We start from the raw sequence: 72,089 nt of genomic DNA, 5'->3' as shown, positions 1-72,089 counted from the left end.
TCAGTTTTTCAAGTCCAGCATATCACTCTCTACGTCTTTGTATACTCATAGCTTAGCTCCCACTTATAAGTGGAAGCATATGATATTTGGTTTTCTATTCCTGAGTTACTTCACTTAGAATAATGGCCTCCAGTTCCATCCAAACTGCTGAAAATGACATTATTTTGTTCCTTTTTATGGCAGAGTAGTATTTCACGGTGTATATACACATTTTCTATAGGCAGTGATTGATCAATGGGCACTTAGGTTGGTTCTATATCTTTGCAATTGTGAATTGTGCTGTTATAAACATATATACATGTTCAAGTGTCTTTTTCATATGATGGCTTCTTTTCCCTTGAGTTGATATCCATGGTGAAATTGCTGGATTGAATGTTACATCCACTTTCAGTCCTTTAAGGACTCTCTTTCTAAAAATGTTCTGTTTTATTTAGGTTGCAAAAGCATTGGCTTAAAATTTTATAATTGTTTCTTATTATTATCTTATTTTCTGAAGGATTTTGAGTGATGTTCTCTATGTAATTTTTAGTATTGGTAATTTTTTCTCACTTTTTAAATAAGCATGATAAGAAACTTCTGAATTCTAATGACTTTGTTTTAAAAAATAATTTTTGGCTTCATTTTACTTTTTCTGTTGATTTTCTGTTTCTATTTCATGTATTTGTGCTCTTTGCATTTTTCCTTCCTTCTGTTTATTTTCTATTAAATATGCTCTTTTACTAATTTAGATTGTTAGACTAGAAACTTACTAAGAAATGTTTATTTGTTTCCAATATAGGCAATTAAAACTATAAATTTACCTTTAAAGATGCCTATGACTGATTCTCACAAATTTTATAACTCAGTTCAAAACATGCTCATCATTCTGATTTCACTTGTCATTTCTCTCTTCCCATCCAATATGTTATAATTACTTATAATGTATCTCTCTACATTACATAAGCTACACAGGACCAGAGTTGTCAAATAATATTGTTTATAAGCAAATTAAAGGGGGAAAAGAAAAAAATTTCATTTTTACATAAATACAGATGTGTATCATTTACGATATTCATTCTTTTCTGAGGATATGAGTTTCCACATGGCATTACATTTTAAGGTAAAAACTTCCATGCATTTCTTTTTGAACAAGTCAGCTCTTGGCAAATTTTCTTAGTTTTCTTTTTATCTATTTACATTCATTCTTGAATAGAATTTCTCGTGTAGGTAGAATTCTGAGTGAACAGTTTTTCTTGATTGTTTGTTTAAAGTATTTGTCCCACATTCTTCTGTTTTCCAAGGTTATTGATGGATCATTGTGATCCTGAATCTATATGTTATTTTTTTTCTTGCATCTTTCAACCTTTGCTATATAATTTTGACTTTAAGCAGTTTAAATGTGATGTGTCTCAGAATGAGCTTATTTGTACTTATCCTGCCTGGTGTTCATCTTGTGCCAGAAAATTTCTTTCAACCAATTTGGGAAAATGTACCACTGTTTCCTGAATATTTTTGCCCATTCTTAATCTTTCCATGTTTGTTACTGCAAGTATAAATATACTTAATCCCTTAATATAGTCTGTTCACATTTTCAATATTTTTTCTCAGTATTATTTACCTGGATTACAGCTATTATACGTATTTAGTTTATGCTTATCTTTGCCATATCCATTTCAATAAATGTATCCGATTAATTTTTTTTCAAACTTGTAATTTTCCATTTTAAAATTTTTGATTATTTTTATTGTTTCTATTCTTTATTGAGATTTTCTTCTTTACTGCTGAGATTCTAAGTACTACAAATATGTGTTGCTCAATTGATTTGCTTGTAATAGTCACAGAAAGTTTTTCTCTCTTGGTTCTAATGGCTGATTCTTCTCAGAGCCAGTCCATTGTGTTTCTTTTTATTTCAGCATGTGCTCCACATTTGTGATTCATCATAATTGAGTAATTGTGCATTTTATTCTGAACTTGATGAGACCTTATGAATGATTATTATTTATTTTTACTTTTAAGGTTAATATTATAATTAAATTTGAAACTCATATAATTATAAAATAAAAATTTATATATTACAAAATTATATAAATATCATAGCTCTCTCCTGAAGAAGGCAGAGTTCTTCCTAAAATCTTAGTCTGTTATATGAGGAAACATAATCTATATCTTATATATATATATTTTTCATTTTGGGAATCCATTCTGTAGTCTGTTAGCCTTAAGTAATTGAACTCCAGCTCATGTGGTCTTAATGTGCACAAAATTAACAAATAATATATTCACACCATAAAAAATATAAAATGGCCATAAGTAAAAAGAAAAAACTGGTTATTAAAAATCATAACACTTGGAAGTAACCACTTTTGAGATCTTTGATACATAATTCTCCCTCCTAGTTTTCTTATGGGTTATGTCATGTTTTCTATTTAGTGTAATAACATTTTTGTAATATTAATATACTATATTCCTATTTGTATTTAAATTTTAACAATACAAAACTTATGTTAAAGTGTCAATGCTAATTTAAATTGCAATACAGAGCTACGTTTACCATAAATACATATACACATACATATGTTTCATAAGATATGCAGAAATGACAAATTTCCATCTTTGACTTTAAATGCTCAAACTGATTAGCGTGAAATTTGTTGTGCTAAATAGCCTGAGAAGAGGGGAGCATAAAATTGACTTGACATGGTAATATCATATTTTACAGTGGGTCACATTATAATTAAATGGAAATTTTATTGTAGCTACACATGGTGCCTTTGCCTTCAAAAAACACTCTTATTCTGAACAATTCTTTGGGAATATTATAGTCTCATAAGGAGATAAGCTTGTTTGAAAACTGCTAAAGTTGCTGAAGTTTGTGCATATTTAAAGTTAGAGAAGAACCTTGGTGTTAAAGTATTCATAGTGTGAATTTAAGACCAAAGAATAAGCAAGCCAGAAGAAAAATAGTATTTGCAACTTGTAAGTGCAACTGTTTTTCTAATCTATACCTGGTAAATAAATTATGCATAATCCAAGAAGCTTATTTTTGTCAAAACAAATTCTAATGTGATATCTTAAGTCAACGGCCAAACTGAAGGAACTATCCACTGATAGAAGAATATAATTATCTGCACCATTTTAACAATGAGGAGATTATATCTAGTTTTCAAAAAATATTACCTGTATATTTTTGCTTCCTCTCTCTAAGTCTTAATCAGCATCTTAAAGTATATTTAAGAACTAGGTTTACTGCCTCATTGTATCATACTGTATTGCAGACTTTTTTTTTTTAATATAAGAATTGGATGACAATGTTTGGTTACAATTTGTATAATAAAAAGTGTTACATCTATTACAGTAATTCCTCTGTTCATAATTAGAACCATGCAAATAATGTTGACAGCTGGGTTTAATGCCTTTTTATTTGATTTTAATGGGTTTATCCCTAAGAACAAAGTGAAGATTCAAAAAAAGTTATACTTTTTTCAAGGTCTCAAATTGATTTCCACACGCTTTTGATGCCAAGCATAAGTCCAATCTCAACTTCTATTTTTCACTTTTCCTCAAACACTTAAAAGCTTCTCTTTGTGATTGTGCCCAGTAAAATAACATGAACTCTTCATGTAAATGACAAATTAGAATAATATACCTTAAAAAGAATATTTTCAAGACAATTTATAAGAACCACAAAATCAGTATAAACAAATAGTTGCTGCATATTTTTGTTTTCACAATATCATTTAAAGGGTTGTTCCTTGAGGAAGAACAGTGTAATGTAGTGGTTAGAGCATGATTTTTTGAGCAGAGCTATTTAGATTTCAAACCCGATTCTGCAAATTACCAGCAGTTTGACATCAGGCAAGTTACTCTTTGCTCAATTTCTCTGTCTGTAAAATGAACATAATAATAACTTAGATACCTCAAAAGGTTATGTCATTTTAGACTGAATTAATATTTACCAAACACATAGAGGGCTCCTCATTGCATTCCTATTATTGAGGAAAACATTGTAAAACAAATGTAAAAATAATGTTGGCTATCTTGTTTTCTTTTTAACTCTTGGATATGGCCAACGTATTACAAAATCTCCAATGAACAAAGTATCATTTACATTAACTTAATGTTATTTGCTTAAATGACACAGCCTAGCTAAGTATTTGATGATCTTATTCTGTTTTTATATCCAAAAGACTTTGCTGCCTGGTGTGTGTGTATGTATTTTCCATAAATAACATACTTAAATCTGACAGGAAAAGTAACTTAATTCAGTAGGTTCTAAATAATAGAAATCAAAAATTGAAAATCTCGTAGCAAAGAAACGTGAGATAAAAGGGATTACCTTTTAACGCCATCAGATAAAACCCTCTGTAGAGTTTGTGTGTGTGGGTGTGTGGAAAGTTCGTCAATACTTTTGCGTTCATTCCGGAACTCAGGCACTATAGCAGCGTGTGCCCGGAGAGCAATGCCTGTGAACACGTGGACCTAATGCTTCATTCAGGGCTACATCTTGTTAGCAATACATTGAATTCACCACAAACAAAACAAAACAAATTTATAAAAGAGCTTCTTTTGCAAATGGCACAATATTTAGCCACAGGAAGATCAGTTGAAAGAATAGCTAAGACAAACTGCTAAATTCATGAAAATATTTTGTGCATATTTTCTTTGACTTCTTGTCCAAGTGGTTAAAAATAGTCATTCAGAACATTTTTGAAAACCTGCAGAGTCAAACATTACAAAACTTGATTTAAAACAGCTGCTTGAAAAATGTCATACTGAGCAAAACCTGGAGAATATACATTTATATTTCTTGGTTAAAGAAACCCACTATTAAATATCATTCATGAAATGACGATTGAATATGTAGCATAAACATGAATTTGGTCATTAAAGATACTTGTCTCTCAGAGACAACAAATAATTGCTGTTTTGATGGAAGGTCTATTTAATTAATAAAACAATGCTGCTGATTTTACACTTTTTAAGACACTTGAGAGACTGATTAAAATTTATGCTGAAAGTTTTAAAGCTATAACTATAAATTACATATAGGTTTTTAAATGTGTTATTATATTTAGTTTTTGAGGATCTATAATTTTAGTATTTCTAACATTATTAAATGATTTTTCCTATAGATGAAAATCTTTGGAAATCTACATTTTTAGGAATCAATTAATTAAATGTATCCAACTAATATTTTGAGCAACTTCTGTATGTAGTTTATTGTTATCACATCAGAGATAAACAGAAAGTTTCTAATACCGTTCTGTGGAGCTTGCCGCATACAACACTTGGAGGGAGTATTATAGTGTGAACAAAAGCTGATCTATATGTTTTAAAATTCTAAATGTGTTATTTTAAAAGGTGAGTCAAGATTCATTTTTCCTGCATCTAAGTTTTTTTTCACTTCAAATGCAAACTACATTCTGATTGTAATATTATACAAACTACAAAATGGTATCTATTTAGAAAGATGGTAAATTCACTTATGCCAATAACAATTAACATCTGAGAGTCCTAGAGATACTATTTAAATAAACAGAAATGACCACTAACTTATCTTTCAAGCTAGGAAAAACCAAATACAGCTGGAAGGAAACATGTCCAAGATGGGAGGTCAAGTCAGTGAAGTCAAGGTACAAATGGAAAACATTAGAGAATCAGGAATAAAAAGTGCAAGGAGAAGCCCCTTGAATAATTCCTCATTCACTCACTTACATATTTATTCAGCAAACATTTCTAAGGAGGTATTGCATATCAAGAATTTTGTTAGGCAAATAAAAATTCTTATTATCACATAAATAAATAGTTTTGCTACATTGGATTGTCTTTTAGTAAGTCCAGAGTCAATTATGAGAAATAACTTTCTATGACCGTATAGCATGCATTTTTTACATGTAAACATTCAGACTTCATCTTCCTAGGGATTTTCTTCCTTTTTTCTTATTCTTAATCCCACTGTTAACATTTTACATCAGTGTCGTCATCACAATTAATGACAAAATAATTCTGTATTATTCATGTATAAAATTCATAGATGTTTAATAATTTCATATTTCTTATCTACTATCCTTATATGTTTCAGAGTCCCATTCAGGATACCACACTGCATTGGTATAATCTCTTCAGACTCCTCCTGGCTGTGGTAGTTTTTCAGATTATCCTTGTTTTGATGTTTTTGACAGTTTTAAGATGTATTGTTCAGGTGTTTTGGAGAATGTCCCTTGATTTGGGTTTATCTCATGTTTTTTCATGATTAGACAAGGATTATTAGTTTGTATCAAGGCAACAGAGGTAAAGTGCCATTCTTATATCATCCTATCAAAGGTACATAATGCCAATGTGCATTATTACTGTTGATGTTAAATCCGATCAACTGGCTGAGGTAGTATTTATTAAGCTTCACCTGTTTCGTTCTCCACCAGTCTCTCCCAAGCACACCTGGCAACCCCCAGTCTGTCTAATAGCTCTATAATTCTGCTTTTTCCAGAATGGCATATAATGAGATTCACACAATATATAGTATTTTTCAGACTTGTCATTTAGCAATATGCATTTTAGTTTTATCTGTAACATTTTGTGGTAAAATAGCTTATTTCTTTTCAATACTTATTATTGTAATATATAAATATCAGAGAGTTTATTTATCCATTCACATATTGAAGGAAATTTTGTTTGCTTCAAGTTTTTGACAATTGTGAATAAAGTCACTGTGAACATTTTTGTAAAGCTTTTGTAAAAACAGGCTTATTACTTCTGATATGTTAGGTAAAAAATTAAAAGTGTGATATTTATGGTAAGACTATGCTTACTTTTTCTAAGAAACTGCCAAATTGTCTTCTAACATAAGAGTTGTATGTTGTATTCCCAGCAGCAATCAATGGGAGTTCCTTAGCAATAAATGGCATTCTCAGATAGTTTTGGATTGCAGTAATTTTAATAGGTGTGTAGTGGTATCTTGTTGTGTTATAATAGTCATTTTCTTAATGACCAATTATGTTGAGCATATTTCCATATGCTTGTCTGTCACCGGAATTGATCTTTTCGTAAGTTGTCTGTTCAGATAATTGGGTCATTTCCTCATCGTTCAGTTTTAAGAGATCTTTATATATTTTGAAGAGAACTCCTTTATTATATATGTGCCTTAGCTTGTATTTCCTTCTAGATTCTCTCTTAAATTCTGAGTGTCTTGTGCAGAGTGGAAGTTTTTAATTTTAATAAAGTCAAGTTTTTCAATTTTGTTACATTTTTGTAATGTTTTTGGTGCTCTGTCAAATACCTCATTGTCAACTATAAGAATCACACAGTTATTCTTTTCTCTTTTCTTCTGGAAACTGTAACTGTTTGTAGTTACAGTTAGGTCTACCATCTATTTCAAGTTGATTTTTTCATAGATGTAAGGTCCGTGACTAGATTAAAAAACAATTAAATGTGGACATCCATTTGTTTCAGTTGTTGACAATACTACCTCGATTGAATTGTCTATACATCTCTGTCAAAAAAAAATTAGTTAAAATGTCAGTGGACTATATTTGTGAGTGTCTTTTCTGGGCTCTCTAATTTGTTCCACTGATCTCTATGTCTTTTTTTTTTTTTTTTTCCCCACCAATATCATGTTGTCTTCATTAATGTAGCTTTACAGTAAATTTTGAAAATGGGGTTGTTGTTCTAACTTTATTATTTTCAATGTTATATTGGCTATTCTGGGTCTTTTATCCTTCTATATAAATCTTAGAATTGGTTTGTGGATAGTTCTAAAGTAACTTGCTGGGATTTTATTTGGGATTAAATTGAATCAATAAGTCAAGTTTGAAAAATTGCTATCTTAACAATATTAAGAATTCCTATACATCAACATGGACTGTCTCTTCATTTATGTAGACCTTATTTTAAAATTGTTGTAATGTTTTGCTATGTTCTTCATCCAGATTCCATACATTGTTTGTTAGATTTGTAGCTACATATTTTGGTATTGTAAATGGTATTGGTTTATTACTTTTTAATTTCTATCCTTTATTGTTCAAATACAGGACTTTAGAATTGGATGTGTTGTTACATCATTTATTAGTTCCAGAAATTATTTTTGTAGATTTGTTATTACTGTCTACATAAACAATTATGTCATCTTTGTTTAAAGATATTTTCGTTTTCTTCTTCAAATTCTGTATCTTTAAATTTTTTTCATATTAAGAAAAGTTGCAGAGTAAAGTTTGCTAGACTCCGTCTCAAAAAAATAAAATAAATAATATTTTCTCTAATTCTTATTTTGATCCTATTAATAGTTCCCTCATGTGTTTTTGTGCCCTGTTGTTAGGTGAATACTTGTTTAAGGTTATTACGTATCTTTAAATAATTGGCTCTGTTATTCTTATTTAATATCCCTTTTATCCCTGCTATTCTTTCTTTTTCCTAAGTCTGCATTGTCTAAAATTAATATTGCAACTTCAGCTTTTTTGAATTAGTGTTAGCATGGGACATCATCTAACATTTTTTAACATGTACCCTATCTGTATCTTTGCATTAAAATAGGAATCTTATAGATGATATATAGTTGAATTTTATTTGGTGTATAAAGATGGTTCACATTTAAAGTGATTATTGATATAGTTTAATTAATATCTACTATGCTTATAATTATTTTCCATTTGTGAAATTACATTCCCTCTTTTTCTGCCTGAATTGACTTCAAGAGAATATTTTATATAAAGTTATTTTATCTCCTTTATAGCATTCCAATGTAATTATTTGAAATATTTTGCACTGATTTCACAAGAATGTTCAACATGCAAATTTAACTAATATATTTCCACTTTCGGATATTATTCAATGTGTAGGACAGAGCCTTCTAACAGAGTATTACCAATTCCTCTCTCCCATCCCTTTTGACATTGCTGTCATTCATTTCACTTATCCAAGATAACATTATTTGCTGCTTTTAACAAAACATTGCCTTTCATATCAAATATAAATTGATATAAATTACAAATAAAAACATTTACTTGATTCAGTTTTCTGTGGTGTTCCTCCTCTCTTTATGTAGATACAAGTTGGTAACCTCTATCATTTACCTTCTCTCTAAATATATTATATTTTAACATACCTTGCAAGATATAAATACTGGCAATGAATTGACTCAGTTTTCTGGTTGTCTGAGGATACCTTTATTTCTTGTCCACTTTGAAAGAATAATTTTGCTGGGTATACAATGTTAATTTAGTGGGCTTTATTTTTCAGCACTAATTTTTTCACTGCACTCTCTTCTTGCTGACCTGATTTATTACAAAGATGTCCTTTGCCATTCTTATCTTTGTTTTATAGGTAAGTTTCTCCATCCACACCCCTCAACCTTGGCTTATCTCAAAATTTTTGCTTTATCTATGTTTCTCTGCAATTTCAAAATGATATGCTTAGGAGTGTGTGTGTGTGTGTGTGTGTGTGTGTGTGTGTGTGTGTATCATTTGTTTTGGAAATTATTCTGCTTGAAGTTCTCTGAGCTGCTTAGATCTGTGGATTGGTGACAACCAATCTTAGAAAGTTATTAGCTATGATTACTTTTAAAGTGTTAGGTTCTTCAAATAACATTCTCTCATTCATTTTTCTCATATTCCAGTTACATGTATGTTACACATTTAATATTTCCCAATGTTCTTACTTTTTATAAAACAGTCCTTTTATTGATGCATAACAGATGTGCATAGTTTCAAGTTACATGCAATAATTTAACATATTCATATAATTTATAAAGATCAAGTCTGTGTAGTTGTGATATTCCTCACCTTAATTCTTTATCTTTTTTTATGCTAGAAATATTCAAATTGCTGTTTTCACTATATTGAAATATGCAATAGAGTATTATAAACTATAGTCATCCTACTGATGTATTAAACACTACATCTAATTATATCTATCAAACAATATATTTGTACCTATTAATTATCTTTACTGTCCCTGTACCCTAACCTTCCCAGCCTCTGGAGACCACCAATCTACTTTCTATCTTTATGGGATACACTCATTTAGCTCTGACAAATAAGAGAGAAATATGCAATACTTATATTCCTATGCTTGGTTTATTTAACTTAACAGAAAGATATTCCATGCTCATGGATTGGAAGAATTGATATTGTTAAACTGGTACTCAAAGCAATGAACATATTTAATGCAATCCCTATTAAAATGCCAATGATATCAGTTATAGAAACAGAAAATAATCCTAAAATGTAAATGAAATTGCAAAAGCTCTTGAATAGCCAGAGCAATTCTGAGCAAGAAAACAAACCTAGAAGGATAACAATGTGTGACTTCAAAATTTACTATAAGGCTATAGTAACCAGAAATACAGACCAATGGAACAGAATATATAACTCATATATAAATTCACACATTTATAGTCAACTCATCTTTGGCAAGGGGCCAAGAACATACAATGGAGAAAGAGTGGTATCTTCAACAAATGATGCTGAGAAATATAAATATTCATATTCAGGAAAATGAAGCTAGACCCCTATTGTTCACTATGTGCAAAAATAAAATGAAAGTGAATTAAAGACTTAAATCTAAGACCTGACGTTATGAAAACCACTGAAGGAAACATTGGGGAAATTCTCCAGGACATTGGTCTGGGCAAAGTCTTTTTGTATGAAATTTCTAAAGCACAGACAACCAAAGCACAAATGAACAAATGGGACTACATCAAGCATAAAAGCTTCTTATCAGCAGAAGAAACAATCAACAAGATAGACAACCTACAGAATAGGAGAAAATATTTACAACTATCCATCTGACAAGGGACTAATCAGCAGAATATATAAGGAGCTCAATACCCAAAGAAAAGCACAATTAAAAAATGGTCCAAAGATCTATATATACATTTCTCAAAAGAAGGCAGACAAATGACCAACAGGTATATGAGAAAATGTCGAACATCACTAACCGAGGAAACACAAAATAAAACCACTATAAGCTATCATCTCACCCCAGTTAAAATTACTTTTATCAAAAAGACAGGCAACAGCAGATGTTGGTGCGGATGTGGAGAAAGGAGAACTCTCGTACTCTGTTGGTGGGAATGTACATTACTACAGCCACTACGGAAAACTGTATAGAGGTTCCTCATACAACTAAAATAATATACCATATGATCCTCCAATTCTGCTCCTGAAAAATATATCCAAAAGAAATGAAATCAATATATCGAAGAGATATCTGTACTCCCACCATTCACAATAGCTAAAATATGTAAACTTTTGAATTCCTACATATAATCACTATTTTCTTTAGTGTCAACTCCAACAATGTTATAGATTTCTTATGTATTGACCCTATTATGTTTTTTGCTTTTGTGTTTTTTTCTCATTCTTTGGTGCTTTTGTTTTCTCCTTAGCCAGGTTAGATTAGCAACATTTTTGCTGAAAACATCCTCAATAGTCCTGACCTCACCAGCTACATCATACTTGCCTGACAAAACAGAGCCATGGTTCGCAGTCTATCACACTATGGGGGAGAAAGTACAACAGAAATGAAATACAGGCAAAACAGAAGATAAGTTTATGATATATTTTCTGAATAGGTGAAAGGGGTCAAAATGCAGTACACTAATAAGTAGAGAGGATATCCTTAGCAACATAGATAGTTCACACATGATAACAGGAGGGGAAGAAAAATATATGAACACAGATTCTGAGACTACAGAAAAAGAGAAATACTGAATATCCTTTGTGAGAAATGTTATTGGAGAGAAACTTATAATGTTTAGAATTACTCTGAGATTAAAGTTACATGGTGAAACTAATTGGCATTATCTATAATGTTTGGTGGACTGGGAGCTTAAAATCCAAAATAAATAGTTGTGGCTACCCAGGGTTTTTGGAATAGAAGGAAAACATATGACTGGAGGTATAAATGCATATAACTGTAGAGTGTTGAAAACACTCTACAAAAAACTCTGTTGATCCATGAAATCCAATTTTAATTGGTAAAAAATAAAACAAGTCGTTGCTGTTTTTGACAAATATAATAAATATGAATTAATGACATTCAGAATATTAAAGGTCAAAAAGAGTATATTCTTGTAATTATTTAATGAATTCTTTCTCCAACACTCACTATATTCTTACAGTTAAGCTCTGCAGTGAAATCTTTTTTTTCTTTTATCACGTGGAGCTTATAGTCTTAACCAATGATTTTCAAGATAAATTTCAGTCCATTTCCTGCATGTCTACTAACCTGGTTTTATAAAGTACCATTCCTTGAATGGAAGCCGTATTTTATATGACTCTGCAAAAAACTCGTAATATTCTTTCCAGTAATATTGTGACACTACCAAAATAAATTCGCATGGTTTATGGGTTGACACACATTATCTCAAATGTGTACATATAATGCAAACCCAGATTTAGAATTGGAAGAAAAGAATAATTCATTAACATACCTTACTTAATAAATGGAGCCTTTTTGAACATCATGTGTATTTAATATTATAATGTCATTAATACATGCGCTGTCATTTTCATTATGAACCTAGTTGAATTCACAGTTCTTATTTCCCTTAGCATATTTAGTTTAAAAATAATCTCAAAGAGAAAGATGAGAACTCGCAGAGGCCCTCATAAAACTTTAAAAATATGGACATATTTTCTAATTAGTTAACTTTTTTTTTTACCTTGACTATGCTCGAAAAATTAGCACACTGAAATGTGGGCTTCATAGAAGGCAAATCTGATTTACATTTTCCTAAATTTCAGGGGTAATTATTAGAGATGGGTTATTTCACTGGCCTGTAATTAGAATACCAATGAGCCAGTTCCCCTAAAAAATCTCCCTGTTGTAGACAGACAATTCTCTTCCACTTGAATATCTTAGCCATAAAAATTTTCTGTCTATATAACACATATTTTTTCCAGCTTAAAAAAGGAAAATGCATATGCAGGCCATCCTTAATAACCCTGAAGGAAAAATTCTCACTGTATTTCAATGCATTTATTCAGTCATTAGATAGAATTGATACCCAGGGCATACATGGTTGATGGACCTAATGTTTCTGAGGGAAGTATAAAAAGTCTGATTTTTAAGGGGTGAGGAAGAGGCAGGTTATGATACATTGTATTATTTTCCTTTGGGAGTTAGGCTGTAGGGTAGCTACTGTTATGAAATGGCAAAACTTTGGTGAGATTGGTGGGAAACAGATTTTGGTAAACAATAGTTGAAGAAGTGTCTACCTTGGAAATCAATTTCAGAAATACTCAAGTGAGATATCAATAAATGTATATTTTCTAAAATACTTAACACTTAAAGATATATTGTGAGTTATTCAAGAATGACCTGCCAAAGGACCATATATATGCATGTATGTGTTTATATATATATATGCTTATTATATATGTATGTGTATGCATACACATACATAGAGAGCTAACACAGGATGACTTCTTACAATAACAGATTTTAGACTAATTTTGTTAAACATCCCACACAATGTGTGTACGTGTGTGTGTGTGTGTGTATGTGTGTGTGTGTGTGTGTGTACGTCTGTTTATCTCTCTCATTTTATTCTCCAATAGAGTGAAACAAGGTCAGATGAAAATGACTAGAGTTTATTTATTCTAGAGGTGACCTCTAATTCAACTTATGTAGACGGTACAGGGAGTGGCCTGGTTACTCTCAGGTGAAAATCAAGGTTTCAGACTTCTAAACCATCAACATCAGCAGCAGCAGCATCTTCAAATAGATTTCGCCTTTACTTAAGTAAATGGAAGTCATATTTTTTTCCATTCTAATAACCAAATACAGACATACCTAGGAGATATTGCTGATTTGGTTCTAGACCACCACAGTAAAGGAAATATCACAAAAAAATGTGATCACACAAACTTTATGGCTTCTCAGTATATATAAAAGTTAAGTTTACATTATACTGCAGCCTATTAAATGTGCAATAGCATCATGTCTAAAAAATGTACATACCTTAATTTAAAAAATACATTATTTCTAAAAATGCTAACAAACTTTTAAGCCTATAGGAAGTCTTAATCTTTTTTTTTTTTTCTTTTTTTCTGGTGGAGAGTCTTGCCATGATTTGGATGGCGGCTGACTAGTCAAGGGGGTGGTTGGTGACTTGTGGAGTAGCTGTGACTCTTTCCTTTCAATGTAATTTGCCACATTCATTGATTCTGTCTGTCATGAAAGATTTCCCCTGTAGCATGTGATGCTGTTTGATAGCGTTTTGTTCACTGCACACCTTTTTTCAATATTGCAATCAATCCTTTCAAGACCTGCCACTGTCTTATTAACTAAGTTTAGGTAATATTCTAAATCTTTTGTTGTCATTTCAACAATGTTTACAGCATATTCACCAGGAGTACATGATGTCACAAGAAATCACTCTCTTGGCTCGTCCATAAGGAACAACTCTCACTCATTCAGACTGAGATTGCCACAATTCAGTAACCTTTTCAGGCTCCAATTCTCATTCTAATTCTCATGCTATTTTCCATCTTTCTTTGCTATTTACCACTACATATGCAGTGACCTCTCACTAAAATCTTGAAGCCCTCAAAGTCATCCCCGAGGACTGGAACCGAATCACTCCAAATCCTTCCAAATTCCTATTAATGTCAATATTTTACCTCCTCCTATGACTCACAAATGTTCTTAATGACATCTAGTATAGTGTCTTCTTTCCAGAAGGCGTTCAATTTACTTTGCTAAAGTCCATCAGAGAAATCCCTGTCTAAGGCAGCTATAGCTTTATAGAATGTATTTGTTAAATTATAAGACTTTAAATTTAAAATTACTCCTTGATCCATGGGCTGCAGAACAGATGTTGTGTTAGTGGCATGGAAACAACATTAATCTTTTTGTACTTTCCCATCAGAGCTCTTGCAGGATTAAGTGCACTGTAAACAGTGCAGTAATATTTCAAAAAGAATATTTTTTTCTAAGCAGTAGGTCTCCAAACTGAGCTTCAAATATTCACTAAACCACGCTGCTAAACAGATATACTCTATATAGGTTTTGTTGTTCAATTTAGAGAGCACAGAGAGAGTAGATCTAGCATAATTCGTAAAGATTTCAGAATGATAAATGAACATTGATTTGGCTTCACGTCATCTGCTGCATTAGCCCATAACAAGAGAATCAGCCTGTCCTTTGAAGTTTTGAAGCCAAGCATTGATTTCTCCTCTCTAGCTATGAAAGCATTAGTTGGTATTTTCCAGTAAAAGCCTGTTTCATCTACATTGAAAATCTGTTGTTTAGTGTGGCCACTGTCATAAAAAATCTTAGCGAGATCTTCTATGTAACTTACTGCAGCTTCCGTAGTAACACTTGCTGCTTCACCTTGCATTTTTATATGAGGGACTGGCTTCTTTCTTTAATCTGTATTTTTTTTTTTTTTCTTTTGAGACAGAGTCTCACTTTGTCACCCAGACTGGAGTACAATGGTGTGATCTTGGCTCACTGCAACCTTTGCTTCCCGGGTTCAAGCGATTCTCCTGCCTCAGCCTCCCGAGTAGCTGGGATTACAGGTGAGCGCCACCACACCTGGCTATGTCTTTATAATTTTTTAGTAGAGACGGGGTTTCACCATGTTAGCCAGGTTGGTCTCGAACTCATGGCGTCTAGTGATCCACCCACCTCAGCCTCCCAAAGTGCTGGGATTACAGGCATGAGCCACTGTGCCCAGCCTTCCTTCTCTAAATTTTAAGAACCAACTTTTCCTAGTTTCAAACTTTTCTTCTGCAGCTTTCTCACCTCTCTACACTTTCACACAGTTGAAGAGAGTTAGGGGCCTGCTCCTCATTAAGTTTTGGCTTAAGTGAATGTTGTGGCTGGTTTGCTCTTCTATCTAGACCTCTAAAACTTTCTCATATCAGCAATACATTCTTATCATTTGTGTGTTCACTGGAGCAGCACTTTTACTTTCCTTTGGGAACTTTTCCTTTGCATTCACAATTGGCTGTGTGGTGCGAGAAGCCTACCTTTGAGTTTCTCTGGGCTTTCAGCATGCCTTCCTTACTAAGCTTAATTATACCTAACATTTGATTTACAGCAAGAGAGGTGAGACTCTTTCACCTAAACACTTAGAGGCCATTGTAAGGTTATTAATTGGCCTGATTTCAATATTACTGTGTCTTAGGAAATAAGAAGGCCTGAAGAGGGAGAGAGGTGGAGGAAAGCTAGCCAGTGGAGCAGACAGAACACACACAAAACTTACCAATTATGGTTTTCTTCCTACATGGGTTTGGTTTGTGGTGCCCCAAAACCATGACAATAGTAACATCAAATATCACTCTTCTCGGATCACTATAAGAAATATAATAATAATGAAAAATCTGAAATATTGTGAGAATTACCCAAATGTGACACAGAGACATGAAATGATCACCTGCTGCTGAAAATAAATGGTGCCAGGAGACTTGCTTGACACAATACAGCCACAGCCTTCCAATTGTTAAAAAAAAAAATACAATATCTGAAAAGTAAGTAAAGCGAAGCACATCAAAGTGAGGTACGCCTGGCGGGGCGCGGGGGCTCACGCCTGTAATCCCAGCACTTTGGGAGGCCGAGGCGGGCGGATCACGAGGTCAGGAGATGGAGACCATCCTGGCTAACATGGTGAAACCCAGTCTCTACTAAAAATACAAAAGAACTCAAACAAATTTACAAGAAAAAAACAAACAACCCCATCAAAAAGTGGGCAAAGGATATGAACAGACATTTCTCAAAAGAAGACATTCATACAGCCAACAGACACATGAAAAAATGCTCATCATCACTGGCCATCAGAGAAATGCAAATCAAAACCACAATAAGATACCATCTCACACCAGTTAGAATGGTGATCATTCAAAAGTCAGGAAACAACAGGTGCTGGAGAGGATGTGGAGAAATAGGAACACTTTTACACTGTTGGTGGGATTGTAAACTAGTTCAGCCATTATGGAAAACAGTACAGCGATTCCTCAAGGATCTAAAACTAGATGTACCATATGACCCAGCCATCCCATTACTGGGTATATACCCAAAGGATTATAAATTATGCTGCTATAAAGACACATGCACACGTATGTTTATTGCAGCACTATTCACAATAGCAAAGACTTGGAATCAACCCAAATGTCCATCAGTGACAGATTGGATTAAGAAAATGTGGCACATATATACCATGGAATACTATGCAACCATAAAAAAGGATGAGTTTGTGTCCTTTGTAGGGACATGGATGCAGCTGGAAACCATCATTCTTAGCAAACTATCACAAGAACAGAAAACCAAACACCGCATGTTCTCACTCATAGGTGGGAACTGAACAATGAGATCACTTGGACTCGGGAAGGGGAACATCACACACCGGGGCCTATCATGGGGAGGGGGGAGGGGGGAGGGATTGCATTGGGAGTTATACCTGATGTAAATGACGAGTTGATGGGTGCAGCACACCAACATGGCACAAGTATACATATGTAACAAACCTGCACGTTATGCACATGTACCCTACAACTTAAAGTATAATAATAATAAATAAATTTAAAAAAAAATATTAGCCAGGCGAGGTGGCGGCGCCTGTGGTCCCAGCTACTCGGGAGTCTGAGACAGGAGAATGGCGGGAACCCGGGGAGCGGAGCTTGCAGTGAGCCGAGATCGCGCCACTCACTCCAGCCTGGGCGACAGAGCGAGACTCCATCTCAAGAAAATAAATAAAATAAAATAAAATAATATAAAATAAAATAAAACAAAATAAAATAAATCATAAATAAATAAATAAATAAAATGAGGTGTGCCTGTAGATTAAGTGAAACAGATCTGTGACTGGTTGGTTATAGTTTTTAATAATATGCAAAATGAATACATGTGTCCACCTTTAGGGCATGAGTTGAGATGAATATTTTCACAATAAATATTTCTGTAATTTTGATTGCTATAGATAGAATGTGACATTACATAATACAAGAGTAGGTTGTGCAACAAAATCAGCATCTCATTTTCATTATGTTCTAACATTATTGTGGTCACTCAGTTTATTTGGTGTGAATAATATCACATTTGCTACTCCACGTGTTTTAGAATTTATCACTACCTTTAAAAACTGACCACCAGGATAGTTTTATTTACTCCAAATTACTTCCAATACAAAATATATATTTCTATGTAAAGAGATACAAGCTTTTCTAATTGAAAGAGGTGAAAATATATTATTTTAAAGTAGCTACAGAAATCAGAAAGTCCAAAAATTCTCCAGCTCTATAGACTAGAGCAGCAGGTTTATAAACTGCTAAATAAAAGGAGCAGATTAATAAAGATTTATTGCTATTAAAATCCTGCTTAATGAGACCAATTCCAATGTGTTTTTTAAACTTTTTTCCTCAAGGACAATTTTGCCAGAGTGTATAAAGCAAGAAAGGGCACCCTTTCTGCCTGTCTACGACCTAAGTTCTTCTCAGAACATGTAACTGTAGGGAGTCTCTTGCCAAGTACTCTGCATTTGAAAGTCTGACTTTATCAAAGGCAGATCCCTTAAGATGAAAGTCAAGCAAAGCTCTCGTTCTGTCTCCAGTAGGAGGAACATTTCTAAAGTATGTTTTTTCAAGAACAGTTGTATATTTCAGTGGTTATAAGGGCATTTGTGTCTGGAATCAGAATTCTACCTATATCTCATGTTATCCTTGTGATTTTGTGTAATCTGTTTCGTCTATTGAAGCCCCCATTTCTCACGTGTAAGGCACATATATTAAATCGCCTACTATATCTAGAAATATTTTTTGATCAATTTGACATCATCCAGGTAAAATTATCAGCCCATTGCTTGACTTTAGTATGTATTCAACAAGGTTTTATTGTTAACTAATTGGATTTCTATATCTTGTTGCCAAAACAGATGGATTAATATATTTTTATCATAGAAAATTATATTTCTTGAGAAGATATTCTAAGTAAAATGTTTTATTCTTTCAAAAACAAATATTTTATTCCACTGAGTGGCAGGTACAGTAAGATCTAACAAAATTGCATAGAAGGAGAACAGATGATGAGTGAAAATGTCTAATATCATATTGTCTGCTGTATGACAGTTTAGAAGAGTATTTTTTTCTTCAACTTTTAAGTTCAGGGGTACACGGGCAGCATGTGCAGGTTTGTTACATGGATATATGTGTGCCATTTTGGTTTGCTGCACATATCATCCCATTGCCTAGATATTAAGCTCAAGGCCTGTTAGCTATAAGAGTATTTTTTAATATTTATTAAGCCATACTCTTTTTTAATTCTCAAATATGTGGGAGTAGATTTCAAATATATATTTGTAATTGAACAAGAATGGCATACATTTCCAACCCAATATTCTCTTCTAAACCAAAGGACATTATATGTTTTAGCCACTATAACACCAAGAAGCCTTTGGAGTACAAAAACCTCTGGTGCGTGAAATGATTGATGATGATACTTCTGATGTTGTAAAGTTGTAATCTGTCTCTTGTTCAAATGGGATGTCAAGACAAAGACTAAATTTCCCAACACTAGAAAGTGAGGCCTGTGGCATGAAAAGAATCAGTGGGAAGAGAATAGGTTCCTTTTCTGAGCTTGCCCAAACACACGTCCAAAATTTCTTATGTATAAAGTGTTTGTCATAAGTTTGCTGCAATTTCATTTGGCAGCTAAACCTGACATGAATGATGGGAGGATATTGTAGTCTTTATTCTATAGTCCTTGTAGTGAATATTCATACAGATGTTTTTGATTAGTATGTACTGCCATAGACTCTATCAGAGTGTTATGCAATATGCAGTCTATTTACCTAATACATCACCTTTAAAAAGTGAAAATGCAAAATTCTGAAATAATTCTTGACTCAAATTTCCAGATAAGTCATTGTGGAGCTGTTCTGAGAAATGGAAATTATTTTTCCTCTCCAAATTTTTGTTTTCCCATTTTTGAAAGTCACAATGTGTATGTGAGTGTTCTAAATATATACATATAAAACATATAAATATATATGTTTAAATACAAATATGAAACATAAAAATACAAAAAAAACATATTTAGAACACTCACATATATGTATATTGTATATAGCATAGTATACATTTAAAACTTATATAAACATATCTTTAACAATTTTTTCTTATATAAAATAAATACAAGAAGCAATCAGATTTTTGAAATTTTAATTGAATATACGTTGCATATACTTCCATGTGTCTCAGCCTCCCAAGTAGCTGGGATTACAAGCATGCACCACCATGCCCAGCTAATTTTGCATTTTTAAGTATAGATGAGGTTTCACCATGTTGGCCAGACTGGTCTCAAACTCCTGACTTAAGGTGATCTCCCTGCCTGAGATCTCCCAAAGTTCTCAAATTACAGTTGTGAGCCACCATGCCTGACTGAAATGTCTTTAAATATATAAATTAATTCACAGAAAATTGACATCCTTACAAGGTTTAGTATACAAATATTCATTTTTTCTTTCTGGAAACATTAATAGGTGCTTTACAAATGTTATTAATTTTATTCCATATTTTGTTCTTCCCATAGTAAATAAGATTTGATTTACTATTATCTTTTTAACTAATTAACACAGAGAAGTTATTTTTAAAATTTTTCCCACTAGTGCTTATAGGAAATCCACAAAATCGTTTGTTTCTTCATTGAAAATTCTTGTCAGTTTTCTGTTTCATATTTCAGTTGAGTGTATTTGGTCTTCTAGGTAAATAATTAGATTTCTTGTCAAATGCCACTTTGTCATTTCCTCTTCTATAACTACTTATTTTATTTTGTTTCATATACTTGAGAAAGGAAGTAAAACTTCCCTAATTATTTATGTTAATTAGATAACAATAATAGCAGACACATTTATCTTCACCCTGACTTAAATCGAAAAGACTGAAACGGCCTATGGCAAAATATATTAAGCTTAAAGACATAATATTTTATTTTACTAAAAATTTAATAGAGAAAGTTTAGTAGACTATCAAAAGAGTGTCAGGATTATACATCATGATACTATTTCTTTCCACTTGAGCTTAGTATCTTAGTGTTCTTGGTATGACTACTACTCTTTTTTTTTAATTGTTATTGAACTTTAAGTTCTAGGGGACATGTGCACAACGTGCAGGTTTGTTACATATGTATACATGTGCCATGTTGGTGTGCTGCAACCATCAACTCGTCATTTACTTTAGGTATATCTCCTATTGCTTTCTCTCCCCTCTCCCCCGACTGCATGACAGGCCTCGGTGTGTGATGTTCCCCACCCTGTGTCCAAGTGATCTCATTGTTCAATTCCCACATATGAGTGAGAACGTGTGGTGTTTGGTTTTCTGTCCTTGCGACGGTTTGCTCAGAATGATGGTTTCCAGCTTCATCCATGTCGCTACAAAGGACATGAACTCATCCTTTTTCATGGCTGCATACTATTCCATGGTGTGTATGTGCCGCATTTGTGTAATCCAGTCTATCATTGGTGGACATTTGGGTTGGTTCCAAGTCTTTGCTATTGTGAATAGTGTCGCAATAAACATATGTGTGCATGTGTCTTTATAGCAGCATGATTTATAATCCTTTGGGTATATACCCAGTAATGGGATGCTGGGTCAAATGGTATTTCTAGTCCTAGATCCTTGAGGAATCGCACACTGTCTGCCACAATGGTTGAACTAGTTTACAGTCCCACCAACAGTGTAAAAGTGTTCCCGTTTCTCCACATCCTCTCCAGCACCTGTTGTTTCCTGACTTTTTAATGACTGCCATTCTAACTGGTATGCAATGGTATCTCATTGTGGGTTTGATTTGCATTTCTCTGATGGTCAGTGATGATGAGCATTTTTTCATGTGTCTGTTGGCTGCATAAATGTCTTCTTTTGAGAAGTGTCTGTTCATATCCTTTGCCTACTTTTTGATGTGGTTGCGTGATTTTTTTCTTGTAAATTTGTTTAAGTTCTTTGTAGATTCTGGATATTAGCCCTTTGTCAGATGGGTAGATTGTAAAATTTTTCTACCATTCTGTAGGTTGCCTGTTCACTCTGATGGTAGTTTCTTTTGCTGTGCAGAAGCTCTTTAGTTTAATTAGATCCCACTTGTCAATTTTGGCTTTTGTTGCCGTTGGTTTTGGTATTTTAGACATGAAGTCCTTGCTCATGCTTATGTCCTGAATGGTATTGCCTAGGTTTTCTTCCAGGGTTTTCATAGCTTTAGGTCTAACGTTTACATCTTTATTCCACCTTAAATTAAGATTTGTGTAAGGTGTAAGGAAGAGCATCCTCCCTAATTCACTTTATGAGGGCAACATCATCCTGATACCAAAGCCTGGCAGAGACACAACAAAAAAGAGAATTTTAGACCAATATCTCTGATAAACATCGATGCAAAAATCCTCAATAAAATACTGACAAATCGAATCCAGCAGCACCTCAAAAAGCTTAACCACCATGATCAAGTTAGCTTCAGCCTTGGGATGCAAGGCTGGTTCAACATACGCAAATCAATAAATGTAATCCATCATATAAACAGAACCAAAGAGAAAAACCACATGATTATCTCAAGAGATGCAGAAAAGGCTTTTGACAAAATTCAACAGCCCTTCATCCTAAAAACTCTCAATAAACTAGGTATTGATGGGACATATCTCAAAATAATAAGAGCTATTTATGACAAACTCACAGCCAATATTATACTGAGTGGGCAAAAACTGGAAGCATTCCCTTTGAAAACTGGCACAAGACAGGGATGCCCTTTCTCACCACTTCTATTCAACATAATATTGGAAGTTCTGGTCAGGGCAATCAGACAAGAGAAGGAAATAACGGGTATTAAACTAGGAAAAGAAGAAGTCAAATTGTCCCTGTTTGCAGATGACATGATTGTATATTTAGAAAACACCATCATCTCAACCGAAAATCTCTTTAAGATGATAAGCACTTCAGCAAAGTCTCAGGATGTAAAATCAATGTGCAGAAATCACAAGCATTCCTATACACCAATAATGGACAGAGAGCCAAATCATGACTGAACTCTCATTCACAATTGCTTCAAAGATAATAAAATACCTAGGAATCCATCTTACAAGGGGTGTGAAGGAGAACTGCAAACTTCAAGGAGAACTGCCAACTACTGCTCAACAAAATAAAAGAGGACACAAACAATTGGAAGAACATTCCACGCTCATGGATGGGAAGAATCAATATTGTGAAATGGCCATACTGCCCAAGGTAATTTATAGATTCAATGCCATATCCATCAAGATACCAATGACTTTCTTCATGAAATTGGAAAAAAAACTACTTTAAATTTCATATGGAACCAAAAAAGAGCCCGCATTGCCAAGACAATCCTAAGCAAAAAGAACAAAACTGGAGGCATCACGCTACCTGACTTCAAACTATACCACAAGGCTATAGTAACCAAAGCAGCATGGTACTGGTACCAAAACAGAGATATAGACCAGTGGAACAGAATAGAGCCCTTGGAAATAATACCACACATCTAAAGAAATGGGGAAAGGATTCCCTATTTAATAAATAGTGCTGGGAAAACTGGCTAGCCATATGTAGAAAACTACTACTCTTTAAACATACAAAAAAATAGTCATGTAGTCAAGGTAAATAAACACACACACACACACACACACACACACACACACACACACACACAGAGTTCTGCTTTTATATTGGCCTAATCTTCCTCCCATGCTCTGTCAGAGCTGAAACAATTTGTGTGTTTCTTATCTCTTCAGAGGAACTGAATATTGTTTGAAATTCAATTCTCTATGTTGAATGGTGGCCATAGATTTTTGAAGGGTTCAAATAAAGTTAAAATTTGGAAGTTATTGGACTTTTCTGTTAGATGCAATATTGTAATTTTCTGCATCTGAAGAAAAAGCAAAATTTCACACATTATGATAGATTATATTTAATTATAATTTACTACAAAACGTTATCTAACGTTATGGGGAATTTTTCTTGACCTATGGTCAAATTCTCTCTCTCTCTCTTCCTTTCTCTCTCTCTCTCTCTCTCTCTCTCTATATATATATATATATATATATACACACACACATACACATAAAAAAAATCAAAACCAAGACTGTAAGTATTATATATAATATATATTAAAAAATCAAAACAAAGACTGTATTATATATATAATATCTATTATAATAGATACTCTCTGTATGTATATATCTATACATAGAGAGACAGAGAGAGAAAATTTTCTTGGCTGAATTCTCCTATATGTTCTGTTCTTTTATATGTGTTAAGACTCCTTTTTTATTAGTATATGGTAAAATTTTGTCATTGTTTTGTGTGTATTTATTCAATTGTTCACTCTATGTACGTGTGTGAACACATACACACATATATGCACAATTACACACAAGGGGGAGAAAAAGGCAGAGAAAGAGAAAGAGAAATAGAGGGAGAAGAGAGGGTGGGAGGAAGAGTGGGAGAGGAGACGAGATTGTCACCACAATCCAACAATCAATAAATTTTTGTATGTCAAGGATCACCATTTTTCCTTGGTTTTGTTTTGCAGAAACAAGATCTGCATGGCATGTAATTTACTGAGTTAAACTACCAAACTGCTTTTTAAAATACATGAATACATTTAATAGTGGGTAAAACTATGCCATGACTATGAGTTGTAAGAGATTTCACAAAAGTTAAAAAAAAAACCCTAACGATTAATGACAGAATTTTGGTTTGTACTTGGAACACATGAATTAAAAATAGTATAATATGGAAAAGGCCTTGATACCCGTTGTGCTCCTCAATTCCTCCTTTTCAGATTTGAGAGCCAAGAAATCTTTCTTTTCTTAAGCTAATTCATTTTGAGTTTGTCTGATTTGCAACCAAACAGCTTCTCATTCAAGTTGCAATACAATATGTGAGCATACCTTTGTAATTAAGAGAGCTGTGTAATTTATCACCCCAGCTGGGTATTGTGAGAATGAAAGGGCACACTATTAATAATTTGTACTTGAAAATGGACATGAACCAAGGTTGTTCAGGGAAAACTGGAATGTCTATTTACTCTGTGTGTAGTCAATTTACAATCAGCTTTAATATTTGGCAACTGCATATTTTGCCACCAGCTCTAACACTGCATGTATTAAGCACAGGTATGTACAAGTTGAAGTTGTATAATTTAATAAGACTTGACTCAAATGAACTCACAAATAAAAACACTTGTCTTCTCTGCTATTTCCTCTTCCACTATCTTTAAAATTCAAGTCAGTGTTATTTCCAGTAAATTCTCCTGTTATTAAAAATCAAAACCAAGACTGCAGGTATAATATTGTTCAAGTACACTCTTGCTTTGTATGGAGCTATAATACTCTTAAGATGTGTTCCAATTCTGATAATCTTTTAACAAACTTTATAGGGTTGGCCAACAGTTACTCTGAAATCACAATAATGGAAACCAAACTATGGAATCAATAATGTGATAATTATATGCATGACATATAATTATATGACAATATATCTTGAAAAATGAAGTAGCATCATAATGGAATACTTAAAAGTTTAGGCCAGGATTGGTGGCTCACGCCAGTAATCCCAGGACATTGGGAGGCTGAGGCAGGCAGATAACCTGAGGTCAAGAATTCAAGACCAGCCTGGCCAGCATGGTGAAACTTTATCTCTACTAAACATACAAAAATTAGCTAGGCGCAGTGGCGCACACCTCTAGTCTCAGCTACTCGGGAGGCTGAGGCAGGAAAATTGCTTGAACCTGGGAGGTGGAGGTTGCAGTGAGCTGAGATTTCACCACTGCACACCAGCTTGGGTAACATAGCAAGACTCCATCTCAAAAAAAAAAAAAAAAAAAAAAAAAAAAAAAAAAAAAAAAAAAGGTTTAGGGACTCCTTTCCCCATTTCTTGTTTTTGTCAGGTTTGTCAAAGATCAGATGGTTGTAGATGTGTGGTATTATTTCTGAGGGCTCTGTTCTGTTCCATTGGTCTATATCTCTGTTTTGGTACTAGTACCGTGCTGTTTTGGTTACTGTAGCTTTGTAGTGTAGTTTGAAGTCAGATAGCGTGATGCTTCAAGCTTTGTTCTTTGGGTTAGGATTGTCTTGGCAATGCGGGCTCTTTTTTGGTTCCATATGAACTATAAAGTAGTTTTTTCCAACTTCATGAAGAAAGTCATTGGTATCTTGATGGGGATGGCATTGAGTCTGTAAATTACCTTGGGCAGTATGGCCATTTTCACAATATTGATTCTTCCTATCCATGAGCATGGAATGTTCTTCCATTTGTTTGTGTCCTCTTTTATTTTGTTGAGCAGTGCTTTGTAGTTCTCCTTGAAGAGGTCCTTCACACCCCTTGTAAGTTGGATTCCTAGGTATTTTATTATCTTTGAAGCAATTGTGAATGGGAGTTCAGTCATGATTTGACTCTCTGTCCGTTATTGGTGCATAGGAATGCTTGTGATTTTTGCATTGATTTTGTATCCTGAGACTTTGCTGAAGTTGCTTATCAGTTTAAGGAGATTTTGGGTTGAGATGATGGTGTTTTCTAAATATACAATCATGTCATCTGCAAACAGGGACAAATTGATTCCCTATTTAATAAATGGTGCTGGGAAAACTGACTAGCCATACGTACAAAGCTGAAACTGGATCCCTTCCTTACACCTTATACAAAAAATATTTCAAGATGGATTAAAGACTTAAATTTAGACCTAAAACCATAAAAACCCTACAAGAAAACCCAGGCAATACCATTCAGGACATAGGCATGAGCAAGGACTTCATGTCTAAAATACCAAAACCAACAGCAACAAAAGCCAAAATTGACAAGTGGAATCTAATTAAACTAAAGAGCTTCTGCACAGCAAAAGAAGCTACCATCGGAGTGAACAGGCAACCTACAGAAATATATATCTATTTCATTCTAATATATAATATATAATATACAAAATAGCACTTTATCTATGTCACAGTTAGATATATGAACATACGTACCACTTATGTAATTAATTCATTGTATAGACACACTTCTCTGTATCTCTAGGTAGACTGGTACAGATAACTACTTACATATAAATATATTTAACTGAAATGGTAGTATTTGATTCATTCAAAAAGAAATTAGAAACTAATATAAGGAAATTTCCAAATTAGGGTGGCTATGGGAGAGAGGTTGGCATTCGTTGTCATATGAAAGATGAGAACAAACTGTATGATGAAACGTGTTTAATTGTGTATTTGGAGCTGGGAGAGTGGAGTCGGACATGGAAAATGACAGAATTTTCCACGTGGTTGGAGCACAGTGCAAAGTCTGGGATAAAGCTGGCAATACACTCAGAGGCCGAGTTCCAATGAAGATTAACCTGTTTTGGGTTTCTGTTTGTAATTTGTAGTTGCCCATCCATTGGAGCCTACCTATCTAGTTATTGCTTCATCAGTGGTGAGAGGCAATGCATAGATGTGCCAATATGATCTTAAACCTGAGTAAACCAATTTAGAAATAAATAAGACATCGTTAAACTTTTTATTTTGATCACCTAAACTCTACATCAAATTCAGAGCTCTGGAGTTAGAAACCAAAAGGGTGTTCCTCATGTATAAGTTAATATACAGCCATTTTTGTTCTCTTCTTCCAAGGAAGCTTTTCTCCAGCAAACAATTTACTGTTGATATACAAAAGAGACTTTCTTGAGTATATTTAATAATCTGATGTAAATAAATTATCTGTACTAAATTCTCAACTTCAATTCAAAATGCAAACATGGTATTTAAGTATTTTGAGTAGGAAGGATATAAAAATAAACAAATGTGAGAGATCTTTTGTATATTTTTTAAAATTCTGGCAATTAATTTCATTTTTTTAAATTTACGCTTTAATATACAACGTTAAATATTACTAAAGCAAGAAAAGTCCATCCTGAGAAACAGACTTATAATGAAGGGAGTAGAAAATAATGCATGTAAACTTATTTGGTTTGAATTTGAGTTTTAGGACTTCATAATGCCATTATCTGACTGTGAAGTAGAATTTCGAGATTATGTATTTAGTGAGAAAAAATGTCACACTAATTATTGTTTTGCATAAATAATACACTGAAAAAATTTCTTGAACTTTTATAATTTGAACAAATCAATTACTTGTAGGTAATGAATAGTTCAAGGAAATAACTGCTAAATATTTCCACTACAGTTTGCCATAGTGTTAATTTTAAAATAATTTTTTAATGTATATGGTGATTTTCTATAAAAATAGGGAAGAACAAAGTCTTTTTGTTTCTTTATAATTGTAATGCAGCTTCGGTATTTTTTTGAGATAGGGTGATACAAAACCCCAGGTAAATGACATTATTCATTTCTTCCTCATAAAACTTCACGAAATCAGAATTTATTCCACATTCAAAAAAGCAATGAGTTGCCCAAACTAACATATTTCCTTACCATTCATTTTGGAAAATCTTCCTGTAAAATTTATAAAGGTTTTGTTCTGATTTTTAAGCAAGTGTTATTGACTTTTGTATGATCCATGCTTGAAAGCTTGTTAGCCACAACACACACTGCCTGCAATTCATTTTTAAAGGCATTCAATGACTCTGCTCATTTTTCTTTTCTAATACAAATTAGAAACAGATTATTGGCAATTTCCAATTATTGCGCTTTGTCGAATCCCTCATTGACTATAATTTGTTAAGTTTTTGCTTTAGACTCAGGCAGACAGAGTCAGGCTAGAGAAAATACACCAGTAGTTATTCCTCTGGAAAATTATGAATAAAATATGTTCTATAGATATCCAGTGGCCTGATAGCTTAAATTGTTATATAGAAAAGGCTGCTTGAGGTAATATACTAAATGTTAATTTGGATAAATCTACTGGGTGTGTAATGTATAAATTATACTGTTATAATGTTTTAAAATATTATAAATAATGTATTCAGCATTTTAAATGTATTTTTCTTGGAGATATATAAATATCCCAATGCTTCCACAAATAGTTCTAATCATTGCTATATAAGGTGCATGATTATATTGTCTATAGTATGCTTACCTGTCTTATTTTCTTAAATGCTACTTAGAAAAATTGAATTAGGTTCATAATGAGTGACTATAACAGTTTTATTGAGTGTCAAGATAGTGGCACCTTGGAAAATATATGCAAAATTGAATTGAATTGAATTGAATTGAACTGAATTGAATTATGCAAATTTTAACATTCTACCTTTCATTTTCTAGAGAAAAAAATGGTAATAGTATTTTGACAGCCCAAACATTAATTTATTCAGTTATTCATTCTTCTATTATGCAATATATACTTACAGAATACCTGTTATCTATAGAGAAATCATATAGAAATTTTGGGAATTGTGGAAATATACAGAATGATATTCTTACTCAAAAGGAACAAATAATTTTAAAAGAGGAAGAAAATGCATAAACATAAAAAGAAAAATGGCAACAAAAGAAAATATGCTTGAAATATTCATTTTCTACGAGCATATGGGCCATTGAGGATTAGAGTTAAAGTAATTTTAATTAAAAAGAAAGACATTTGTTAAATCTGTTTTATAAAAATAATTATAGTTGACAAAAGGTGGGTACTAGTCATTCAATATTCAACAGATATTTATCAATTACCTAATGTAAATTTATATTCTCTAGTCTATGTTACCAATTTGTTCGATTAATTCTACTTAAACAGCCAAACACAGTTTAGTTATTCTATTTACTCTACTATTAACAAAGATACTACTACCTTTTTTTTTTCTTTTAAGTAAATGTTCTTGGTTTAGGCTAATTTAGCTTCTTAATTATTAAAGAGGCTGGGGTAATGTTTCTGCAATCTATGGATGACATTAGTCTAATGTTTAAAATTTCTGTACATTTAATTCTTAAATAATCTGCAAAACATAAAATTATTGTTAGAAAATAAGCTTAAATTTATGTTAAGTTGGTTTATTATTTTACCTGATTTATTTTCTACCTCTGGACTCAAGATCTGAATATAAATGTATATATATATAAATGAAGCTAGTATCCTTGCAGATTGTAATATAGTGCTGCAATTTCATTAGTGTAAGAGCATGAAAAATTCTTAGGTCATCAACACATTCAGTGAATAACATAATTGGCTAATTTTTAAAGAGTCATTGGCTCCATGGATGATTTAATCTCAAATCTCAAAGTCTCTGTGGAAGTTCCCGGGCATATTGCATAAACGGATCGGTCTCTTGTTCATTTAGCTTGTAAATTTTCTTTCTAATTTTCCTTCCTTATTTTGAGCTATTTCTCCTTTGAAAGTATTTAAGGCCACTTGAAGACAAATGCTTCCTCTATTCTCTACTCTGTCTTCTTATAATTGCTTTTGAATTGCACATACGTAGGCCAGTGTTTGAATCTTAGGTATCCATTCAGGACCCAAGCATGAAATAAATCCAAGAAGAAGAGAAATCATTAGAATCCAAAAATCCTAATTGTTCTAGAGACCCAGACCGAGGCACAGGTCTAGAGGAAAAGCACCCCAAAATATAAAAAAGCACATTTTATCCAGGAATAGAGAAGTGTAGAGATAAAGGACATGAAAGAAGGAGATGGCAATTGCAAAATAAAGTAACTGAGGCAGAATATCCAGCTACTTTATTTAGTAAAGCTAATTTTCTAAACATCAAAACCTACGTCTCACTTTCTCAAATTTAGGCAATTCAGAGCCAATAGCAACATTATAGAAAAACAGAATTAACATTAAATGTTTAATATATATTCTCTGTTACCAAGGACACTACAATCAAGTTAGGAAGAGCCTCAACGTGAATGCAGTTACCTCCCAGTGCAAAGGGGAGTCGCTTCACACATGATCCCTCCGGGATAACCTAACTCTTTCCTACCCTCGTTGGTAATTGCAGTCTCAGCCATTATGAAAATATGGTCCTTGCTTTTCTTTATATTGTACAACTAGATACTTGCATTTACTAGACAATGTAGCTTAGTTTCATCTCTTTTTATTTTACAGGAATGAAATTGTCATTTGGCTACTCTTTGGTCATTTGCTTCTTTTGCACAACATTATGTAGTGAAATTTATCCGTGTAGTTGAACACGTGACTTATTTATTTTCTGTGTTGTATTGCATTCTAGTGAGAGAATATGCCACAATTTATTTTCCATTCTTATATAGTTGGATTATTTCTATTTCAATGTTGTTACAAACTTTGTTCTGATGGGTATTCTCATACATGTATGTGCATATGTGAGAACAGTCGTTCTGTCAGATAATCACATGCACACGCACACACACACACACACACACATGCATACACTAATCAGGGCCTTTCAGAAGTTGCAAAGGTCATGCTATTTTTTTTTTTTTTTTTTTGGAGGAGGGAGGGTCCCAGCATACGAAAAATTAAAAAGAACGGAAGACCTCAAAAATTGGGATACTTCTCCGTTGAGAAATAAAGTCTAGGTTCCTTCTCCTTAAACCATGGTGGGATGTCAAATTTAAGAAACAGTATGTGTTGAAAAAAATAGAAGATGATAGAAATTCTGCCTGACTAACTCTCAGGAAATATGTTTGGAAACTCAACCTCTGTCTATGCTAAACTTCCAGTGCTGGCTAGATCTCACGGACAGTCTACACAAAGGTAGAGATTCCTGAAGATCATCAAGGCCTGAGCTGTTCATGTCTTATCATCCCAATTACAAAGTACGTAAAGGCGGAAGACTTTGAGATAACTCCAATCTCAGACATTACTATATCGCAACCTCATGATCAACCCTGAGCCAGAAAGGCCCAGATGAGACACTCTAATTCTTGACCTGCAGATATTATAAAACAATATATAATGACAGTTGTTCTAAGTCACTAAATTTTAGGGTGATGCTCAACAAATACAGATAACTGATAGAGAAATTAGTTTCAAGTTATCTTGAATATTCATTTTTAAACATTATTTTAGATATAACATCATATATTTAATCAAAGTTTAAAGCTGATATTTTCTTTTTTTTTTTTTTTTTTTTTTTTTGAAACGGAGTCTCGCTCTGTCGTCCAGGCTGGAGTGCAGTGGCCGGATCTCAGCTCACCGCAAGCTCCGCCTTCCGGGTTCCGGCCATTCTCCTGCCTCAGCCTCCCGAGTAGCTGGGACCACAGGCGCCGCCACCTCGCCCGGTTAGATTTTTGTATTTTTTAGTAGAGACGGGGTTTCACCGTGTTAGCCAGGATGGTCTTGATCTCCTGACCTCGTGATCCGCCCGTCTCGGCCTCCCAAAGTGCTGGGATTACAGGCTTGAGCCACCGCGCCCGGCCTAAAGCTGATATTTTCATTCTTCTTTCACACAAATCTTATGGCAATTTGATTCCATTTATTTATTTCTGGCATACACACACATACATGCTCCTACATATTTATAATTTTAAGCAACCAAAAATTAGTGCAATTGTTTTAAAATACCAATGTTAGCTAACATTTATTCATACATTAATGTTTAGTGAGGGACTAATCTTAGCCACTGTTGCTTCTATTATTGCCTATGCTAAATTCTCAACCTCTGTCTCCATATATCTCTGTCTCTTTCTTTCTCTCTGTCTCTCTTAATCGTCGGTACCCATAAAATACATTGCCTAAAACATATACATCTTTCTTCCTCACCTCTTAACTTCTCTTTTACATATTTCATCTTGTGGGTTCTCTTTATTGAATTCTGCATAATTTCTTCTAATATTTAGATCAGTTGGTTAATTTTCTCTCAACTATGTCCAAACTATTGATAAAAAGCATTCATCATTACCTTATTGTATTTTACAATTCTATACATTCTATTTGATTCTTTTTGTTTTTATATCTGCTATGGCACTTTTCCAAATATTCTGATATCTGTAGGTATTTACAATGTTTTTAGAAAAATATTTTTAGACTTAGTGACTATAGCTGCTTGGAGTCTGTCAGATCGTTTTATTATTTGAAATATTCAAGGACCAGTCTGACATCTGTTTTATTGTTGTTGTTTACATTTTTGTTTTCTCACTTGTGGTTCCTTTTTTCCCTTGCGCTGAGTTTTGTTATTTTGTGTTCTGTTCATTGTCATGTCCTACTGCTTGTAGGAATTCCCTAAATCCTACTTTGAAAGTGTAAAGCTGTCTTCTTAAAGAAAGAATTTGCATTTGTTTCTGCCAAACACCTGGAGCACTACACATGCAGAATCAGATTTAAAAATCCATGAGTACGATTTGACCATTTTGTCAATACTATACAGTGCATATAATTTTTATTTCCATTTCAACTACTTAATGATTTAATAGAGAAAAGGTACCTATAAATATACCCACATCTCTTTTTTTCTGTATGGATTTTCTAAATTCAGCCTTCATATATAATTTTTTATACTTTTGATACAGTTGAACTTCTTGGCTTTTGCCTCTATGCTATCATGTTCACTTTTTTCCAAAATATAGATTTTAAAGAATAGTTCTGTCATTTTACTAATCAATACCTTCAAAAAATATTGAGAAATGTTTCCATGTGCATACCACTCTTTGGAAATTGAAATAATTTCTGTATATTAGAATTTAGTTTGATCTGTGTGGTTAATTTTGTAAAGTATGTTCTATCTGTTACTGTTTGGCTAATGTTTTGTCAGTTACAAGCAGATATTTATCTTTATTAACTATCTTTTCCACAGTCATTAATCTGATCTTGTTTATGATATGTTGTTGTAAAGAATTTTGTTAAATATTTCTTGATGTTGCATTATCCTTATGCTGATAGAATTAATTGGACTTGGTCTCAGTGCTGTTACCTAACTCTTTTGTAGAACATTTTGTCTAATTTCTTTATATAAATGTAGTCATTGCTTCATTTTATTTTGTTTTCCTAACGTTTTGGTTTTAGTTCATGCTTACATCACAAAAGTCAGTTTTTTCCATCTCAATAACTCTATGCCTTCTCATTCACTTCATTTGCTAGAAAATATTGATTACCTCTTTCACTTAACATATATATTTAACAGTCACAGTAAATTTTGCTTATTTATTACACATTTAAACATTTTTCTTCTCTCACTATGGCTTATACTTTTGCTTAAATATTGATGTTTAGATTCTTCCACTATAGTATTAATTTCCTGAGGATTAAGTGTATTTTTATTTGTTTTTGAACATGTTTATACTCATTCTTATGTGTGTTTTAAAATACGTATAACAAAGATTTATTGGGCACATGACATGTATTTGACACTTTGTTGAGACTTGTGGATACAGTGATTTAAAAAAAAATGTTCCTTTACTAATGTTCACAAGACAAAAGTGAGACTCATATCAAAGGTTCTGTGTTAGAACCATATAAAATGTTACGATTATGTAAAAATGACATTGTCATCAAAAATATTTAACATATTTCCCGCTTCTATATTGTGTTTTATGAATTAACAGAATGTCTTAATGCATATAATAGCTCAATCTAAAACTATTAAAATATATAACTTAAAACTTCCCCCAACTTTTTATTATAAATATAATGATCTACATACATTTAAATAACATTATATAAAGGATCAAAATCAATTTTTTATGTATTTATAGAACCTAAAATGCATAAATTGTCTTATTTAACAAAAATAACATAAGCTGAGTGTTTACCATTTAACAGTTGCTACATTTGGCAATGGCATAATAAGGATATATAATACTGCGTAACTGCCCTCAAATAGTTTGCAATATTGTGAGCAAAAGGCTACTGGTAACAGAGTTATTTACTTGCAATGATAAATTTCATGAGTCCCGAACTCTACCTGATAAGTACTAAACTTTGCATCTGAGCATTTCCTCTAAAACACGTGGTAAATGCAGCTAGATTCACGCATAGTCCAACTTTGTCAATAATTTTGAATAACACATAAGTTTCAAGATTCTTAATTATAAAGATATTAGAGTCAATTAATTATAAACTGCATTTTGAGGCATGTGTTTATGTTCTTGTTCACTTATGTGAGCTGCTTAGATTTAATGTATTTGAGAAAAACATTGGATTGATTACTCTTCATGGCTGCAATGATTGATTTTGGGTGTCAACTTGACTGGATTAAGGGCTACTCGGATAGCTGATAAAGCATTAATTATTCTCAATGCTTCGGTTGGCACTGAGCATGCCTCTCTTCTGCTGAAGGCAAAGCCAGGTGGTTCTGGTTTTGATTAAAATAATTGGGCTGCCCCAGGGAGGTCTGTGAGGGTGTTTCCAGAGGAGACTGGCTTTTGATTCAGTGGAATGAGTGGGGAAAATTCACACTCAATGTGGCCAGGCATCACTCAATCAGTGAGGGCTGGATGGAACAAAAAGTTGGAGAAATAACAAATTTACTATCTTTGCTGGATCTCTAATACCCCTTTTCTCCCACCCTCGTACACACAACTCCAGGTTCTCTGACCTTTGTGTTCCGGTGTTCACATAAACAGCCTCTGCTCCTGCCTCTTAGGCATCGGTCTTGGACTGAGAATTGGTCCATCAGGTTCCTTGTGTCTGAGGCTTGGATTGAGCCAGGCATCCAGATTTCCTTATTCAGCAGCTTAAAAATGGCCTATTGTGGGACTTCTGAGTGTCTGTATTCAAGTGAACCAATTCTCATAATACACTTACTTTTCATCTCTCTCTCTATACATATCCTATTGGTTCTCCCTGGAGAAAGCTGACCAAAACAATTGTCCAGTGAGTTTCATTGTCCAAGCATTAGATACTTGGGTTAAAAAAAGAATTAATGCTAACAGAGGCAGTATGCAACATGTAATTGTATATGTAGCTAGATTAATAAAACCTGCAAATGAGAGGCTAGTGCTGAGGAGACCCACGGGAGAATGGGGCATATGGTAGCTGTTGTTCAGGAGAGCTGAGAAAAGAGTTATAGTTCTTAGAGATGAGGCTCTCACTGCCCTGTCCCCCAGATGTTGATGGAAAGATTGACACTGTGTCCCAGGTGAAGTGCTAACTTAACTACTTCACCCTTTTGACCCAAGTGTGGCAGATAATTTTTAAATAGTGGCAAAATATTGAAATTAGTATCCTCTCTTTCATTTTTGGTTTTAGGCATATATATATATATATGCATATATTTTTTTTTCTTTTTTTTTTTACTGTATTTTACATGCTTTCTGCAGAAGTTGCTGTCTTCTTAAAACATTCTTGGAAAACAAAAGCTTGAAGAGATTTTCCTAAGTTTCATAAACCAGAATATAACATTGAGGGGAATAGATTGTGTCAAGGTAAAATGAATGGAAGGATAACCATTAGAAGCAGTGAACCAGAGGGAAGAGAAGGCCGAAATTAAATTTATGTTTGGAATATGTTTCAAATGGCCATGTTTAGAAATGTTAATGTAATATTATAAAATACTCTCATAGATCGCTAAGAACCCTGAGGAAGCTAAAACATCATGATCTCATTTAAAATAACTGCCTCTCCCAATTTTCCCCCGGTGGTCCACAATCTAAGTTTTGATTTTGCAAGCATAATTTTATCAAGCTGATAGACACAGCCTCAAATCCACCAATTTTAGATTAGCCACTAGGCAATTAATTCTTTAATATGTATTTCTTCACTCAGTGAAAATGTTCTTTATCCTCATCAAACATAGTCAGCACATACTCATGTGACCTAAAGTGTAATATACTCTGCTTTATTACTGCCAAGATGATGCAAGTATTTTTCAGTGAAATAGTGTTGCAGAAAATTAAATCTCTCTTAATACAATTCATTGTACAGTTGTAAGCTTAGCCGTGACGTATGAAGTGATTTTGACCTATATATTTTTTAAAATCATAATGTCCCTGGACTTTTAGCAATTAACTATATGTTAATTAGAACAATAATAACAACAATTTTTAAATATTTAAGCAAACATGGTTTTTTTAAAGTGACATTTTCAAGGTGACTAAATAGTCAAAAAATGACATGGTCATATTGTTAGTATCAGGAATAAGCAGTGAAATTATTGAGAAAGCAATATGAAAATATGTATCCCAAGAATAATGTCTGTACTAATTTCTAGTAATTTGTCATTAGGTAATAATGGAACATATCAATATGTATTTATATATTTATCAGAATTTTTTAGGATTATATATATTAATCTCAATATGAGCTTTTAAAATTGTTATAATATATTCATTTAATTTTACATAATTTTGTCATGTATAATAATATGGTAAGTGGGAAAGTAGGGGAAATAGTCTAGAAATATGCATTGATATTTGAACTCAAACGAGAAAGTAGGGGTAAAATATATGTTGCTGTGTTATAATTTTTGTAATTTTTCTTAATTATCAAATATCTTGAATAATAAAATAATTAAAGAATTGAATTATGAACTATTTAAACATTCCCAATTTTTAATTACATAAATTTTATATGAGAAATATAAAGATGTCACACACTGGATGAATTTGCTAGTACTACAATAACAAGATACCTCAAAGTGAATGATTTTTACAACAGAAGTTTATCGTCTCAAAATTTCACAGGTTAGAAGTCCGAAATCAAGGTGTCAGCCATGTTGGTTTCTTCTAAAAACTACGAGGCAAGGATCTGTTCCAAGATTCTCTTCTTGTCTTGTAGACAGCTTTCTCCACATCTTCCCTTTATCTCTCTTTTCTTCATGTCTGTCTGTGTGCTCCAATTTCACTTCTTATAATAACATCAGTCATATTGAATGAGGACCCCCTCTGATAACATCATTTTAACTTAACCAATTACATTTGCAATGTCCCTATCTCCAAATAAGATAACATCTAGAGATACTGGAGTTTAGGACTTCAGCACATACGTATTGGAGGTGCTGTGATTTGAGTGTGTTCCCCCAAAATTATCTATTGGAAACTTAATCCCCAATGCATCTGTGCTGGCAGGTGGGGACTAATGAGAGAGGGTTAGGCCCTGAGGGCGGAGTAAATGGATTAATATCATTATCACAGTAGTGGGTTCATTATATAAAAGGGAATTTTCCCCCCTTTATTCTTCTTGTCGTCTCTTTGCCTATCCACCTTCCACCACAAGATGACACGGCAAGAAGGCCCTCATCAGATGCTAGTGTCTTGATCTTGGACTTCCCAATCTCCAGACCTGTGATAAATAAATTTATGTCCATTATAAATTGCCCAGTCTCCGTTATTCTGTTTTAGCAACACAAAAGTAAACATAGGGAAACACCATGCATCCCATAACACCACTCCCTTTTCCCTTAAAATATATACATCCTTCTCACACGTAAAATGTATTCACCCTACCTCAACATCCTGAAAAGCCATAGCTGATTCTATGTCAACTCTAAGTCTAATAATCTCATTTAAATATCACTTATATAAGGTGTGAGTGAGACTCAAGACATGATTCATCCTGACGCTAAATTTCTTTCCAGCTGAAAATCTGTGAATCCAGACACATTATCTACTTAAAAATACAATCATGAGACAGGCATTGGATGATGTTCCAATTCCAAAAGGGAGAAATTGAAAGGAAGAAAGTGGTCATGGGCATCAAGCAAATCTAAAACCTAGCAAGACAAATTCCTTCAGATGTGAAGACTTTAGAACAACCCTCGTGAGCCTGATGCTCTGTTCTCCATGCCCAACCAGCTGGTAGCCTCATCTTCTGGACCCACTAGAGCTATTCAGCCATGGGAAGTAGCCTGGCTCCCTGGAATTTAGGGAGATATGGTCCTATCCTTTGAGTCCGTATTCTCCAGGCCTTTAGATGCATTAGCAACCCCTCCCACCCCAGACTCTGAACCATCTTTGTCGTCAACCTTTTCTTTTCTTGAAGAATAACATATACTTGTGACAAAATAGCTGTGTATGCCTATTTCCTGCCTATAGATTTTCAGAAGTCTGACAGCCCTCCTTCATGTCATCCCCTCTCTGTCCATCCTTTTCAGTCCCAAAGTGTTAGCGTGTCTACTTAGATGGTTGATTATCCATGGTCACATAACAAATCCCTTTAGCAAAATGTTGTCCAGCCATACCTTTGGTATTATCTCTAAAGTATAACTTTACTTTTTGCAAGATAATAGGCTGAGAATGGCTAACTCTTCAAGTTCTTGTTTCTTTTTGCTTAAAAATTATTCCTTCACTGCATCCCTTTTCAGGAATTCAGCTACAATAAACAAGAAGAAACTAGGCTTTGCTTTCAATCGTTTTATTAAAATACACTTCAGCTAAACATCCAGGTTCATCCCTTACATATATTAATTTTCAACCAACAGAACATAGTTCCACTAAGCCGTCTGTCATTTTATAACAGGGATGACTTTTTGTCAGGGTTCAAAACATATTCCTGGCCTGGCATGGTGGCTCACTCCTATAATCCCAGCCCTTTGAGAGGCCGAGTTGGGCAGATCAAAAGGTCAAGAGTTCTAGACTAGCCTGGGTAACACAGTGAAACTCCATCTCTACTAAAAATGCAAAAAGTTCGTCGGATGTGGTGGTGGGCACCTGTAATCCCAGCTACTCGGGAAGCTGAGGCAGGAGAATTGCTTGAACCCGGAAGGCGGAGGTTGCAATGAGCCAAGATCGTGCCATCGTACTCCAACCCGGGCGACAGTGTGATACTCTGTCTCAAAAATAAAACAAAAAGAAAAAAACATACTCCTCATTTTTATATGTTATTCTGGCCTACTTCCTGAGTCACCCAAAAATCTATGAGTACTGAGTGAGACCCAGCACAAAAGAAGCCTCTGCAATAGATCTTGGCTTTCATAAATACTGCTCTGCCACTTTGGCAATATGATCCAGCAGATCAATGGATTCTTAATATTTTAATGGTAGATACAGATGCTGTTTGGAGTTTCTAGCAGGCTGCTATAAGTGAACCACAAGGTATACCCTTAGAATATTGAAGCATATCTCTGCTTTTCTGTGCAGAAAACTCCTTCTCTTTTGAGAAACAGCTTTTTCCTTTCTACTATGATTTAATAGAGACTGAATCCTCAACCATGGACCATCAAGTTATCATGTGAGCTGAACTGCCCATTATGAACTGTGTGTTATTCAAGCCAACAAGCCATTAAGTTGGGTGTGCACAGCAGCACCCTATCATTGAGTGCAAAAGGTAAATGTGAGATCAGGTTTGAGCAGGCCCTGAAGGCACAAGCAAGTTACATGAAGTGGTCCAAATGTGTATGGCTCCCACTCCTGCCACACTGATGTTTTTCTCCTAGACTTTCCCTGCAACGTTAAGGGAAGTTCCCTACCATCAGTTGACAGAGGAAGATAAAGTCAGGCCTAGTTCACAGAAGGTTCTATGCAAAATGTAGGTACTACAAGAAAGGGCAAGTTGTAGAATTGGGGTGTTTTTCTGCACAACCCTAAAAACTGGTCAACGTACCTGGTGGTTTATTTTGCTTGGAAAGAGAAATAGCCACATATGCGATTACATAGCAGTACAAGGGCTGTGGCCAGCGGTTTACCAAAAGACCAGGAATTTGTAAGGGAAATAATTAGAAAATCAATGAAAACAAAAACAAACAAAACAAAAAAGGTCCTGGGAAGATGTATGTGTCCAATGGGTTTTTTTGTTTTTGTTTTTGTTTTTGTTTTTTTTTTTTGAGATAGAGTTTTTCTCTTGTTGCCTAGGCTGGAGTGCAATGATACAATCTCAGCTCACTGCAACCTCCGCCTCCTGGGTGCAAGCAATTCTCTTGCCTCAGCCTGCTGAGTAGCTGGGATTACAAGTGCCTGCCACCACGCCCGGCCAATTTTTGTATTTTTAGTAGAGACAGGGTTTCATCATGTTGACCAGGCTGGTCTCAAACTCCTGACCTCAGGTGATCCGCCCCCCTCATCCTCCCAAAGTGCTGGAATTACAGGTGGAGCCGCTGCACCCGGCCTCAAATGGCCTTTTGAAGACTAAGTTACAACCCAAGGTAGGTGGCAATAACTTTCAGGGATAAAACAGTCATCTATCATTTATCTATACTCTAAATAAGTATTCAAGGTGTGGTGCTGTTTTCTCCCATAGCCAGAACTCATGGTCCAAGAGTCAAGTACTGGAAATAGGAGTGGTAACACTTGCTATCACCTCTAGTGATCCTATAGCAAAATTTTTGCTTTCTCTTCCTACAAAGTATTTCTCCTTTTAGAACTAAGTCCTCTCAGCCAGCAGAGGACTGGCCTAGAAACATAGTTCTAAAAGAAGAAATATTTTCATCAAAAGATGCAACAATGATGACATTGAATTAGAAGTTAAGATTGCTACTAACCACTTTGGGCTCCTCATTAACAAAGGGAGGTACTGTGCTAGTTGTAGTACCAAGGGGAAGTGAATTGCTGGTTCGCAATGAAGATAAGGAAGAGTATGTCTGAATACAGGAGATCCCTCATAGCATCTCTGAGTACTATGAAGTCCCATGATTAAAATTAATGGAAAACTATAACAGTCCAAGATAGGACAACTAATAGCACAGACTCTTCAAGAGTGAAGGTTTGGGTCACCCCATCAGGTTAAAAAGTCGTGACCAGCCAAGGTGCTTGCTGAAGGCAACAGGAATACAAAATGGGTGGTAGAAGAAGGTAGTTACACATACTAGCTGTGACCACACGACCAGTCACAGAAACAAGGACTGTAATAATCATGAGTATGTTCTCCCAATTTTGTTATGAATATGATTGTGTATATATAGATGTATATTAAGAAACTGTATCTGGTTTCATTCAACTCTTATTTTTTTGTCATGTAATATGAGAGATATTGGCATTATGTTAGTATTTAAGTATGATTAATTTTGCATCATAGTATTTAAGTGGTAAGATATCAAAAGAAGTGTAAACGTCACAATTCTATGATTAGGAGGAGAGAAGGAAGAAATCAAAGATATTTTCTTTCTGTATACATTCATCTTCACATTAGATTGCTGTTTGACCATATATTGGGGTCCATAGTCTAACAAAGTTGACATATAAAATTAACAAACATAATCTACACAAATCTGAAGTCTTCCCGGCAGGTGACAGCCTGGAAATTCTGTCACAAGTTCATGTTACAGTCTTGAGTTGAAGGCTCTCGGGAAGGGATCAGTGTGTTTTTGATCCCTCTACCAGATAAAGAACCAGGAGCAGCTAAGGTACTTGCTGAGGGCAAAGAGAATATAGAATGTGTACTGGAAGAAGATAAAAAAGGTAGTAACAAATACCAGCTATGGCCACATGACCAGCTGCAGAAACAAGGACTATGATTGTTCTTAGCATTTCTTCCTTATAATGGATGTTTTACCCAAGAACTTTGCATCTTCTTTTGGAAAAAGGAATAGTGTGTTTTAAGCTGTACACAGGATAATTGTATCATGTTAGGCTGAGGGTAACCTTGTCCTTAATTGTCTTTACTTTGAGATGAAATGGTTTAAGGAGATATGTATGGGTACCAAGTTCACAAAGGGTACACTGTGTTGGTTAATTTTATGTGTCAACTTTGTTAGACCCTGGTCCCCAGTTTCTGGTCAAACAGACATCTAGGTTTTGCTGTGGAGAAAATTTTTAGATGTGATTCATATTTAAATCAAAATTTGAATAAAGAAGACTACCTACATAATATGAGAGAGCTTCATCCAAACAATTGAAGTCTTAACAGAAAAGACAGATCCCTCGAGAGGGAAGGAATTTTGTCTCTACACTTCAACAAAGAAATTCTGCATGGACTTTTTGGCCTTCAACTCAAGACTACAACATCAACTCTTGCCGGAGTTTCCAGCCTGCCACCTATTGGGAAGATTTCAGACTTTCTAGTCCTCACAATCACATGAGCTAACAAATTGCTTAACATAAGAGTCTCTCTTTCTCTCTCTCTGTTTCTCTCTCTCTCTCTCTCCCCCTCTCCCTCTCTCTCTCTCCCCCCCAACACTCCTTCGACACCCAAACACAAACACATGTGTATATCCTATTAGTTCGGTTTCTCTTAAAAACTCCTACTAATACATTTACCATATTTTAAACATCGTCTTATTCCACGTACACAAATGCACAAAACTTCATTTTCTATCTCTCATATCCCAAATTAACAGCATATAAAAATCAGGTTTTTTTGTTTTTTTGTTTTTTTACATTTTAGAAGTTATGAGTATAGTGTTACTTATTTGGTCTATAAAGTTGAAAGAATCAAGTTAAATAGAAAGTAATATGAAAATAAACCCGCATCTGGTGTGTAAGTCAAAAGAGCCAAAGAGTTATTCATGCAGTAGACATGCGACAATATTCCTGATTGTTGACAAGCAGCAAGCCTAAAAGGAGCCCTTCGCTATTGATTTAACTGGTTGTACTCAGCAAAATTTCCCTTGATACATCTGAGAGTGAGATCAAAATCAGATTTAAAAATCACAAAGATGTTAATTTGCAATGTAGCTGATTTTCTGCTTTATAAAAAGTAACACATCATGTAATAGACATTTTCTTTAATGTATTTTTTCTTTTTCTTTAATAATACCACTCGCACAAAAATGATAAAGAAATACATTTTCTTAGTATGCCAAAAGTAAAATTAAGACATAAAATGATTTTTTCAAAGTAAAGATTCTACAATTAACATAAGATGTCTCCTCATGTTTTGCAAACAAATCACAATAAAATTATATTTAAGGTATTTTACTTCTAGAAATAGTTATTTTAACTGGGGTCCAATAAGATATTCTCAAGTTTCAAGGAATTTATTTCTTTGTAAGTGTATTCTAAAATAAACACTTACTTGCTCAATTATGTAGAAAACTATCTTAAAATCAAATGCTTCCATAAAATGTAGATGCCCAGAAATGTTTTCGGACTTACAATTTTATTCATGCAGTCACTGTTCTAAATTGACATCCATTAACATTCAGCAAGCTGGCAAGCATGCCCAACAGTTTTTAGGAAGACATATCCTTTGTCAGAAGGACAGCCATAGGTCGTCTGCCACTAGGCTTCTGGTGAATGCTTCTGCGAGTTACAAAGAAAGCCTCTTCTCGTGCAGTGACTACTTTCACTTAAGAGATATTTCCGTAGAAGACACAATTTTCTTAATTTGTTTTTCATTGACAATTTGATTTGACCTCAGGAAAATTACATGTTGAGAAGAATTAGGACAAAATAACAAGTGGATTTAGAGAATAAATCACTTTTTATTTATTTATTTATTTATTTATTTATTTATTTATTTATTTTTGAGATGGAGTCTTGTTCTATCGCCCAGGCTGGAGTGCAATGGTATGATCTCAGTTCACTGCAACCTTCAGCTCTCAGGTTCAATTTATTCTCCTGCCTCAGCCTCCTCAGTATCTGGGATTACAGGCACCCGAGACCACGCCCAGCTAATTTCTGTATTTTTAGTAGAGAAGGGGTTTCATCATATTGGTCAGGCTGGTCTCAAACTCCTGACCTCAAATGATCTGCCCGCCTCGGCCTCCCAAGTTGCTGGGATCACAGGTGTGAGCCACTGTGCCAGGCTATAAATCATGTATTTTAAAGGTCAAATAATTTTTTGGAATGTTGATAAAAATCATATTGTTGAATGAAAGAAAAAATACAACTGTGCAAGTTATGCTGAGTCCATGTAGTAGCCAGTCCTATATTTGCACTGCAAATACATGAATTATTTACTAATGTCAGCTATCAGTGTGTCTAACTATACTAGGCAGTGTGTCTAACTATACTAAAGGTCTTTAATGTCCATTGTTTCCCTCACCCATTGAACTATAAGCCTCATGAGATAATGGTACTTCTCAATTTGGTTCTTTCAAGAAGAAATAATGATGCCGAATGTTTTTCAAGAAGAAATAATGATGTTAATATACAGAAGGCATTAATTAGGTTATATTTTTAAATTATAAATGAATCTGTCTTTATATCCATTTCAAAAGTGGCATGATACCTTATGACATTTATGTCATTATACTCTTTTAAATATATAATGAAGAAAATTGGAATATGTGCATTATACTTAAATGTAAATATATACATAATTTTTTATAATTTGGCATATTACTTGCAAAATAGATCAAGATTTATAATATATGTTTTAAACTGGGAAAGTAATAGTGACCTAAAAAAATAGAGACCCACGAGATGGTTTCTCATGATAGTTAAATACATAAAACTAATTTTTAAAAAAAGTATAAATGCATATATTTATTATTATTAAATAATGATGTAGACTTAGGTGATTCAGCTTAATAGCCATATAAAATTTTAATGATAAAATTCATTAACATTTAATTATTTGCGGTCAAAAATTTCTATCAATTTTATGATGTCTTTATTACATAAGAGTTATAAGCCTAAATAGGATATAATGATTATAGTTTTTTTCATATTTAAGTAACGTCAGAATGAAAACAATTTAAATCCACAATGATATTAATATTTTTAAATGGTACATTATCTTCTATAAAGTGGAAATTTCCTGACCTTTCTCTTGGAATCGCACAACTAACATAATTATTTTGCATATAAAATAAAGTTTATCACAAATTTTAGTTTAATTACTCTAAAACTGAATTATTATATAAATGAAGTTTACATTTTCCTCATTGGTATTCTCCAGATTGGAGGCGTATCTAAATAACCAAGTGAATCTTTGTTTGGAAGAACAAACTAGCCACAGTTGCCTGGTATTTTTTTCTCATCCATTTCCATTTGACGTACTCAACAGCATGGTTATGTGTAAAGCTGGAGAAGGTTAGCAACTGCCCCTACAACGTGGTATCATGTTTTTTACAAAAAAAAAAAAAATTCAGAACAATTTTTGCAAATCATGCATGTATTTTTAAAAAGCTTATTTCCAAGGAAGGTACACAACAGCTCATACAATATAGTTTGTGTGTTTCATGAAGCCCCCAATGTCCCACCTTTTAAGTTCTCTAAATACATCTGGTATGAAAGGGTTTCCCCAGGAAAAAAAACTGATAGAGCAGACTCAAGGGACTATTGATCCCATGGATATCACTAAGCAACAAAGAGTATTTCAAATGAAAGGCCATACTGAACACAAGAGCGTTTAGGAAGTAAAGCTTGCTGAGCCATGGTGGTAGCCAAAAGTCACAAAAATTAAATCATAATTATAGTGTAAAACTTGGACGCCATTCCGAAATATAAAGGGTATCTACTTGGCTAGATTCTTATCTCACATTTGTAAAAATTTGTATCACCTCAAAAACATTCTGGCCAACTGATCTGCAAATTATGAAAACTCTTCATTTCAGCAATGATTACTCATTTCTAATATTGATAATAATACTCCATTAATTTTAATCATACCTGTACTCACACATTACATTTACTAAGCTGATTAACACATCTCCTCATTTAATCTAAATTAAAGAAAGCTGAAATGCTTGTAGTACTTGCCTCTAAACCATGTACTTTCTCATCAACTCGAGATGACATCCTCCAATGCTCAAATACCGCTTCATGAGAAAGCGGACAGCACCTGGATATAATTTCAAGTAACACATGCATACACAAAATATGACAGGGTATGAATTAAGGGGTTTTAAAGTAAATTATTACCATAATAACACAAATGAAATCCATAATATTTTGAATAATAATGTAAGAGTAGGTAGTTTTGGGGAAGAAAAGTATTGAAAGGGATACATTTTACCATTAAGAAGTGGAACATAACAACAAAATACTTGACAAGACAATCTAAAATAGATTTTAAAAGATTATTTATTAGTCTCTATATATGGATTTCCTCAGCTAAAATCTGATAGCTAGCTACAAAATATATTTTTTATAACTTCTATGATCCAATCCCTTTATTACTTAGTTTCGATATATCCTGTTTTTTGTGGCAGTAAGAAAATCAACTATTTTGAGAAGATAGTATAACCTTCCACCTGCTACATTTCCTTATATATTGTCTTCTATAAAGTTAAACGTCTGCTTCTAAAGGTGAGGATAGCTCAATCCCGAGACAATGGTCACCTTCAAACTATATTTCAAAGTTTAAAGAGTGTCATGTTTCAAATCAATGATTCTCTAAATATGGTTGCCCTTCTGCCTGCAGTCCCAAGTCTTCAGTTTGTAGTATTCAAAGTTATTTTGCTGAAAGCAAGGTCCTTATTGATAATGTCCACTGTATCTGTTGTTCTATTTTTGGTTTGTTTATTTGACTCTCCATCATGAAAATTAACATTATATCTATAGAAAAAAATGTATTTCTAACCAATTTGTGTAAATGTCTATTCAGTTAAGATTTAACAATTCCTTTAGGGAAGCTGAAAATGTGTGGAATGTTTCAATGGAGGAAAAATTTCTGGAAATTAACCTATGTATTTATACATTATTGTATAAAACTTACAAAAAAAAGAACAGATATCTAAAATGACTAAATATATTTCTTATAAAATCACCATCATAAGACAAGCTTTACATGTTTATAGCTAATAACTATAAGATGACTAGAATCTACTAGCACATTAACACATCCTTATATTGCTTAATTTTAACAGTAGAGATGGAATTTGATTTTTAGCTAGAATTTTTATAGCTACAGAAGCTATTATAGATATGTATTAATGAATCCTAAAATATGGACAACAATGTTACCAAATTGCTTTGTGGTATCCAAGAACACAGTGTTATTTGTGAACCTGTGCATGCTTTCTAATAATAAATGTAGGGCTTATTCTTTAAAAATGTTACATTGCAAAAATATTTTTTATCTTAAGTTCTACAACTACTAGATTTGAGTATATTTTTTACTGCATATGTCTATAATACAGTTCTGGGCATCCACTTAACTGTGGCAAGCTTAAGAGTGTTTTAGCAAAATGTTATGGCCTACCTCTTTCTATATCTATGATATATTTATTCATCTATTTATTGATAATCTATCTTTAGTTATTATTTATAGTTAGAATTTTAAGTATACAAAGGAGTAGAGTCAAATTAAACTAAATTACTTCTGACCTTTCTTTGAAAACTAAGACATTGAAAATATTAGCTATGGCTATTAGATTCTTTATTTAACAGTAGGTAAATTAATCAGTTTAGCATACTTTATAAAGACCATCTATAAATTCAATATTCATATAATTATTTGAAAGCATTTTTGTAAAACTAAAGTAGTAATATTTAAATGTTAATTTAAATATTATTTTATATTAAGATGACAATGTGAGAAAATTCTGATAGTGCTTTGGAATTGGTAGGTTTCAGTGTATGCTGGTTTACATTGGCCTAATCTTTTAGCACATTACATTAGTCATATTCACATCCAATACCACCTCAGGATTGGAAAAAAATCTCTAGATGACAGTTTTTTTTTTTTATTACAAATAACCTAAACTTACATTCCTTGAGCCTTAAGTTGGAGAAATAAAACCTCCTGAGAGTAATTCAGTTAGTGCATTTCTTAAAAAAAAAAAAAAAAAAAAAAAAAAGAGGCATACCTTTTCTAGGACTATGTAAAGTTTCACCCTTTTGATACCTATTTTCAAAAAAAAGTAGATTAAGAGAGATTTTTTTGAGAAAAAGAAAGGATTTATATAAAAAAGAATGACAGAAGAAGGAAAGAAGGGCCTCCAATCAAGCATCTTCTTATTAAAAGATATTCATTCACTCACACAACATTTATTCATGATTTATTATGGATTTAATTCACAAGAATTAAAGAATTCAAAAAACATTTTATTAGTGAAGCGGAAGATATGTTATCACACCATATTATCTATAAATAATACATTTTACAGAAAACGATAATACCTTAAAGGTATTTTTATAAAAAAACAATTTTGAATAATAAATGTTAAACTGATTCCTCTAATGTAAGTTATTTTACATAGTCACGTGGGACATTTTATCAATATCTCAACATTAAATTACTTACTTTACAAATACAAATAAACGTACTTTCAGATCACATTATCAGGACCATTTTGCAGATAAGCAAAACCTTTAGCCATTTATTCAGTCACTTTTGGGCACTAGGGAATTAAGTAGTTTGCCCAAAAAGGTGGAGAGCTAGCATTGCTGTGCCTCTTTACTAGGCCAGACATTAAATGTCTAAAATATTGTTCCCCGTTCCGAACACTTTGGTTTGGATTTGCCCACCGAAGCTATTTGCAACAAGAAATTTAGTTACTCACATGTGGATTACTCATCTAACAAAATCAGAGATTTTTTTCAATTTATAAATTACTTGATTTCATTGTTGAATTTTGACACTGTTGGCTACTTTCTCTCCATTAAGGGAAAATAACCCATCTGATTTTTCTGACACACCTTCTTGCTTCTCAAAATGATGTTTCTGCTTAGCCCTTTTAGTGAACTACATTCTTTAATGTCAAATGCTTAAGTGCTCAGCATTCCTTACTGTTCTCTTAATACCAGCACTTGTTCAGCTATGCAATACTCCAAGCTGGACTTCCATTAATGTTTGTATTATAATAATCCCTACTTATTTATAGTTATTCTGGATTATCTCACTGGATGCACATGAATATGTCTTTTCTCTACATATTTAAAAGTAAACCTGATTTCATATCCAAAGTTGAATATTAACAATTTGTTCAGATAATTATAAAGCCTCTTCTAACATGCTGAATTGCATACTCTCTACCAAATCCTAATCTAGAAAACCACTAACATGTCAAAACATTTACATGAAAGTTGAGATGATGTTATTGCATGCTTTTTTATTATAGCAGTTGTCATCCAGAAATTCTGAAACATCCTTATAATAGTTGCATAAATCTCAACCATTCATTATTATGATATTTATCTCTATATTTGGTATTACATACATCCTATAAAGAATTCAAATGGAACTAAAAGTCAATGGAATTTTAAATTGAGAAATTTAAAATTTAGAGACTAAAAAAATGAACTTGTAATATTATATTTGAAAAGTAAGAATACATAGATTGCTATTTTATGTAAGTTACACTATTCCATAGAACAGAATTCAGTAGTGATGGGTGAAAACCCATTCAAATTTTCTAGACCTTTGTACCCTTTCACTTTCTACTTAAACTATAGTGAATTAAGAAATATGTCAAATTGACATAATAGTCAGTTATTTATGAATGTGAATCTACTGTAAAAAGCCACTTTTCTGTCCCTGCACAGTCGTATTTATTTGACATGCTTGTTGTTGCTGTTGTGAGAATTGCATTTCTTGAAACAGTATCAAATACACAAAGTTCCAGTATAAATCTGCTTGCATATTTTTAAATCTAATTTAATTCAAATGGGTGGGAAAAGCAATCCCTAAAAAATAAATGCTTCTGAAACCATCCCTATAAACATCACAGAATTAATCACGGAAGACCAGAGGGAAGAGGGGAATAAAAACAAACTAAGCTTACATCATACTCAGCATTAATCATTAGGGCAGTTTGCTCTCTGAACCGCTTTCTCATAGTTTTTTGCTGCCTCCTACCCAAGAATCATGTAAACTCTGTCTAAAGGTTATTATTCGCCTAAACTTCTCTATAGATAACTTCACACTGTGAAATGTTGTTTTTTATATAAGATATTCTTTAGCCATGAAACTACTGATACCAGCTGGTCTGAAGGACCCCATGAGGAGCTGGCTTACCAAAGAATGCATTTTCCACATACTGGTAATGACATCCCTCTGACGCCAACCAATCAATAACTCCAATTTGCTAGCCCCTCACACTCCATGGTGTCCTTGAAAACCCCAGCCAGGAACTCCTTGAGGAGAAAGATTTGAGAGTCTCATTCCATCTTGACACTGGGCCACCTTGCAATCTAAAACTCTTCCTCTGATACAAACCCTTCTATCTCAGTGTATTGGTCTGTTACTGTGCAGTAGGCACACAGTCGTGCTGGTCCTGTAACATTTCTTCACGGCTTTGGGCAGTTGATAAAAGGAAACTATGTATATCTCAAATCAATGGACACAAAGAAAGAAACAAATTTAAAAATAGTCAGTCAAGGTATGAGGATGGGTGATATGAATTTCTGTTTAGAGAAGGCTATGTGTAGATACTAAATTAGTAGGTTTGGGAAAAGTTAGAAGACAAAGCGTGATGTCTTTTTATCCTGGGTGCCTCACATATTTTCTCATAGCCATAGCTTTAAGATAGCAGATTAGATGAAACTCATTACTATTCAACAAACTATTCAAGCTGTAAAACTAGCAGTGATTTTGATATCTCGCTTTTTCTAACCCTCCTTATCCAACCCATCAACAAGTTTTATTCACTGTACCTTCAAAGTAAACACAAAGGTGCTCACTTCTCATCAGCTTCACTACTTCCTTGGCAGGAGAGATGATTCTGAAGAATAAAGGACAAAGAAGGGGCCTCTTTTACTACGGACTAAGGATGGCACCTGAATTCAGATTCAAATTAATCATGGTCTACAAGACCACACTTCACATGGCCGTGCTCCATCTCTGAGAGCTCACCTCCTCTCATGCTTTTTATTGCTGACTTGCTCACAAAATCTGTGGGCCAGGAGTCTCAGTATGACTTAGATGGTAATTTGCTTACCTCTCACAAAGTTGTAATCAAGATGTCAGCCAGACTGCATTTTTATCTAGAGATGACAGTTTGTAAGTTTTATAATATAGACACACCGGTGGCAAGGAGCTATGGGCAGTTTGTAAAATAAAAAAAAAAAAAAAAAAAAATGTTTCTAATCATGAACCAGCAAGAAGTTTAATTCTGCTAACAACCTGAACGGACTTGCAAGCACATTCTTCCAAATTTGAGCCCCCAGATTATAATGTAGTCTGGCCAACATCTTGATTGTAGCCTTGTGAGAACCTTGAGTAAATGACTGAACTAAGAAGTCTCCGGAATCCTTACTCAGGAATTGTGAAATAATAAATTTGTTGTTTTAAGCTGTAACTTAGTGGTAATTTATTATAAAACAAGAGAAGACCACCATAGACTGTCTTAAACTACTTCTGTTTCTTTTTTATACTTTAATTCTTTGCTTCTTTCATTACTTCATTCATTTTTTTCTTCTTCCAAAAACATATTATTAAGCATTGTCTGTGTTCCAGCCAGTGATTTAGGTCCAAGAAGCCCTCATATGTAGGCCAGACATTGACATTTGTTAACAAACTCAGGCTCAATAATATATTTATATTTCACCTAACTTCAGAAATAATTTAAGAAAAGTAACCATGCGAATGCATATTTAAAATGTGAGTGAAATCACTACAAAGGAAATAATAAAATATATGAGGAATGTTACTAAGAAGTATTATTCAACATCTCTTATAGTCAGTAAGAGAGACTTATTGAACAATTAGTATTGGTTTGAAAATTCTACAGTGATGTGAAGTTTAGGCTTCCAAGACTTTGGACAGTTATCTCTTTACTCTTCTACAATAATCTACTGGAAGCTTAAGAGTTTAATTAGTGTTTGTTTTCTGGTTTGATACTTAATTTCAAGCATTTTGATTTAGAAGTTTTTACAACTTTTTGTCATTTTAGGCCTTAAAACAAGAATTAGATTTTTTGTTTTGGTCAATTGTTAATCAAAAACCCTCTTATTGAGTTTTATTTAAGCCAAAACAAATGATTCCTTTTAGGAATATTTTAATTCTTGTGTTATTCTAAACAGAGCTTAATATATGCTAAGCATATGTAACTCATTCTAAGAAGCAGCATGAAATACTAAAAGGAATAAAGGACCTACTATTAAAATATTTGCACTCTTTCCCAGTATCTGTCACCTGTTAGCACTGAAACTTTTGGCAAATATTTTAATTTACTACAGCCTTGATTGCTTCATGATAAAAGATATTAAATATAACAGATGCCAATAAAATTACCATTAGCTTGTATATAAATGCAAAATATAAGTAGCAAAATGCTGAACTAACGATATTACCTATAAATTAGAATTTTGTTCAAATATGCCTTCTAAATGCCACCAGATTAGTCATCTCCATAAAAGAAGCTCAGTTTGAGTCTTACTCTGGCTACTTAAGAAATGCCAATAGTGATGAAATTAAGAAATGCTTGAAGCCTGGTGAACAGTGTGCATCACAGAATACAGAAAAAAAGGAAGAGACTTTTTTTATTGATTTGCTTAGCAATCACTCAGCATGGCATTCTGGGCTAACAATGAGATTAGACTATTCATATATGAAGAGTGAATTATTGAGAGATAATAGAGCAACAACTTGGGGTTTGGTAGGGTTACTAGAAAAACGGATATGGCAATCCTCAAAGCTACTAGCAATTTCAGTTGATTTCTCTGGTCAAAAAGCTCTAGCTGATGACCACAAATCAATTACAGTTAACTTATTTTTCCCCACTGTTCAAAGATTGGACTTGAACAGCAAGGGGCTTGTTTCTATGAACAGAGGGTATCGCGAATAACTGAGAAAGTTATTCTCTCTGTAGGGAGCACTGGCAAATTGAAATAGTACAGAAAAAAAAATTTCTTTTAAACTTGGGGAAAATTCTTGACAGTTTATTTAAACAAATATCCAATTATTTATATATAAATATCCAATTATTTATATATAAATACTAAAATATGTTTATATTAAATCTCAGTAAAAAAAATCTCAATATTTATCTTTCTATATTTTTACACCTAAATGTATTACATGAAATAAAGACAGATTATTTAAACTCTCATCACTGTAAGAAAATAGCTCATTTCCCAAGATATTACTAAAATTAGTCTCAGTACATTTAGAATTTTAAGAGTACACAGAGTATTTGATAGTACTGTTGTACTTTTAAGTACAGAGTAAGTTATTAGCAAAATGTCATAAAGTGAAATACACAAAAATCAGCAACAGACAGAGTAAGTTTTTAGCAAAATATCATAACTTAAAATAATTGGAATTAATTTTATTTATTCCCATATTATTAGATGGTTTTTAAAAAAGAAGTATTCTGAATTCTGTTGAGATCTAAATTCCAGTTGCTTACATTTATATAGTACAGTTGGATGCAAACGGGGAGGAAGAGGAGATTAAAAATAGAAGATTTATGTTGAGTAAACACTCTTCCTCTTATTTAAATTTTGGCTTTGAGATGTGATGGTCGTTTTACATTTCCCAGTCTCCACTGTTTTTAATATAAAGATGCTGACAATTATTGTCCAATAAAATTACAATACAACAGTGAAGTGGTGGTAATGTAAGGTGATTGGTAACTGAAAAGCGTATTTTAAATACTAATCTTAATATAGTTTATATGTTTTGTAAGCATTTATATAGGGTGGTATGTATAATTCCCTTTAAGTTTTCTGGGTATGAATAATTATAATAATGTGTTCGAAGTATTTTTCTTCTTTAACATGTGATTTTATGATCATTTCATTGGTCATTACATCTTATATAATAATCAATATTTTTAAAAATGAAATCATGACTTCTAAGCCTTTTGTATAACTTTGGTGACACTGGTCAAAATTTTTCATAAAAGGTTTGAGAATAGACAAGGGCTTTCATATAGTCTATATTTAGATCATTAACCTGTGTGATACTATGTGACTATAATGAAAAGTGATACATTTTTAATCATATTAGTTGACAAAATACATTATTAAAAATATACTGATAAGGAGCTAAAATAAATGATATAACTTGAATGAATGCTCCTATAATATTTTTATATGTAATTGGAACAAAATAAAACTTATATTTCAAATAAGGTGGTATTTTTGTTGCTCAAAATATGATTTTGCCATAGGTAGTATCTTCAGAGAATAAATGGAGATGCCTATCAAAGAATGTTTTCACATATTGAATTTTAGAAAATAACATTTAGATATTTAATTGTGTCTAGATGTACTTTGGCATTACATCTTTATTTTTTAATGACTGGAGACATAAATGAACTGCAAACATAGATATTATCTCTACAGTATTGCCAAAAGTAATGAGACAGTACTTTAGTCTCATAAGTAAGAGTTAAAGTAGAGAAAAAAAAGTTTTTCTCAAAATTGATAATTACTTCCCTACTGGTTATCTATCATGATGCTTAAAGTAGCAATCCTTAGTAGATAGTTTGTACAATATTACCATAGTAAAATGAATCGATAATATGTAATTTGAAAATTTTATTTATATAGCATAGCTATTATTAGCTAAATTAAAACATTTAAATAATTATATTAAATGAATACACATCTGCCTTATATTCTCATCCATATCGCCCTGACATTTCAGCAAATTCCTTTGCAAGAAGTCAATATAATTATCTAAAACTGATGCTATTCTGTACAACAAATTGTTCAAAATAGTCTATTTGGAAAAATATAATATTATTTTAATTGCTAAACATTTTTAATTCCAGGGAAACATAGATACAAATATAAATAAGGAAGAGCATTGACAAAGATAAAGACAGATGGAGAGAAGAGGGAGAGAAAGAGAGAGAGAGAGAGAATGCCTTGTTCCTCAGGCTTTTCTGTAATGTTAATCAATAAGTGTGAACCAACAAACATGGCCAGAATAGCCTCTGACTTATCACTGGCAAAACTAAACTACATATCAGAGTATTTTCATTGTTGACATTTTGTAGAATTAATATATAATATTATGTATATGACTGGATAGAGCCTACCTTAAAAAACCCTTCTATTGAATGTATTCCACCTGTAAAACAATGCCATAATGTGTAGTTTTAAATATGACATCTTTGGGTGGCATATAGACAGTCTTAACTTATGATCATGGTATTTTTGAGGTCGATCATGCAAGACACATAAATTTGAACATAACACTGCTATAATCTGCTACACTATTATTGATTCTGTTCTAATAAAAATTAACATCATTTTTCAAAGTCTTTTCTGAATATTTATTCATTTATTTATTTTGAGACAGAGTTTTACTCTTGTTGCCCAGGCTGGAGCGCAATGGCATGATCTCGGCTCACGCAACCTCCACCTCCAGGATTCAAGTGATTCTACTGCCTCCGCCTCCTGAGTGACTGGGATTACAGGTGCGCACCACCATAGCTGGCTAATTTAGTATTTTTAGTAGAGATGGGGTTTTACCATGTGGGTCAGGCTGGTCTCGAACTCCTGACCTCAAGGGATCCACCTGCCTAGGCCTCCCAATGTGCTGGGATTACAGGTGTGAGCCACCGCATCCGACCTTCTCAATGTTTCTAAATAAATTAGTGATTAGTCTAATATTTAAGTTGCTGTCATTTTGTATTACAATACAAACTTTTGAAAGATGTTATTTTTAGCTAAAAAAAAATAGTAGCACCTGGTAGACTTATTCACAATGCATGACAGCTGGTATTAAACATTCAGGTCCCTGGTATTTTGATAACAAAAAGTAATATGAACAATGGGCAGTGTTCTGTTCGAATGTCAAGGGTGAAGATGGTTAATTAGGCTGTTCAGATATCTGCAAAGCAGATGAAGTGAAACACAAATGAATATAAGTAAACAATAAAACATTTCCTGGGAAACACTTCATATGACTAAAATTCATAAATGCAGGCTAAGTGTAATATTTATCAATTATTTCTCTGGAGAATAATGTTACAAAAATGACAACATAGAAGGTTAAATAAACACACGTCTGCTTATTAAATCTACAGTAAAAATCTCAAGAAATATTTATTGATGTGGTAAAAATAAATAAGAAATAGTTGATAATAATTTGATTATCATAATAAAAAATGAAATATTGAAAACACATTTCCTTCTGCAGAAATCACTTAACATAATTACTACATGACGTTTATTTAAGTATCATTAATTCCAAAGAAAGGATTTTAGAGACTAAAACGTGTTAAAGGCGTTATGTGCATGTTTATTTTGTTCTTCTAATTCCTTGAGGAGTTAAGTTCAGTTATTGACTTGATCTCTTTCCTCTTTTTTAAGGTAAACATTTACCACCATAAACTTCTCTTTTAGCATCCCCTTGCTGCATCCCACAAGTTTTGGAATATTGTAGTTTTCTTATTATCTTAAGATATTTTCTAATTTTTCTTGTGAATTTTTCTTTGACACATTAAGTGTGTGTTGTTTCATTTTCACATATCTGTGAATTTTCCAGTTTTCCTGTTGCTACTGCTTTTTAATTTCATTTCATTGTGGTCATAAGAGATGCTTGGAATAATTTCAATTTTCTTCAATTCATTAAGACTTGTTTTGCAATTCAACATGTGATCTGTTCTGAATAATATTCAATGTATGCTTAGGAAGAATGACTATTTAGCTGTTGTTAGGTTGAGTATTTTTACGTTTGTTAAGTCCAATTGGTTTATAGTGTTGTTCTTATTCTGTTTCTCCTTATTGATCCATCTGGTTGATCTGTCCATTACTGAAAGTGAAGTATTAAAGCCTCTCCTAATATGACGTTACTATTTCTCCCTTAGCTTCTGTCAATGTTTGCTCCAAATATTTAGAAGTCTTCACTATTAAGTGCACATGTATTTACAATTATTATGTTTTCCAGGTGAATGTTCTTTTTTATCTTTTATGACAGTTTTTGATTTTATGTATATTTTATCTGAAATAAGTATATCCAGCCCTGCTCTCTTTTGCTTGCCATCTTCATGTAATACTAGTTTCTCTATCTTTTTAGTCTAATGGTGTCTTTATAGCTAAAATGAGATCCTTAGAGACAGCTTAGAGTTGCATTTTTGTAATCCATTAAACTCCCTCAGTGTCTATCAATTGAGAAATTTAATCTATTTACATCTAAAATAATCACTGACAAAAAATAATCTATTACCATGTTGTTAATTGTTTTCTGTATGTCTTGAAGTTATTTTACCCTCTTTTTTTGCCTTGCTGGTTATTTATTTATTTATTTATGGTAGTGGCGTACTTTGATTTCTCTCTCATTCTTTTTTGTATCCTCTGTAGATAATTTCATGGTTGATTTGGTAATTTCATAAAATATAATTCTAACAATCTATTTTTAACTTATGACAACTTAACTTCCGTGGCATGCAAAACTGTAGTCCCTTATTTCTCCAACACACATATGTGTTATTGATTAACAAATTACCTCTTTTGAGATGTATTCCCTAAAATAGTTTCATAGTTATTTTTATATTTTTATATTTTATATCCTATACCTGAATTAAAAGCAAGTTACATACTGCATCACAGTATTATAGGATCTGTATTTGTAAATATATCTATCTACACAGAAGAGCTTTGTATTTTCATATGTTTTTATGTTGCTCTCTAGTGACCATTGAATTCAACTTGAAAGGCTCCCTTTAGAAATTCTAATACAGGTGTAATGAAAATGAATTTCCTCAGATTTTGTTTACCTGAGATCTTTCTCTCTTATTTTTGAAGAACAATGTTGTGGTATTTAGTATTCTTAGTTGGCAGTTTTGTTTTGTTTTCCTTTTAGCACCTTTCATTTATTATTCCTTTCTTCTGGACTGCAGGATTTCTAATGGGACATGCCTGTGGTCTTAAGGAAGTTCCCTTGTACCTCATGAATCACTTTGCACTGGCTGGTTTTAAGATTATCTCCTTGTCCTTGACTTTGTAAAGTATGAATATAATGGGTCTGATATGGTTTGGCTGTGTCCCTACCCCAAATCTCATCCTTAATTGTAATAATCTCCACTTACAGAGTGCAGGACCAGGTGCAAAAAATAGAATCATGAGGGCGGTTTTTCCCATGCTATTCTCATGATAATGAGTTCTCAGGAGATGTGATGGTTTAAAAAGCGCTTCTCCCTTCGCTCAGCTCTCGTTCTCTCTCCTGCCACTTGTGATCTCATGTGTGTATGTGATGCATGAGATCTAGGTCTTTATGTTTTACCTTTTTGCTTATACCACTTCGCATCACCACTAACTTTTTACAAGTTACAACGTTAAGAGAGGAAACGTGATCTTTTAAATAAATGGTGCTGAGGAAGTTGAATATCTACGAAATAACAAACACAAATTCAAGTCTCAAACCTTATGCAAAACTATATCATAATCTTAAATGTAAAATGTAAAACCAAAACTTTGAGAAAAAAATATAGGAGAAATTCTTCCATATCAAGGGCTAATAGGTGAATTCCTAGACTTGACACCAAAAATATGGTCATAAAAGACAAATTTTATAATTTGGATCTTTTCGGGATTAAAAAAAGGTTTTTCTATGTTCATTACTCTTAAAAGTATAAAAATACAAGATATGTCTGTAGCAAAATATTTTCAAACCACATATCTGACGGTGGAGGAGTGTATTAAACAGACCAAGACATCTCAAACGTAGCAGTAAGAAAAGCAAACAATCCACTACATAATGGGCTAATAATGCAAAGGGACTTTGTACCAAAGAAAAAACATATATAGCAAAGGCACATGAAAATATTTCAATATCATTCATCACAACTGTAAATCAAAATTAGATAATACTTCACATATAAAATGGCTAAAATAAAAAATAATGATAACACAGAACTCTGGCAGGGATGCGAGAAAACATCCTTTATATATTGCTGATAAATATACAAAATGGTACAGCAACTCCAGCAAACCATTTGGCAATTTATTACAACTATTATGTGACCCATCAGTTGCACTCTTGGACATTTATACCAGAGAAGTACAATTTTTCCATTCACATAAAAACCACTATAGCTATCTATCTATCTATCTATCTATCTATCTATCTATCTATCTACCTACCTACCTACCTACCTACCTACCTATCTATTTATCTAAGATTATATATACACACGCACACATATAATTTTAATGCAATCGTATTGTCATCTATAATTGTGCTGTCATAAAGAGTAGCCTTGTGGTTACTTAAATTAATTTAAAAATTAAAAAATTTAAGACTTAACCCACTAGGCATATTTCAAGTGCTTTATAATCACTTGTAGCTAGTAGCTTTCATAGTGGACAGCATAGATGTATAATACTTCCATTATTGAAGAAAATTCTACTGGATAACCCTGGCGAATAAAAACATTGTTTTTGATTTTTAAAATTTCTCTGTTGACTAAAACTTAAATATTTTTATAACTTTGATTCAAATGTTAATTGTTATGTGGAATACTGTGATACCTATAAATAAAATTAATAGTGTGGCATAAAAGGAGATATGTTGGAAATAATTCTAAAGAAAATGTGATTTAGTTTAAAAATATTCCAGTGAAATAATATTTTTTTAAATAACAGTCACTCATAATTTTCAAAATTGCATATTTTTATATTTTTCAGATGCTGTGTTGTTTAGTATTGTCAATAGTCTACAATGCATTACTGAATGTTATTGTAAAATAAACCAAAATGAAAAGTGAGAATTTTCAAATGAGAATTTTTGAAAATGATTATTTTAGATGTTCTTTCTTATAATTAATGCCACTAAAATAAAAATTTTTTCCTAAAGAATTCCTCATTTTATAATATTTTAATTGTTTCCCAGGACTTAATTACTCATAGATTTGCAAAGATGAAGTTGAATATGACTTCATTCTGTTAAATTCAGAAAGCATCTCAAAATGTCATTTGGGAAATCAACACAGGGCAGAGAATATCTGAAACTTTTGGATATACTAAGAATAACTGTTGCATTGATTTACCTTATAACAGTTTAATACAATTTAATAAAATAATATTTTCTTAAATTTACCCTGTTCCATTACTCTGTAGTGTGTGTGTGTGTGTGGTGTGTGTGTGTGTGTTTTATTTTTGAGAAATAGTCTATTGTTGAACATAACAAAATGTCCTTATTCATTCTCCTGGTGATGGATGTTTTAGTTGTTCAAGTGTTTGTGCGGACATACATTTTATGTGTATTAGACATATATTCACAAATATTAAGTAAATATATTTCTTCCTTTTTTGACTTACCTCTTCCTATTATTAATAGTTTTGCAAAAATCAAAATGATTTTTTAAATTCGATGAATATTTTTCTTTTTCTTTTTTGTTTTGAGCTTTTTATATGTTAAGAAATATTGAGCTATCCCACGGTTGCAAATGTTTTCCTCTATTTTCTTCTAGCAACTTTATATGCTTGACTTTTGCATTGCTGACATAATCCACTCTGACTTAATTTTCTTGTATGGTATGAGATAAGGTTGATATTAATCATTTACCATAGCACTGTACAATTGTTCCTGTGCTACTATTATAAATATCAGTGTTTCCTCATGGAATTGTCTGGAACATGTGTTGAAAAAGGCGTGGAATATATATGCGTGTGTCTTTCTGTGACCTACAGTTGATCTGTATGTGTATAATATTGCTAATTATGCCCTATGTCAAGTACTTAAAATGTAGAGTAAAATTTGAAATTGCATTATATGTTTTTCACCAGCTTTGTTTTCCTGGAAACATTTTTCTATATGAGTTTAGGTTGATTGTACTTACACAGAAATGCTGACATTTTTATTGAAATTATAGGACTTCTACAGATCCATTTTGAATAACGAACATTATAACACTGACTCCTTCATTTTATTAATATGCTATATTTTTCTATTAAATATATTTAGTTTCACTTAGTATCATTTTGTAACTTTCAATATACAAAACATACTCCATTTTTAACTTTATTACAATGTTTCTATTTTTTATATTCTAGTAAATAGAATTATTTTTTATTTCTATTTTCAATTATACAATTACACATGTTGACCAATGAACTTGTAACTTTCTAAAGTTTTTATAATTTTCTATCTATTGAAATTGCTATCCTGTGTCATTTTCCTTCACCCAGAGAAAAATGGACTTTTGTGTGGTGCAGGCAGGTCTTTGGGCAATAAATTGTCCACATTTTTGTTCATGTAAAAATAGCATTATTTTTCCTTTATTTGTGATGGATAATTTTGACATAGTTATACATTTTCTGCCATTGTCTATCTGCCACAGTCCATCCTTTAATTTTTCAGTTACTTTTTCAGCATTATACTCTCTTGTCTGGCATCTTCACTGATAAGGATAAAGATTTCTTCTGCTTATTTTGTAATAGCCTTAGAGGCTGAGATGAAACTCAGGCCAGGAAGACACATACTTGCAATTTTCACCCTTTCTAGTTGCAGATTTTTAAAGAATTAACCCTCCCCTAACTCTGTTCTCTTGAGTGCTTTGTAATTTGTTTTGTGTTTTATTTGCATGTGGAAAAGGCCAAACTATCAAGATTACCGATGTTCTTCTGATGACTTTTGTTTTGTTTTTGGGACTTTTTTTTTTTTTTCAGAGTCTCCTCTGTTGCCCAGGCTGAAGTGCAGCGGTACAATCTCAACAAACTGCAACCTCTGTCTCCTGCGCTCAAGCTATTCTCCTGCCTCAGCTTCCTGAGTAGCTGGGACTACAGGCATATGCCACTATGCATGGCTAATTTGAGTATTTTTTCATAGAAACTGGGTTTCACCATGTTGGCCAGGCTGGTCTATAACTCCTGACATCAAGTGATCTGCCAGCCTCAGTCTCCCAAAGACCTGGGATTACAGGTGTGAACCACTGTGTCTGGCCCTGATCTTTCTGTTTCCGTCTGGCCTAACCTCAGGGCTCCCAAAGTGTGGGATTACAGGCATGAGCCACCACCTCCAGCTGCCAGAGATAAATTTTTATGACCAAAAAAATATTATTTTTAGTTCTCATATGCATTAATTCACTAAATACTGGAAGAACTTTTCTTACAGATAGTATTCTGAAAATAAAGAACTGGATGATTTAGTGTGTTTTACGAGGGTTTATTATTAAAATATAAAAAGGGGCTGGGTGCAGTGGCTCACACCTGTAATCCCAGCATTCTGGGAGGCTGAGACAGGTGGATTGCTTGAACCCAGGAGTTTGAGACTAACCTGGGAAGCATGGTGGAACCTATCTCTACAAAAAGTACAAAAGTTAGCTGAGTATGATGGTGCACACCTGTAGTCCCAGCTACTTGGGAGGCTGAGGTGGATCACCTGAGCCCAGGAGGTGGAGGTTGCAGTGAAAGATCATGCCATTGACCTCCAGGTTGGAAGACAGAGCAAGACTCTGTCTCAAAAACTAAATTAGTTAATTACATTAATAAAAATAATGTATACATTGCGTGGAGCCTAGTAGAGTGAGTATGCCCCTTCTCTGAAAGACACTCATCTTGACTGGGGGGTCATCATATTTCCCTACAGTTACTGTGTAGGAACTTTTACCCTTCTCCCTGTCTTTTTGCAAGCTAAAGTCTGAAATGTTATCCTATACCTAATATTACTGACATTTCCAGGTCGGTCTATGCGGACAGCCGTTATTTTGAAGTAAGCATATAAATAAGAAAAAGAAAGCAAATAAAACATATTGGTTACTTTTGTCTCTAACACTACCTTCTCTTCACTGCTATCCCTTTCCCAAGCCCATTAATGATCTTTGCTGAAGCACCCCTAATTGTCTTCACCTTCTTTCTATAGACCCTAAGACTAATCTTTCCTCAAAAGACTGTGTGGAGTTCACACGAATGGGTCTGTCCGATTTTGAACTGCAGAATGCACAGTTGAGTGATGGCCCCCACTACGGCCCTGTGCTACCCATCAATGTGTCCTCATTGAGGCCATATTTTTTATGAGCAACTCTTAACCAATGACTGAGCATTTTTTTAAAAAAAGCTAAAGCTAAGCCATTTCCAGGAAACACAGGACTTCTCTATTGGAGAACTTAGACTGGAGGACGCTATACTTTTCTTGCTGAATTATTTTTTTTCTGCACCACACCCCACACATCACACACTTTCATCCGTCCTTATTTTGCTTTCTCCTTCATAGAAGGTTAAACCAGCCCCACAGTCTCACAGCCCTCACGGCCTTCCCTGGATCCCTCCTTTTGACACTCATATATATTATATGTGATATTATACTATATAATATAGATTGCCCAGCTGATCTTGCTTTAGTGCCTGCTTGTTAAATAACTCAAAATAATACAGGCTTTGATTTATGCCAGCTGCCCTGAAAAATATTTATCTGATAAGGTGCCCTTTAAATTATGTTAAATCTTTTACTTCCCTTTATTCCACACACACACAATTTTTTTTTTTTAAGAAGAAAAGGGAATTGATGGAGTAACTAGGAGGGAACACTTTTTCATGTTTTTGTTGTTTATATTTCCAAAATTACTGGCAGAAAAATACTCAGAATGTTGTGTATTTGTTTAATTATAGAAAAATATTAGAACACTTAGGGGAAAAAATCTCTCTTTGGCAGTGAACAAAATCAAAGAGAAGTCTAGGTTAACAGCATAAGAGGGTACAGGGTACACTTATATAGGAAATAGTCTGGCCAATTTCTGATACCTAAATATTGTTAAAGGGAAAAGTCTGGGGCACTGCCAATGAATTAAGACGTATCTTATTTCTTTAAACTTAAAGGGCACAATTACATAATTTGTGCTTCAGTTCTTATAAATAATTACACATGTTTTCAAATCAGCCTTGGTTGTTTGCTTGGTAACTCGCCATTAAAGTACCACTGAGAACCAGCATGCCTATGAACATGAACACCACAATTTTCTGTTTGTGTTTGGCTTCCATGTTGTGGTCACCCCCATATTAACCCCCATATACACAGACTATACTTGTGTTTTTTTTTTTTTTTTTTTTTTTTTTTTTTGAGACAGAGTCTCACTCTGTCACCCTAGGCTGGAGTGCAGTGGCGTGATCTCGGTTCACTGCAACCTCCGTCTCCTGGATTCAAGTAATTCTCCTGTCTCAGCCTCCCCAGTAGCTGGGACTACAGGTGCCCACCTACACACCTGGCTAATTTTTTGTGTTTTTAGTAGAGATGGGATTTTCACCGTGTTTCAATCTCCTGATCTCGTGATCTGCCCACCTCTGCCTCCCAAAGTGCTGGGATTACAGGCGTGAGCCACTGCAACCGGCCACTTGTGCATTTTAAATACCTTCATACAGAACTAAAGACAGACTGTAATGTATTTGTAAACCCACAGATATAGAATGATTATAATTAAAAAAAAAAAACAGTGGCCTAGAATTAAATCTACTTTTAAACACAAACTCATTACGATCTGGTTATAATATTATATTTTAACCACATGCCCTATCTGAATCAGATGAACACTTAACAATTACAATATGTGAATTAGTAAATAGCCATGTAAATTACACTATTAATGCAGTAGTTCTTCCTTATTCAAGATTTCACTATGTCAACTGTTGCTCAAAAATAGATGAGCACAGTAATTTAAGAAAATTTAAGAAGAGAAACCACACCAGTTAAAATGGCAATCATTAAAAAATCAGGAAACAACAGGTGCTGGAGAGGATGTGGAGAAATAAGAACACTTGTACACTGTTGGTGGGACTGTAAAGTAGTTCAACCATTGTGGAAAACAGTGTGGCGATTCCTCAAGGATGTAGAACTAGAAATACCATTTGACCCAGCAATCCCATTACTGAGGATATACCCAAAGGATTATAAGTCATGCTGCTATAAAGACACATGCACACGTACGTTTGTTGTGGCACTATTCACAATAGCAAAGACTTGGAATCAACCCAAATGTCCATCAGTGACAGACTGGATTAAGAAAATGTGGCACATATACACCATGGAATACTATGCGGCCATAAAAAAGGATGAGTTCGTGTCCTTTGTAGGGACATGGATGCAGCTGGTAACCATTATTCTCAGCAAACTATCGCAAGAACAGAAAACCAGTACCACATGTTCTCACTCATAGGTGGGAATTGAACAATGAGATCACTTGGACACAGGAAGGGGAACATCACACACCGGGTCCTATTGTGGGGAGGGGGTAGGGGGGAGGGATAGCATTAGGAGATATACCTAATGTAAATGATGAGTTAATGGGTGCAGCACACCAACATGGCACATGTATACATATGTAACAAACCTGCACGTTGTGCACATGTACCCTAGAACTTAAAGTATAATTTTTAAAAAAAGGAAAAACTACATGCTAAAACAAACAAAAAAGAGAAACCATGTTCATGTAACTTTTATTATTCTGTAATGTTGTAATTGTTCTATTATAAGTTATTTTTAATTTCTTACTGTGCCTAATTTATAAATTAACTTTGTTATAGTTATTTATGTATAGGAACAACATCATGTATATTATCCTCAAGCACACAGTAGGTAGTCAATAATGTGTATTAAATTATTAATGCTATATTATTAGGATTATTATTATGAAGGGCATTCCACTAAATTCAAAGCAATTACTATACAAGGTATGAGGTTTTCTAAAGAATAAGTAACACACTTTTGTTTTAATTTTGATTATGCGTTATTTTAAAAGGTTTGACATTTTAAATGCATGATAGTTGGGATTTTATAAGACAAGTTAATTATAAATGCATTTTTTCACATCTGTACATACATTTATTTTACTCATGAACAATTTAAGGACAGAAATGTTTGAATGTCTAACAGAAAAACAAGCATATCTTTCCTGAAACCTAAATAGCATTATTCATTGTTGAAACAAGAAAAAGGAGACACATTTCAGACCAAAAAATTCTTTACAAAATATATTTTGTCACCAGGGGATTAAAATTATTTAACTACTTCATGAAAACATACCATTTTATACTTTGTCCCAGAGGCAAAACACCAATGATTGTGTTCAAGAGGGACACTACAAATTCAGATACATATTATAGGTATTCTATTTTCTTTAACACTGTTGCAACAAAACAAAGCTCTCATTTTGTTTTGTTTTTGTCTTATATTTTTCCTACATATTTTAAGGGTATTTTAACTGAGAGGAAAAAATATACTTAATATTTGGGTAAATAGGAGTGCCTCGTTCCTGCTGTCTGATGACAGAAGCTTCTTAAACTTTACACTCTTCCAGTACCATGAGCACTATCTGTCTCCTGATAGGTACCTTCATTCTCAGGTTGGATCAAACATTTCGTAGTTTTCTGGAAAGCTTACATGCCATGGGAGAGCAAGACCTGCTAATTTTTATCCAGGCCTAGTCAGTCACCATGCAGGATGGGATTAAATACTACACATTATAACTCTGTTCGTGTGCCCTTCACCATCTTGAAGGAGTACCATTATAGGCATTTACCATAAATTCCACTTCTAATTAGTGGCTGAACATAAACTTGAAGATGAGATGGGTGGTAGATAATATTTGCTTTTTTCATTAGGTGGACATAGTTTATAGTGGCTTTGGAAATCTAACCTTCTTCCCTAGTGTTCCTATTTCATTTGTTGCTTCTCTTTCAGTTGGCAGCGCCATCTTGCTAGAGTTCTGCATGTTTCTGTCACGGCACACTGTGTCACGATACTTTGAACCTCGTTCATCTAGCTTCTTGTTGAAGATGGTTGGTAGGAAGATAGTTTTTGAGTCCCTATATTTCTGTAGACAGAAACATAAGTTTTTAGGTATTTCAGAGTAGGAAGTTGATGAGATATCATTAATAATGATAATCATTTTATCTTACAAAAACACGTCTTCCCATATTCAGTTTTGTCTCATACCCTCTAATCAGTTATTTATAGAAAAGAGAATAAAGGTGAAGGAAGTGGATAACTCTGTATTCTAAAATGTGTTCTCATAATTATTTACTTATTCTCCAATTTATCTTATGTTCTGATTCCTATGGTTTAAATGTACCCTTCAAAACTCATTTTAAAATTTAATTTCAATTGTAACACTATTAGGAAGATGTATCTGTAAGAGATGATTACGTCCTGAGGTCTCACCTTTATGAATATATTAATGCCCTTATCCTGGGAGTCCATTAGTTATACAGGAATGTGTGCCTGATAAAAAGGATGCGTTCAGCCCACTACCTTCTCTGTCTCACATGCTTACTTGCTCATCCACTGTGGGATGATACGCACTGATGTCAGCATTCTGCTCTTGAACTTTGCAACTTAGAAAATCATGGGCCAAATGGACCTCTGTTCTTTATAATTACTCAGCCTGTGGTATTCTGTGATGGCAGCAGAAAAAAAAAAAAAAAAAAAAGGATGAACACACGATTTTTTCTTTTTTTTTTTTTTTTTTTTTTTTTTTTTTTGAGATGGAGTCTTGCTCTGTGCCCAGGCTGGAGTGCAGTGGCCGGATCTCAGCTCACTGCAAGCTCCGCCTCCCGGGTTTACGCCATTCTCCTGCCTCAGCCTCCCAAGTAGCTGGGACTACAGGCGCCGCCACCTCGCTCGGCTAGTTTTTTTTGTATTTTTTAGTAGAGACGGGGTTTCACCGTATTAGCCAGGATAGTCTCGATCTCCTGACCTCGTGATCCGCCCATCTCGGCCTCCCAAAGTGCTGGGATTACAGGCTTGAGCCACCGTGCCCGGCCGAACACACGATTTTTTCTCAAACAAAATCAGCAGCAATTTCCAGAGCTTAACAAAATACATGTCTATTGATTCCCGGTCCCTTTCTTATGTGTGCAAAGGGCTCAAATAGACTATGCTTTAATGACATGTTAAACTCTTGACCTAATTGCTTTTGATATTTCTAAAATAAACGTTGAACTGTCAGAGATTCTTTGAGTTGTCAATCTGAATCAGATCTTGTCGTATAACCACCACTGCAGGCTGTATTTGTACCAAATGAACAGAGCTGGTACATCTACAGTTGAATAAGACTTCAAAAGTACATCAAATTGTTTTTATTAATTTATTAGTTATTTATTTCCTTACCTAGTGACCCACATCTCCAAAGTATACATTGCCCAGAAGTACTTGAGTGAGCCACCACACTCAGCTTGAACAAATTACTTTAAATCTTTCATCCATGGCTGTATAACAACTGAAAGGTAGCGGCTTAAACATTCCGCTCCTTCACTTTATCATAATTCTATGAATTTACGATTTGTACTGGACTAAGCTAGATCAATCTGCTGATCTCATTCAGGGGTCTGCTGTCAAACGAAAGTCAATGGCCTCACTCTATGTCTGCCAGTTAACTGGGATGACTGGGTTAACTGGTTTACATGCTTCCATCCTTCTGGAGAACAACCTGGACTTTTTAACGTAGCTCTAATTGCAAGGTTGCAGAAGGAATACAAAATTCTCTAAAGCACTTACAAGTCTTTTTATTTCATCAAGTTTACTATTTTTTTTTTCTATTGACAAAAACCAAACAGCCAGGCAAGACTAGGTATGGGTGGAGCACACCTAAAGGCAATGTACCACATACACAGAACATGTCGTGTATGTGTAAAATGTACCAACAGTTACAGAGTGAAGATAGAAAGTGGAATGTCTTAAGATGTGTACAAGTTAGTGGAACTTATCCACTGAAAAATTTATTGGAGGTAGGGAGTAAACAGAACTGTAGTGGGGTAAAATGTCATTATCTGATTGCCAAACCACCAGAGAGAAGGCTCTGTCTCTCTCATATTGAGAAAGGAAAATGAGCTGGAAGGCATTGGCAGTATGTTCGTGGACAGGTTTTGGACACAATCAGCACTGGGAGGGAGAGTTCCCTATAAAAAATTGTAATTTAGAGGCTTCAAACGATAGGCCAGTTCATAACCTGTATAAGGAGAAGAGAGAGCATCACTAAACGAGGAAAATGGGGGTAATGACACTGGAAATAGAAGATCAAGAAATAAACAGAGAACCCACCTATATCCCAGAAGACAAAATTACTCTGAATATTCTAGGACGCCTTCCTCATGCCCAGGTGCTAGCTCATGCATGGAACAGTTATAACCGTCATTCTGATTTCACAAGTCATTATCCACATACTCGAGGAAAGTTTGGATCTTCACACTAGAGATTCTGAATGATTTAAATTATGATCCATGGGAAGCAGCTTATGAATGAGTATCCCTTCAGATTTCGTTGTCAAGGCAACACACAAAGTAGACAAAATAACCGAAGGAGTGGGCAGAAAGGTGGAAAAATAAGTTTGTAGGCAAATCTCTTGTAGAGCATTAGGTTTTCACTCAAAGCCTGTGTGACAGTGCCTGATTTTTTGTAGTTACTTTCTGTATGCATGTATTACGATGATAATGCAGAAGTTCAAAGAAAATTTTAATATTGAGCTAATAAAAATAAAAGACAATGTTATATACATATCACTATTCTTATCTTCTTTTCTGTTTGGTCGTTTGTTTTTTTCGACAGTATTTCTCTATCGCCCAGGCTGCAGTGCAGCAGTGCGATCTTGGCTCACAGTAACCTCCGCTTCCCGAGTTCAAACAATTCTCGTGCAGCCTCCAGAGCAGCTGGATTACAGGCATGTGCCACCACACCTGGCTATTTTTTAAATTTATTTATTTATTTATTTATTTATTTATTTATTTATTTATTGTATTTTTAGTACAGACAGGATTTTGCAATTTTGGCCAGGCTGGCCTTGAACTGCTGACCTCAAGTGGAGGGCCCAGCTCAGCCTCCCAAAGTGCTGGTATTATAGGCATGAGGCACCTCTCCTGGCCAATCGTCACATCCTTATAAGCGTTACTTAAGGCCCGCCTTCAAACATTCCAATTTAGTTGTGAAATGGGTCTGGGAGACTGTGTTAAATAGATCCAGATGACTGTAACACGTAGTCATCTCAATTAGTCCTTATTACATCCTTTTCAGTGGGTTCTATTATTATTACTCCTTTTTCAACATGTGACAATGAAAACATAACAAGTTAATCAATATCTCCCAGGTTATAGAAACTAGCAAGTATCAGAGTTAGGATCTGATCCCAGGCAACCTGACTCCAGACCTGAAACCTTGACCACTACACACTTGTGATCAGAAATATTTATCTCAAAACTATTTGTTCTTTTGATTCATTACTCACTAAAACTTAAGACCTAGGAAATTTAAATATTTAGTAATACATCCCTGAATTATGAATATTGTCAATTCTCTCTCTGGCCAAGAGAGAAAAAGGCATTGGATATTTTCAACCTGCAGCTTCAGTTTTCTGGCTCCAGGGTGGTACTGATGAAGCCTGGCAATGCAGTAGGCTGCTCACCCCCAGCGGAAGTAGAGCTTTGGAGCTCAAGGCATTGCGCAAATAATAGATTATCCAGTCTATAGCATAAGTTCTGAGTAGGTTTTTTTCTCAGGAAAATAACCTTAGGGATTATGATTGTAAAGCTAGACCAAGGTTCGGGAAACATACAGACTTCGACTAGATACCATCCTAACATTCAAAAGAGTCTAATAGGTGGTAAAAAGACAAAATAGTGAATAAATCATCACATATTCACAATTTATAAATGGAATTATTTAAATCCAATTAGGTATTATGGATAATTGGGTTGAATATCTAGAATCTAATTTGATTTGAAAATTAGGCAATGATGACTATAATGTGGGGATATAACCAACGACTTCTTTAAGTTTTTTAGTCTATGACGTGATGACATTAATTGGCTCAGCGGGAGAGCTAGGGGCATGAGAAAAAACGTGTTGAAGCCCATAATTATAAATTATAGTCCTGATTAGATCCCTGAGCAATCAACAATCTCCAGGAGCCCCAAAATTTTGCCTTAGGATAATTTTTAGGATGAAATTTTTTAATGATAGCATCATTAACTCCTGGGAAATTTAAAAGTTAGTATAGACACATATTTTTAAAAAAACCTATAGTGTTGTATTTTTAAGTTTAAAACTCACATGTACTTTCTACTTAAACACTTGTAGCTCATTTTTACATTTCTGACATTTTAGCAGTACAACTGATTAATCCCATAATTCCAATTTTAATAAGTCTAATTGAGAAATTAATATAGATTTACTAATTTTATATTCAGCATTGTAACATTTAAGAGAACTTAAGGTTTAGCTTACTATGTTAAATTTATATGAGCTATTTAAGTATTCAAGAGAGTTTTATTTGTTAATTAAATAATTGGAATACTTAAAAAAGAAATTGAATATATTAAATTTATGAAAGCAGTTTAAAATGTTGAAGGTGTTTAATTAACGAAGTTTTTAAATAGGACCAAACATTATTCCAAAGCCTATTAAAATAGCTAATAAGAGTTTACTGAACTTAGAAATATAATTCATATGCTGAGCTTAAACGCTTAAAGAAGAACTAGTTTGGGGATTTGTAACTTTAATAAATTGAATATTAATTTTTAAAGCCAAACCAAACTCTAAATAATATCTCTGAACATTAAATCCTCCTTCGAGAATGTAATGAATTTTACAATGATATTTAATTTTGCAGTGTTTTTGGCCGATTGATGACATGGTAGCTTTGTCCCGTGGCTAGTTTCCCCCCACCCTTTGGTTTCCAGTGTGCACTGCTATTCTACCATTGCAAAATACTCTGTGCAAATCCTAGCACCTTAGCAGGGATATCCACCTCAATACTGC

The sequence above is a fragment of the Chlorocebus sabaeus genome, chromosome 22 (assembly GCF_047675955.1).
Source record: "Chlorocebus sabaeus isolate Y175 chromosome 22, mChlSab1.0.hap1, whole genome shotgun sequence".
NCBI lineage: Eukaryota > Metazoa > Chordata > Mammalia > Primates > Cercopithecidae > Chlorocebus > Chlorocebus sabaeus.
This window is presented reverse-complemented; position numbering follows the sequence as displayed.